Source organism: Cupressus sempervirens, chromosome 8 (genome assembly GCF_028749045.1).
Source record: "Cupressus sempervirens isolate cs-2001-9-10 chromosome 8, ASM2874904v1, whole genome shotgun sequence".
In the NCBI taxonomy this organism is placed as follows: domain Eukaryota; kingdom Viridiplantae; phylum Streptophyta; class Pinopsida; order Cupressales; family Cupressaceae; genus Cupressus; species Cupressus sempervirens.
In genome coordinates, this window is record NC_143125.1 from 410,740,817 (window position 1) to 410,812,905 (window position 72,089).

Sequence of the window (72,089 nt, forward strand, 5' to 3'; positions counted from 1 at the left end):
AAGCTTCAAATGCACAAGGGCTACTAACGATTGTTTGAAGGGCTGCCCAACGCATAAAAAACCTAATTTTTCTTATTCTTTACTTTTACATGTGCAGCATATACTAGTTGTTTATTTTTAGGCACATTAAAACTTACAATTGAGATCTTTTGGTGATAGGAGAGTATGCTCATCACCCTTGTGGTGAATCAGAAATCTTGACTTACCATTTGGTTTCAAGAGTAAGAGGCAACTAAATCTTCTTGGTGTGTTTGGGAAAAACAATCAAGGTAGGAGAGTATGCTCTTCACCCTTGAGGTGAATCAAAAATCTTGACCCTTGAGAGTAGATCTATTTTGTGGTAGTTAGGATCCTTTAGAGGGCCTGCTCCCGGACAACCTGAGAGAAACGACCCAAGTGGGGACAAGTAGATTACTCGGCTCTTCCAACCCACTATAAACTCAAGGCTATCAAGGACACAAAGCCTTGGTAGACGTAGTGTTTGTCTTTTCCTAGTGTGATCGCTTATGAGATTTTGACCATAAGGAGATCACTAGGCAAGAATGCTTAAGGTACTCTTGTGGTCGCAAGATCAGTTACTCATCGCAAGGTGAGGTGTCCTGTAATTGGGAGCAAGAGGAACACTATGAATGGAAGCCCTATCTAAACACCTTAAGTTAGTAACTACCCTTTTTAGCTGCTCAACTTCTTGGTGCAAGGATTGATCCTAGTGGATTACCCAAATCACCCCAAGATTTACACTCACCATATGTGTTCTCTTGGTTGTGCTTATGGAACTTCCATGACAGAGCCAATATCTCTTGTTGGAAACCACTTGGTGTGAGGCAAAGGAGCATCAAGTGTGGGCCAAGTTGTTGAGTAATGAACCATGACATTTAGGTAGATATTGCTTGATGTGTTCTTGAATGTGCTAGACCTATGAAAATATTAGGAACATACACATGATGATAATTCTAGGGGTTTCTTTTAAGACTTCACATATGCTTGTATCATGCAAGGTTGCTTTGTCCCTTGCTTGATTGTTTGAAGACTACTCCATGTGTCACTATCTTGCTTGGAAAGAAATTGCTTTTGAACATCAAACTTGCTATGCTATCAACTATTGTCAAACTTTGTCAACCAAGTCAAAACATCAAATGCAAACATTTTCTTGTGTTGCGTGCTAAGGGGAGTCTCATCATTTGATTTTTATTTTCTATGTCTCTAGTTCTTGAACATGCTTAAAGTGACTCTTTGGTCTTGGTGCTCTTGGTCTTTCTATCTTCATGGTCTATGTCCACTTGCTAGTTATATTTTTGCTGAAATGGTTGCCTTGATTTCTTGACTACACTCTTGGGTTGGAGAGTTGTTCACTTGTCACCCCACTTGCTCTATCTATTTGGCTATTTGGGCATCTTTTCTAGCCATTAACTTGAGTCATTCATGTCGTAATTTTCTTGGACATATTGTTTGACAAGTCACTTTAATCTCTTTCTACTATCTTGGCAAGTGAACACTCTACCTCCTATAGTTTCAACATCAAGTTATCTTGTAGGCTCTTTTATGCTTAGCTTTGCATCTAAAACTATGAGATCTAAACCTTGTGCTACCAAACTTCAACCGAATCTAGATGATCATGATATCCTCCATGTCACTAAATAGTTTCAAGATCTATATGTGCAATACAAAGAACTAGAAGAGACAAATGATCTTTCTTACCGTCATCTCTCTAAGCGCATGACAAAAATGAAGTTTAAACTTGAGAAAAGGTTAGAGGAGAAGATTGCATCACTACATGAATCTTCCTTAAGGTCTTTATATGCATGTGAGTCACCTTCTTTGAGATCATCCTCTTCTTCTAGGTCTACATGCTCTACTTCAAGACATCAAATGTCTTCATCTTCTAGATCTAAAGACCTCTTTAGAGAACAAGCAAGTGATACCTACTTTGAGCCTATTCCAAGATATCATGATGGACCTATCTTTGGCCAAGACAATGATGAAGACATGGATGCATACCATTCACTTGAGAAACAAAAAAAGGACTCGACATAATTTTGATAGAACTTTTGCTCCCTTGGAAGATTCTTATGATGACACTTTGCAAAAACTTCTTGGCAATAAGATCATCATGTTACCTAAATCTAGCTCATATGGAAACCCATTCTTGGATATCTATTGTGCTTATCATCAACATAATGAGCATAGTACTTCAGATTTCATTGAGCTAAAACATAAAATCCAAGATCTTATGGATAATGGAATTATTGGAACCTCTAGTGACTCGTGCTGAGGATACTTCTCTTGAGCAAGATTACATTGATGAACCTATCTCTAGTAGTGGCTCCATTACATCTTCCACTTCTTCCAATACTCATGCATCTCCCAACACTTCAAAGCTTTCCAACATGCCTTTATCAAAAAAGGAACCTAATGCTTTCCACATTGACTATGTGTATCCTCAAGGGCTACCCTTAAAAGAAAATCTAGCTAACTTGCACTTGGCTGCAAACCATTTCCATGCTACTAATCCTAAACATCCTCAACCTTCATGCACTACTATACCTAATCCAAGCACTACTCCATTCACTCTTCATTCTCCCTTGTCCTTAGAAGTGGCTCCATGTCAAGAGGATTCTCAAAAAGAAAAAGCTATAAATGTCAAGAAAGATCAAGATCAAGCACCGTTTCATCTCTTTCAAGATTTTTCCCCTCCATATCCTATAACTTGTCCACCTCCTAAGTATGATGAAGATACCACTTCTATTATCTCCCTTGAGCTTACTGAAAATTATTAGAAAAGTTATCTTCATATGCTATCCAAGGCTACTTGTCAAGATCAAAGCATCACCTCATGTTCTACTTCTCCACATCCACTTCAAAATTGTGCTCAAGCTTCAAGTGCTTCTATTAAAAATATTGTTCCTATCAAAGTTACTTATGAGTCTATTGATGGCTTTGACCATGTTGCTCATTCTAAAGATGTTGATATCCCTTCCCACTATCCCTTTGCATCTTCTAAATCTATCCTTGGTCCTTATCCATCTAAGCTAAAGCCTTCAAACCTTCCATCCATATTGGGGCCTTATTTTCCTCCATCTCCTACATTCACTCATAGCTCATTCCCTAGCTCTCCTATAATACCTCAAATTCAACAAAGACACTCATCCTTGATGAATTTTCACCCATCTATCCATCTAAACCAGTCATATCATCCTTATTCATCCACAAATCCAAAGTCCTTTGGTAGTGAGAATAAACATAAGAATCCATTGAAAAAGAAAGATCACTATGTCGCATCTAATTTACATGTGAATGCTAAGAAGGAGAATACACAAAAGAGACCACAAAGGTCCACTATTAAAAAAGCTAAATCAAAGAAAATATGGGTTCCTAAACCCATTATTGAAGAAAGGTGTTCTGAAGTATCTAAAGGAAAATCTAAAGCTATGTGGATTCCCAAGTCTCTTTTAAAAGACTTGAATATTGAAAATACTTTGAAGTTGACATTCAAGCTTCCAAAGGCTTCCATTCCATCTTCTTCCAAAAATATTTCTAAAAATATTCCAAAGCCTTCCACTCCACATTTTCCAAATCTCTTCTACCACCTCATACATCTAAATCTCAAGCTATTTCATCCATGATTCCTCCATTGTTCCAATACCCTTCAAGGTGTGTGTCAATGTTGTTCTTGTCCAATATTTTAGCTACCCTCATGAAATCCTCTAAAGCTTACACTTACTTTCTATACATGAACTCTTATCCTCCATATACTCTTCCTACTACCATTTCTCTTTCATCACCCTATCAACATCTTTAAGCATACCAGTCTATGGTCTCAACTTATCATGACTTATCTTTTCTATAGGAGCACTATCTACAAACAACTTGAGCTCTTTCTAAAAATTCAAAAAAAATAGAAAAAGAAAAAAATCAAAAAAAATAAAAAATGAAAATGTGCCTTGGTGAAAACCACTTCTTGTGGCACCTTGGTAGAAAAAGTAAAGAGAAATAAATTTATCCTATGGTGAAAACTACTTCTTGTGGAACCTTGGATAAGTACCATGATGAAAACCTAGCAAACATGCGTCATGCGTAATTCTTCCATTATCCATCTATCCCCTCTTCTCTCTTTGATCTTGACAATGTTGAGCTATCCTTGTGTATTGGCTATCTTATCCATGAGATTCTCTATTCGTTCTTTCTCATTCGCTCATAGCCTCCATCTTGAGCTTTATTTTTATTGCTCTATCCCATCGCTATCCTATCTAGTTGACCCCTTGGTCTTGATCATAATAAATGAAAAATGGTTCCCAGGTCTCTTGACATGTCTACTCTTTTGGACTACATGCTTCATGCTATCTCACTTGTTGGCTTCACTACTTATCTTACATGCTATCTTGCTCATTTCTTCCATTTCTTATTCAAAATATGCTTCATATGACTATTTCACCTCTTTCCCTAGCTTGGGTACTCTTGAGGAGTCAGTCCTTGAGGATCACTTTTACTTGCTTCATACTCCTTTCTTATCCATCTTTGCTTATCCACTGGCTTGTTTCTCCATCATGTCCTATACCTTGCTAGAAATTAGGAGAAAATGATGTGATCTTGCTCGAGAACTAGTAATCTCTTGAAACCTTCTAAAAAATCCAAAAAATCATATATGATGCTGAAAAAATCCTAAAAATGAAAAAATGTCCTAAAAAAATGATCATATTAGTGAAAACCTAGCAATAGGTGCTTTGATGTATCACCAAAAAAATCAAAAATGCCAAAAAAAAAAAAATAAAGTCCTAAAAAAATCTGTCAAGTGGTGAAAATCTGGAAACAGGTGCTACTTGAGACCCTTGCACCTATGTCTATCAGTCTCAATCACCTATTTTGCTGCATATTTCCTGGCTTGGAATTGTTTCTTGTCCTTGTCTTGGGGGCATAGCTACTTAGCCTATTGAGGTATTCTTTGACAAATCACAAAACAATGTTTCTCAACACTTCCCCCACCTTGACATCTAGTGTTTTTCAACACTTTTCATATAGTTTACCTACAGTCTCCGATGTTGCGATATTTCTCACTATCAGAATCAAGTCTTGAAGAAATGGCCAAGTAACTTACACACATGTACTTTAACACTTAAAAGACTGAGCTATGCTGACCTTTATCTACTTTGTGTGATGTCTATGATGATTTCTTTACTATATGTTCCATCCATAATAGTCTTTCAAGGATGTCATTGACTAGAAGACTGGGGGCATGGGGCATGTTTTCTTGATTTTTGCTTGTGGTTATACTTTGTTTGTCTATAGTGTTGTAAGCATTTATGCTTGACCTATTCAACATTTTGACTTACAAATGTATCATCCTTGACTATTTTGCAAGACCACACTCAGGGTTTATCCTGGCACTTATGCCTTAATACAGGTGTAATCTTGCTAAATTAAACTTAGGGAATCTAATTGTGTAGTTATCTTGACTTACATGTCTCTGATGCTTAGATTAGATTTCCACATACCTATCTAATATCGATCATATTCATATCCTCATAGTTATCCTAGTGATGGTTGTATGATCTCATGATGTCCCTAATAAAAGCTCAATGATGAAATTAAGAGTCTAACTGTTATGCACTTCTTGCTGGTAAACCACTTTGCAAATTAGCTTGCATTTTAGGTTCATTTTCTAGATTAGTCTTGCATTCTTGCATATGGGGAGAGCTCTCTCTTCATCTTTTTTGTGGACATATCAGCTAACTCCTTTCATATATTTCTTTACTTTCTTCTTGTTCATGTCTTTTCACCTTCTTAATCTTTCGCTTTACCTCTTTTCTATCTTATCATCACATTATATAAAGGTTTGACCTCTTAAATAATTTTGACATCCTGGATTCACTTTCGGGATCGAAATCCAAATTCGAGTTCATCTTGATGGTCAAAATTGTCTTTTAAAATTCTACTTTCTTCTGAGCAGTTAACTAACCTTTTGAGGTCTAATCATTGAATCATCACTGGGGCATCTTCATTTCTTCATGTATTCATCATTTCTATGCTTCATATCTACTTCTAGTCACCTTTCCACACCTAAATCCTCTTTCTACTCAATTTGACCTAATTTTTATGATTTATCTTTCACGGTCAACTTTGGTCAAATTGGGGCAATTTAATCACTTTCTTATAGTCATTCTTGGGCTCTAATCATCTATCTGTCATCTTGGACATTGCTATATTCTAATTTTCTCATGTCTAGCTAGTTTCTACTTCCTCTTACCTCATTTCGATTTTGATCCCGAGGGGGCAGAAATACTCTATTGCTGATTGTTACAGCTATCTATTTCTTAGGAGCATTTGTTTGACCTTATCACTTTCTCTCGATGTATTCACTTTGCTAGGTGTTAAAATTCTTTTTGGATCCTAACATCATCTTCCTAATGTTCAGTACTACCACTATAAGGTTGTACATTTAGGACTTGCTATCTTTTTCTACATTTCATTCTTCAAAATCAGATATCTATATCTATCACCGCCTACTTGGCTTTCTATTTTCTTTGACATAATGTGTTCCTAGATCGATCACACATTAGTCAAAGAGGGGTAAATGTAATCACCTAAAAATGGTCATCTAGACTATTAGCCCCCTTTTCAACATTTTGGCTAAATTAATTTAATCATTTACCTAGACCAAATTGTTAATAATCAATTTATTTGATTATAACCTATAGTTTGACTATGCTATCCTAAGTTCATTATTTGATTAAAAGAACATGACCCCATTCTTCTAACCCACTTAAAGTGCACACATAAAGTCCTTTTTCTATTTTACAATTTAAAGAAAAGGCTTGTGAGACTTTTGTCTTATGTGACAAGTCAACTTATATTCTATTGGTTGACTTGTGTGTGCACATGGATCACTCCTCTTTTTGAATTCCACCATTGATCATCCATCATCTTCATCTTGATCTCTATCATCTGTACGACTTTAAAAGGGAGAGAGCTTTCTCCCTCACATCCATCCTCATTTTAAATATTGTTATGCTGCAAGTTTTCTAACAGGTTTCTTTGGAGCTTTGTGGAGAACTTCTATTTCTTGTCTACATTCTCTCATCCATGGCATCATGGAATTCTAGCTTAGCTTAGCTTTCATTTTTACATGTAGCTTAATCTCACATAGCTTAATAATGGTATTGTAACACTCTCATACATGTTTTAGCACAGCTACTCTTTGCATCTCATTCTAGCTTAATCTTCATTTGCATTGCATTCTTGAGGAACTCCTTGGGACATTTTCATTCTTGCATGTTGTCTTTGGAACCTCCCATTGCATGGTTTACTAGCAAGAAGAGTATCTCTAAGGCTCATCTAAGAGATTTCTTATTCTTGAAATATACTCTCTTGCACTCCATGGATAGGTAGCTCTAAGCCGACATCCAAGCATTCCAAACTCATGGAATCGTTGGGATAGAAGGGTTTAGAGTGTAACACAATTCGAGTGTACAATAGGACTCCTCTTGGATGAACAGTCTCATGTTCATTCTAGGATGAATCCAAATATAATGACCAAGTTGAAGTGTGTGTGTTAAAAAGAGGCCACATTTACACATACATTTCTGGTACCCATCGTGGGGCCGAGAAAATAAACTTCTCTAGCCTCATTTTCATTTTTTCCTATTATTTTATCATTCTATCTATACTATTTTGTACAGTCACTCAAATCATTGTGTGAGATATTTCAATTTTGCACGAGGATTTGAAGATCTCGCAAAAAGTTCTAAACCTTCTTGCACAAAAAAGTGCCCCATTGTGAAAGTCTTTGCATGGCACATCATTTTCTCGCATGGGTTAGAAAAGAATTTTTCATGGCTCTGTGCAAGATTTCACGTGAGATCTTAAAATATAAAGTATAATTCTACTACTTTTAGCATGTTGTTCATTTAATTTTTCTAACATGTTTTTCTCTAAATATTTATTATTCTATTTCTCTAGTTTCTTGCAGCTTAACTATTATCTATAGGACATTTGTCAAAGATTCCTTAAAAAACCCACTCAAACATGAACTGACCCTTTGTTTGCAAGATGATTGTCGAAGATATGCTTGTCAAAGATAACATTTAAAACCCATAAAATAATGTGTTTTCTTTCTTGCTTTCAAAATATAGTCTAATTTGGGCTTGTGAACTTCTTAGGGTGCAAGATAGAAGAATAGGGGATTATGCTCTTCACCACTTGGAGGTCATGACCAAGGGTGAATTAGAAACCTAGATGCTTCTGAAAGATAGCATTTTGAAGAAGGAAAGTAGCTTAGTGGTTCTCTAGTATGGGTCTTTTTCTATGAAGGGATGATGGTTTCCTTTTAGGGAATCAAAATTTTGAGAAAGGACAAGTCTAAATTGATTAAGCTAAGTTAGTAATCAACTTGCTTAAATGTTTGGGTGAGAAAGTAAGGTAGAGGAGTATGCTCTTTCCTCTTGAGGGAAATCAAAAAATTTGAACCTTGCATTTGAACTACCAATTTGATTCAATCCTTTAGAGGGCCTATCGGAGTGATCCAGGCTCTGGGAATGACCCAAGTGAGAACACTCCTTTTGCCAAAGCTTCCAACTCACTCTAATAAAGAAGCTTTGTAGAATGAAAGACTCCAAAGCCAGATTAATTTCCTAACCTTCACTCTTGATATCGCATGTCAAGGAGAAGCTTTGTCTATTGCACTGGCAGATGCCAGCTCCAGTCTTGTTAAGCAAGTGTGTGCACTTTTAGATGCTAGTGTGGGCTACTAGTCTCAACTCCACTTGCAAAGCCATCGAGGATTAATTTGAATGTAAGCCAAGTGAAAACCTCTTAGATAGAAGCTACCCAGTTCACTTCCAAAAGGAGGCATAATCTTTGTGCAAGGAGGAGGAAGAATCTCTCCTATAGAACTCACCATAGGCATGCTACTAGACATTTGAAGGTGGTATATGTGCTTTTCCCCTACCACAAGGGTGCTCATTCAGTGTATAATATTGAGTCCTTTGAATATACCAAAAATATGGGCACCCTCTAGTGGGTGACAAGGCTGTGTGAGATACACGCATGCACATAAGATGTGGGACAAAGGTTTTTCCTTCTCTACCATTTTCTATTTCTAGGATTAAAGTGTGTTTTTTATTGAGTCCTAAACATGTCCAAACTTTCTCAAACAAATTGAAAGTCAAGACTCCCCTATCCCTCTGAGTTTCTTTTCCCTAAGTTGGATTGTATTCGACTACTACTTGCTTCCTACATTCTACTAAAAACACTTTGTCTTATTTGAAACTCAACACCACTTTTACAAGTCTAAAAGTCTAAAAGTCTAAATATAATAAAATAGGATATGACCTCATAAATGTATATTTTTAATTAATTGAATAATTAAACCCAATAATTAAAATAAGGAAATTATCTTATTAAATTAAATATGTTTAATTCCTTTGCACATTAGCTAAAGAGGTAATTTCAATTTAATTAAAGTATGAACACTTATAATTAAATTGAACTTAATAAATAGGTTTCATGTAGCTAATTTGAGTTAAATCTTAGAATTAAATAAAGAGTGTGATTAATGCAAATTAGGGTTTTCTACATCTGACACTTAGGCCAAGTAGCAAGTATTAGAATCAGAATTACCTAGTAAAATAGGACTTAGGATTGATTAAAATAGACTAAAATTGGTTTAGCATGGCAATGTGCTAATTTTGGGGTATTACATTTGCCCCTCTTTGAATGGATGTGTGAGCAACATGTTCGATTCAAAGAAATCAAAAGTATGATGCGTAGATCAAGAAATGAGATTGGTTCTGAAATTGATGATACATAGACCAATTGATAAGCTTCTAAAGGTTATCTCCAAAATGAAGCTTAACCTTAGGGGATCTAGATGGAACACCTAGATATCGAGATTGATAAGCTTTTAAAAGTTATCTCTAGAATGAAGCTTAACCTTAGGGGATCTAGATAGAACACCTAGATACCGAGATTGATAGCACCAAGATTGTCAAATTTCATAGAATTATTCCTAGAATGAGACTGAATTCTTAGGAGTCAAGGTTTAAACTATCCTGATACCTATCTATTGTCAGTCTAGTCAATTTTGCAGTCTATTAAAAATCTCTTCAAAATCCAACTCTATTGTCAGTCTAGTCAATTTTGCACATAGTCTTGCATTTCTTTGTGCAAGACCTCACTTTTTCACGTGAGCCAATTTAGGTCTTTGTGTAAGAACTTGCGTATGCCCATGCAAGATCTTGCCAAGTGTGTTTGTTGAACCAATCATTTCTTCACATGACCTGAAGCAACTCTTCGCATGAGTTTAAATTGTTGTTTTAAGATTTTGTGCCACCCAATATACTTTCTCACATGCCTCACTAAGGATCTTCACATGAGACCTTGTTTTAAAACAATCAAATCAACTTATTTGACCAATCTATGATCTATGTTTAGTCTATTTCCTACATTGAATTGTCCCTTTTCTATTTGTACACAGTCCCAAATAGTGGCATTTAGCTTAATTGAAGATTTGTGATCCATACTTTGACTAGTCTCATCCTTTAGTTCTTTGGATTCTTGTTCTTTAGTGCCTATCATACTCTACATTATGATAGTGATAACCTTTGGCTATTTTAGCCTTCAAATCAGACTACTCATGGCTTAGTATACAACATTCTTGTCTTGTTCTATTAAGGCTAAGTTTTAGTGTGGTCCTTGTCCAAGTTCTTGCTTCTTGTCCTTGTCTATGATTGTCACAACAAGGATCGGCAACATGTTTTATCCTCTTAGACTTAGGCGAGGTTGTGCAAGGGGTCATAATCCTAGTAGAGGTTGCCTACCTTTTGTTACATTGTCTGCATCTAGTTCATCTAGTGAGGCATCTTCATGATCTCCCTCACCTGTCAAGTCACATTGAGTCTAGTGAACATCTTCCATAAACTACAACAAACTAGGAATCCTTTGTATCAAGAGGATCCTAAAACTAGTAGAGGTCCTATATCTCCAAACACAATGTTTGAATTCCTTTTGAAAGGACTTTTTAAATTAAAACATACTGAAATTGAACATGTTCTTACAATGACTAATTGTGAACCTGAACATAGTAGTCATAATAGACATCAAGAACCACCTAGGAATGAAAAAGAGAAAGAGAAAGACCATGACACCGATGAGGAATACGAAGAGGTGGAAATACTTACTAAACACAAAAAAAATTCATAGAGACAAAAAATTTCAAAAGGTCATGGGAATCCTACTTAACAAAGAGAAAGAAAGGTACTTTCTCAAACTTGCCCAAGAGGGAGCTAAGCTACCCTCTCATTTCAATGTGGAAACCATCATCACGCCTAAAGAGGCAATTTAGACTTCCAAACTCCAAAAACAACTAAAAATTATGCAAGACCAACTAGATCAAATGATGTATGAGAAAGACAAAACCACAAAAACATACACATTAGATGTTCTTTGTCCATTTCCATTTGACAAAAGCATAAATGAGGCGTAGAGCTACCTAAGTACGATAAGTACTTTGGCACCACTAATCCCCAAGATCACTTGCAAGAATTTGGTGCCTTGTCTATGGAGTTTATACATGACCAACCATACCTCATGTGTTTATTCCCCAAAAGTCTAGGTGGTTAGGCTTTGGAGTGGTTCTCACACTTACCTCCCAGTATCAAGACGCTTGATAAAATTGCCAACTTATTTGTCCAACAGTATTCTCATAACATTCAACACCCTGTCAATATTTAAGATCTATGTAACCTCAAGTAGAAAGTTGGAGAACCTTTCCTTGCATTCCTCCAATGGATACACTAAATATTCACACAAAATTTAGGAAACAGAGAAGCTTGAAATTTTCACTGACAATCTCCTACCAAATTTTGGGTATTGAGTCCAACTTTAAGGTTTGCATACCTTTAAAGACATGATCACATAGGCTATCCGTATTGAGGAATTTATGGTCAAAAAAGGTGAACTCACTCTTTAGAAGGACACAAAACAAGGTTCCACCTCCAACAAGGATAAAACCAAATATGTCAACAAGAACTAAGAAATTCTACATGATGGTGTTGTTAGCAATGTCAATCCCAAACTTTCTAAAGTGGCATTTAACCTCACAAATGGTCTCAATGTGGCCAAAAATGTTGAGGAGCCTCCTCCTAATGATAAGATTTTTGGGAACAAACTGAGAAACCCATGGGCCACATGCCCTAAGCAAGAGTATACACCAATGGGTGAAACTTTGGATGTGGTTTACAAAACATTCTTACAACACAAGCTTATTTCACCACTAGACAACCCTTGCTCCTATGATCCACAACCACATCCACCATGGTGGAATGAAATCTCATTCTATGAATATCATCAAAATAAGGGGCATAAAACTAGCAATTGTATAAACTTGTGCCACAAAGTCCAGAACATGATTGATGCTAGTGAACTTGTGGTAGATGGACATATCAAGAACTTGGATCACAAGGCATTCAAAGAGCCTTTCCCAACCTATGAAAAAGGAGAGAATTAAAAACCATAGCCCAATAACAAGGTCAGCTATGCATATTCCAACAATGACAATGTGATCAACGTGGTTGAACCTATAGATTATGAATACTATGATGTCATTACCATTAAGGGAAAACAAGATAATGATAAACCCAAGACACCATTTGTTTTGAGGGGCCCTACTTCCAACACAATAGATAACATATCTTTACAACATCTTGCTAATTTTGTTACTCACTCTTGTGCAAAGTTGGTGCTCAAAGGCCCTGCACCTTCTACTTCCAATCCTGAACAACATAAAGACAAAGCCCTTGCTGGTCTATCTAGAAAAGGTGCAAAATTCACAACAAACTCAACTACAACTAGTTATAGTGTTCATGATCAATTGAAATGAACTAATGCTCAAATCTCCATCTTTGAGATGCTTAAAATCTTGCTTGCTCACAAGCAGATTCTAGACAAAGCCCTCACTGAGGCAAATGTTCCTCAAGATCTTGATCTTGAGCTATTTCAATCTATGGTAGGTCACCTAACCTCACCTTATCTTATGTCCTTCTCTAAGGAGGATGATAACTCACTAAGTCACCTGCATAATCAACCTTTACACATCAAGGGTATGATACATCAGACACGTGTTTGTTAGGTACTCATCAATAATGGCACTGGCCTAAACATTGTCTCTACTACTTTGCTTAGACAATTGAATTATTCTGAGGACTCTATTGATCCTCGATGCAAGATCACTATCAAAGCATATGATGAAGTTGAAAGAAAGTCTCTAGGTCTTGTGGTCTTACCCATTTGCATCAATCTTGTAGAAAGGGACATCACCTATCAAGTGCTCAACATTCCCTTGGCTTATAACATTCTATTGGGATGGCCATAGATACATGAGATGTGTGATGTGCCATCCACATATCACCAATGCATCAAATTCCCATTTCATGGCTTTGAAGTTACTATTCCTACCACTACTATCTATACTTGCAATATGCTCAAAGTTGCTAAAACTTTCATCCCTACTAACTAGGAATCCATTGATTATCATGACAATAAGATGAAACAAATTGAGCAATCATTCAAACTAAAAGAAACTGGCATGGGAGAGTACCATATTGAACCAATGCTATCATTAACATCTCTTCCAAAGTCTCCTCATCATTTTGGGAGACCCTCAGAGGTAGAGAAGCCATTTGTACTGACACCTCAAAACAAGTATAATGGAACTTTTGTCAAGGCTATAGTTCCCATAGAGGATGAAAGTGAAAATAGAGCCATTGCTGCATGGATTTATAGAAAAGAGACTCCAATAGACTTAATAGAGCAAGCTTGAGAAATCACTCCTAAGAAATATGGGACTGGTCTTAGGCTCATGAAGTGTTTTGGCTACAATGGAACTAGCCCTATTGGGTGCAATAACAATGGTCTAATTGATCCTATCAAGGCAATAGCTCAAAGCAATAGTGATACAACTGGTCTAGGATTTAAGAAGGTTCCTTTCCATTTAGGAGCTAACAAATTCATACTAGAACCTATGAGTTCATCTAGAAATGAGTCACAAGCCAAGCCAAATACTTAAGAGGAACAATCTAAATGATGAGGATCCCTATTCTTATCCTATTCCTCATGATCTTGCTAAATTCTTTGTTGATCCAGATGACTTTGTGCCATGTGTTAGTAGTATGGATGATACTAGTGAGTCTTCTAAGGACAATACTGATCAACCCAAAGTTCACTCAAAAAAGGGAGAGTCTAGTCAGTAATTGCATATTGAGTACCTATGTAAGAACCCAAATGATGAAGGCAAGTATGTCCCTATTACTATTGGGGGGTTCTATAGTCTCTCATCATGTAGCACCGATTCTAAGGAATATGAGTTTGACTCTCTTTTAGAAGCAATTACTAATAAAGACATTAACCAAGTTCATGTCTATGAAAACCACATTGAAGTGGGTGAAACATCTAGGGTTAGGTTGGATGGGTCTGATCCAACTAGTATCCTATAGTCATCAATTGTTGATGTTAGTACTTAGAGGTATTTGAACCCACTTGTGGACGAAGTCATTGTAGGTCTCAAATTGATGATCCAAGCACTTAATGACTATACCATGAATGCAATTGAGCCTATCACTACTCTCTCACTCACACATCCTGAGCTTATAGACTGGAACCCTAATACATCTCGTAAAGTCCCCATGTTCTAGAATAATTAGGCTCTTGCCTACTACCTAAACATTGTTGAACCTGTACTTCCACCAATGAATAGGGCATTAACATGACTGTAGCTAACATCAAATATCTTAGGCATACAATTAAAAAGAAAAAATGCAAAAGGTATGATGGTGAAAACCACATTGTGGCAGTGTCAGAACCCAAAAAAGTAAAAACAAAATATGTATCCAAGGGTGAAAACCTCTCTAAGGAACCCATAGATGAGATATTTGATGTGCATTTGAGTCATTTTAAAGAGAGATCATCAGTGTTGATAGAGCTATCAAAATCAATCAACCTGTGTATAGAAGAAAATCCTCTTGTGATACATTTGGCACAGTCATTGTCTCCTAAAGAAAAGGAAGAGTTCATTTCTTTTTTCCGAGAGAAGAAGATAATTTTTTCTTGGACATACTCTGACATGCCAAGACTAGATCCTAATCTTATCATGCATCACTTGTCCATCACACCAGGCATCAAACTAGTTAAACACAAATTTCTAAAAATGCATCCTCATGTTGCATTGCACGTCGAAGCAGAACTAGAGAAACTTTTGAAATTAGGATTCATCAGTGCAATTGACTATGTCGAATGGATATCCAACATTGTTCCAGTCTCTAAGCATGATAAATCTATTAGAGTTTGTATAGACTTCCATGATCTCAACTGGCATGTCCTAAGGACAATTTTCTACTTCTTGACATTGATATAATAGTGGACATGACAGGAGGCTATGAGATGTACTCTCTAATGGATGGGTTTTTTGGTTACAATCAAATAAAAATTGTGCCAGAAGATAAGGAGAAAACTACTTTCATATGTGCATGGGGAACCTTTTTCTGGAATGTAATGCCATTCAATTTGAAAAATGTTGGTGCAACTTATCAAAGAGTACTAACTAAAATTTTCCATGACATGATGCATAAGACCATGGAGGACTACGTGGATGATACCTTGGTAAAAAGTGCTAAATGCAATACTCATCTGCAAGATTTGGGACCCATCCTAGATTGTATGGAAAATTTTAGCCTTCAGCTCAATCCTAAGAAATATGCATTTGGTGTCACATCAGGAAATTTTTTGGGATATATCATGTTTGCAAAAGGAATTGAGGTGGATCCAAAGAAAGTACAAGCAATAATGGATATGCCACCACTTTGAAACATCAGCCAGATGAGAGGTCTACAAGGAACACTCCAATCTATTCACAAGTTTATATCAGAGTTGGTAGATAGATCACAACCCTTCACAAAGACCTTACATATGGGTGTGAGATTAAATTGGAGCTAAGATTGTGAGAAAAGCTTAATGCAAATCAAACAATATCTTGTCAATCTGCCAATCCTGATGCCTCCTATCCATGGGAAACCTTTGTTTTTGTATATTTTAGCAACTAAAACATCTCTAGGAATCCTATTAGCTCAAGAAGATAATGACAAAATGGAGAGAGCTATTTACTACTTAAGTTGCACACTAATCTCTTATGAGAGGAACTAAAACATCATTGAGAAAGCTTGCTTGGTAGTAGTCTTTGCTTCCCAGAAGTTGAGATACTACATGCTTGCCCACACAATGCAACTTGTGGCTAAAATAGATCCACTAAAGAACTTGCTCAGTAAGGAAACTCTCATAGGAAGATTGGCTAAGTGGGTTATGATACTCAGTGAGTTTGACATTCAATATGTTGAATGCAAAGCTATCAAGGGATGGGTAATTGTAGATCATCTAGTAGATGCACCTATGCAGAGTCTCTTGCCAATGAACATTGATTTTCTTGATGAGTCAATTTTGACCCTAACACACAAAATGTGGGTCCTATTCTTCGATGGGTCCTTCACACAAACAAGGATTTGGTGCTAGATTACTCTTCATAAAACCATAGAGATATTCATTTCCCAAAGCATACAAGATTTTGTTCCCTTGTACAAATAACATTGCTAAATATGAGGCTTTAATCAATGGCATGAAAATTGCAGCTGAATGGAGAGTGGATCAGCTAGACATCTTTGGCGACTCTCAACTTGTAATCAACCAAGTTAATGATGTGTATCAAACAAAGGATGAAAAATAATTCCTTAAAAATGCATGGTTGATGACTTAAAGAAGTATTTTTCCCACATCACTTTCTAGCAGATCCCTCAAGCAGATAATAAAGTAGCTAATGCTATGGCTACTTTGGCCTCCTTGCTACAAATGCCTAAAAATGATCTCTGACATGAGTTCTTGGTGGAAGCATTACACTACCTAGCCTATGACACCCTTGACTCTAGGATGATATATTCTATTGTAGGATAGGACTCATCCTACTACCATCACATATATTCCTATCTCCATAATCAAACCATTCTGAAAGGTCTGACCCAGAATGAGAAACATTACCTTATCCATAATGCTTCACAGTATGTCATTATTGTTAATGATCTATATAGGAGAGGTCTCGATAGAACACTCCCTAGTTGTTTAGAACCTAAAGAGTCCAAATGTGCATTAATTGACATTCATGAGGGCATTTGTGGTTCTCACTCAAATGGCTTGACACTAGCTTGCAAACTCCTTAGAGCTAGTTACTATTGGCCTAAAATGGAGCAAAAAGTGTTTCAGTATGCTAGGTCCTACAAGCAGTGTCAGCTTCATGGGAATCTGATCCATGCTCCAACCAAAGAGTTGATTCCCTCTACTACAACATGACCATTTTGACAATGGCCCTTCAACTTGGTGGGTCAAATTCACCCAACCTCTTCTAATGGACAAAATTTCATTATCATACCTATAGACTACTTCATGAAGTGGGTAGAGGTAGTACCTCTTGCAGTCACCAATGGCAAAACTGTAGCTCTTTTTATCACAAACTACATCATCTAAAGATATGGTGTACCATACTCAATCATTATTGACAATGGAGGACAATTCAAGAACAAATACCTCAAGGAATTATGAAAGAAATTAAAAATCACACAACATTGGTCTTCCATCTATTACCCCCAAGGTAAGGGCCAGGCTGAGGCTTCTTATAAGGTGATCCTCAAAATCCTCCCTCACATAGTCAACAAATCTAGGAGAGATTGGCATCTCTAGATCAATCCATCCTTGTGGGCATATAGGTCAAGCATTCAAGCTCCAACAAGTACGACACCTTTTGCTTTGGTGTATAGAGTGGATGTAGTGCTTCCAATAGAGGTCAAGATTTCTACTTTTAGAATCTCTACAAAAGGCCTTATTACTGATTAAGATTACAAGACAGCACAGCTTGAAGAGCTAGTGTTACTGGATGAATGTCAATAAGTGGTGTGCGATCATCTATGAGCTTATCAACAACAAATGTCAAGAAGCTACAATTGGAAAGCCAAGCCACATGACTTCCAACTAGGGGACCTCATCCTGAGAGAGAACCCTAAGAATCAATAGCAGTGAGTCCAAAAAGGGAAGTTTGAACCAAACTAGCTTGGTCCTTACATCATCATTGCAGTGTATGGATTAGGTGCTTACCAGCTTTCCATAGCTGAGGGAGAAATGCTCTAGGAACCTATCAACACTCTCCACCTGAAGCAGTTTTACAGTTGATCTAATCTCAGTAGCTCTTTGTACATATCTATATGTCTTGAAAAAAAATCATAAAAATCAGAAAAAGTCCTGAAAAAGAATTCTTACCCTAGTAAAAACCTAGTAATAGGTGCCTTGGTAACACCAAAAAAACTAAAAAATTACAAAATACAAAAAAATTAAAAAGAGAAAAATATGAAATAATTGAAAAAAATAAGAAAAGTGCCATTGGTGAAAACCTAGAAATAGGCATCATGGTAGCAAAAAAATAAAAGCTCTGCCAAGAAGTGAAAACTTGGCAAATAAATGCCTCTTGTTCCCAATGCTCCATCTTGTAGTGCATCTTCTAGCTTCCTATATAGTTGCTTTCTTTTTTTTTCTCACTTTCTACTCATGTATCCATGGATTGAGTCTTGTCATAGCTTGGGGGCATTTCCCTTTAGTGTCACTTTTTTTTGAGATTCTCCTCATAAAATCTCTTGGACGACAATCATAGTCATTCTAACTATGCCTGCCTACTGTCGCCAGTGTAACTCTTTTTGAGATTCTCCTCATTGAATCTCTTACATGATAGTCACTAGTCATTCTAGCTATCTCTACCTACTATCGTTAGTGTCACTCTTTTTGAGATTCTCCTCGTAGAATCTCTTTTACAACAATCACCAATTGTTCTAGTTGTGTCTGCCTACTATTGCTTAGGTCATGTTTCAAGATTCCTTTATGGAAGATCTCTCTTGTGTTAGTCACCAGTCATTTTGGCTATGTCTATCTACTATCACTCATTCCTCTTTAGGTTCTTCACCTCAAATATTCCTCTTTTGACCTCAGTCACCAGTCATTCTGACTGTGTCTACCTATTGTTGTCACCCTAGTGAAGAGATTTCCTTCAAAACATGTTATGGACACTGATACTTGACATCAATCCCATGACAAACATTGAACTCAAAACAACATACTTTGTTTGGATATGCTGAGCTTTTTCTTTGTTTTCTTTGTTTTCACTTTATCATGTTTCCTCAAGCAACTCAATGATGTCATTTTTGAATAGAGAAGTAATGAATGGGGGCATGATATTTTCTTTGATTTATGTCTATGGTTTAGTTCCAATTAGTTGACGTATTCCTATAAGAGAGGTGTCCACTATAAGAGCCTCCATCTCGTATTGGATGGTCGGGTGTACCTTGACTCCTTTTATATGAATACATCAATAAAGTTGGTTCTTCTCCTTGTTTGTTTGAGTGAACTCTTTATGCTACAGTAAATATTGATACTCATCCTATTAAGTGAACATATGGGTCACTACAAGTATACCTAACACACTTTTGTCTCAGGTTATGAATGCAAGGGTCATTGTGGATAGAATACTTACTAAATACTTAGCATAAGATAGATCTCTTGTGCATTTAGTGTGTCTGCCATGCAAGCAACATTCTAGTCATCCTAACGTTCATGTTTTGATGCTTATGTTAACTTGCTAGAATAAAAGGGACAAATGTTTCGATCATTCTAGCTTCTTGTGCCTCAAATGCTTACATTTAATCCCAAAAAACTTATAACATATGTCTTATTCATATTACCATGATTGCAATGTCAGTGGGAATTCTATGACATATGGGATTTCATCCTATTCGCAGTGATGATAAATGGTTGAGGCTTGGTAATCAGACCTAGGGTTGCATTTAACATAGTCTTGAATTGCATACTTCACTTGCATAAGCATGTGATTCAATTGCAATTCAGTTTAATCCTTCATGATGGGGGACTATGGATCTCTACAAACATATCAGGATTCCCCACGGCTGCACAAGTGTTTGGTTCTTTGGTTTGTATTCGTGCTCTCCTCAAGGGGTACCTGTCACTGTAAAATAAAAAAATACAACACTTCATGAGATGTTAGTTCATTTACATAAGCATTACACTCATATCATTTACATATCCATTACATCGCATTTCACTTTTCTCGATCATTATATAAACATCTCATATTCATTTTGATTTGCATTAACTCCATACATCAACATCACATTTGCATCTCATAATTTGTGAGCATAAAAACATCTCATGTATATCAAAGGAAAAGAAAAAAATTGACAATGGCATGAACACAAGGCTACTCGACCTAAAATATCATATATATATCTCCAAAAGGTGTTCGTACAAAAGAATGAGTGCTATCAATAAAAAATGATACAAAATGGTGTTGGCACACCAATGGATACATAGCCAAAATCAAAATTGGGGTAATAGTAACATGAGGCTAGCTCTAACCCACACCATCACCCCTAGTAGCTGGAGGAGGCAACATATCTAGTTTGGCAGGAGGAAATACACCCCTAAAATCTCAAGCATACTATGAAAATTGAGGCACCTATAGAGCCTCATTGGGCACAACTATAGAGTACACTACAAAGTAATAAGTTGCTCAAGCCATCTACAATCGAACCTCGTCTTGTAGCATCTCTATCCTTTTCTCAACAGTGTGTGCTCTCTCTCTCAATCTAAGGATCTCCTTATCCTGCTCAGCTAGTTGCACATCCCTCATGGCTACCTGGATCTATAAATCTCCCAACTAATGGGAGGCTTGACAAATTTGATCCTTGTACCACTGTAGTACATCTTGTGACCCAATGGAAAGTTGATCATGCATCTCCTCATCTAGTAACTTAGGTGCCTACTCTAAGGGTGCTTACTCCTCTTTCATCGGCCTCTATCACTGACCTTGCTCTGTACCACTACCTCCAGCACCTGAATCTGACCCCATCTAGCATGGCAAAATCCACACCTATTTTATCCTATGTTGCACCTATGGTGCCTATTTCTATGGTACCTACTACTATGGTGATTGCTATTGTTGTGCTAGCTTCTACAAAAGGCCCTGAACTAGTCCTTGCTAGGGAGCCTATGTTGCCATCCCAAAGGATCTATAAATTGAGGAATGGGGTGGCTAGTAAAGTAGGCCTAGTATGCAGGCATCATCCTCACATCTACTACATCTAGGAGATAATCCCACTATGATGCAACTAGGTTGTGCACATCTATCATCAATCAACTAGGATCCAATTGTGTTGGCCACCTACAGTCTATATCCCTTGCCAACCTGGTGTAGGTGTAGTACTCTTGTAAAATATCTTTTGGCTGACCGTACTGCCAATACACCCATGTGATGGTGAATTACTCTATCACCTATGATGCTCAGCCTAATAGTGGCCTTGAGTAGAACATCCAGTTGAGCTCCCATGGAGTGTCATCCCACTCCTCAGTCTCTTGCCAAGGGCACCATATGATAGAGACCAAGTCATCAAGATAGGTCTACCAATACTCAATCTTACCCAGGCTGGCTTGGGTAATGTGCCCTTTATATCTATATATGTAAGGCTCCATGGGCTCTCTAGTATCCTCATGTATCGACCTACATGCTGGTAGGTTCTCCCACACCCAAATCTGCAACATGTAAATGCCAACGGCCATGGTGTTCTTCCCATGGTATACTATCTTGTACATCTCATGGTACATGTGCATGAGCATGCACTATCCCCACCCAAATCTCAATGGGGCATCTAGCATCTATTGTAGCATCACACTCCAACCACACTCCAATTTGTGTTATCCTTTGTCAGGCATCAAGAAGCAATTGAGGAATATAGCTAATACTAATGCCAATCTATGTGTTAGGCCATAAGTATGTACGAGCTCATCCCAGGTGATGGCTCAACCACTCACTAACTATCTCTTGAAGATGGTGCATATGCCTCTGTGCCTACCTAGGGCACCACATCGTAAACCACCCTTGCTCCATGGAAAGGAATTTGAAGTATCCTATAGATATCCTTGGGTGTGATGGTCATCTCTTCCACTAACAAGTGAAATGTGTTCATCTCTGAATGAAAATGCTCAACCAAGGTAGTTAGAAGGTCATGATTCACCAACATTGCTGGGATCCAGCATAAAGATGAAAGTCCCAATCTGTCTATGTGAGCCATATCAACATCGTCAAGGCTTCGTAACAATGCTCCATATGGTAGATAATGGGACCTGAGAAAGAGACATCATTAAAGATCTCCTACATACATAAACAAAAATGATAAGAAGGTAGTTAGTACTTCATCAACACATCAAAACAACAAAGAAACAAATGCAAAATTCACACTAAAATGTAAAAAATGTAAATTCTAACTATGTTGTGGCACCAAATTTCATGCAAACTTTCAAGTTCTCACATGAGATCTTATTTGTTCACACAAGAATTCATTTCTTTGCTCGAGAAATGTAGTTCTCACGCGAGAAATGAAAAAATATGAGCAAAGACCAATCTAAGTTTCATGCTTCTCATGTGAGATCTGGGTGTCTCACATTGGAGAACTCCCACTGACACATGCAAGAAAACACCAGATGTGTGTTTCTTCTCGCGAGAAGAGACTATCTTCACGTGAGAAGAGACAATCTCATGTGAAAACCGATTGACCAACCTAAAATGTGCTAAAAATTTAATAAATGACATTGAAATACGTCAAAATGAAAATACAAAGCTAGGATATTGATCACTCACTAGAGGTCCATAGTCTATTGACCGACTATGTCATCAAGAGCACTCAAAATGATGATATCTCATGTTCATTGTCATCTTCCTCTCAGAGCTCCTATTCACTAAAGAAAAAAGGTTGAAATGATTTGAAAATGACCCCTTGGGCCCTTATAGAGGATTTGACCTAATTTTTCAAAGTGCTTTGATTTATGCAAGAATTACCCCCTAGCTAATTTGACCGTTCTAAATCCATTTTCAAGATTGAATTTGAAATCTAACACACCTAAGCAACTGAAAAATGCATTTTAAAATTTTGGGACCGACACGATCGAACACTTGTGCAGTCCATATTTTTTTGGTACTTTGTAATTCTTGGAATCTTTTCAACCCCAAATTCTTCATCTTTTCAAAATTTATTTTGGAAAAAGTCAAACTATGGTCAAACTTGATCTTCCAGACCTCAAAATCACTACAAATCAACTCTAAATTTTCTTTTGATCATTCTAATCTCTTTTATATTCTACTGAACCTTGGATTTCTTATATATCTCTCAACATATTGCTTTATACCATATTTTTGGTGTGTCATCTTTCAATTTCACTTCCAAGGGGGCGGGATGATTACATCATTGAACTTGAAATTCAAATCAATTTGAATCTTTATTGCTTGGGGCATCTTGTTTTGATCTTATGTCCTCATCACTCGGGGCATCTCCTCACTCAGAGCATCTTGTTTCCCTCTTTCTGGAATCTTTGTCATCTATTTCATCTTGTCATTAGTTGATTATAGGTATCGAGACAATCTAAATCTTGACTCCTGAAGATCAAGCCTCATTCTGGGGATGGTCCTATGACTCATAAATCACTTTTAGGTATCTAGATGTTCTATTTGGATCCTTAAAGATTAAGGTCCATTATGGAGATAATCTTTTAAATGCTTATCAATCTCAAGTATCTAGATGTTCTATCTGGATCCTTAAAGATTAAGCTCTATTCTAGAGACAATCTTTTAAATGCTTATCAATCTCAAGTATCTAGATGGTCTATCTAGATCCTTAAAGATTAAACTCCATTCTAGAGATAATATTTTAAATGCTACCAATCTTAGGTATCCAGATGTTCTATTTGGATCCTTAAAAATTAAGCTCCATTCTAGAGATAATCTTTTAAATCCTTATCAATCTTAGGTATCTAGGTGTTCTATCTAGATCCTTAAGGGCCCGTTTGGTTGCTAGAATACAATCAGAATATGAATAAAAAATTAGAATATGATTTTTATTCTTTGTTTGGTGTGTGGAATAGGAATAGGGAATAGGAATACATATTCTCATTTTAGTCCCAAAATGAGCTTTTGTCCATTCCAAAAAATACTTGTAATTGGAATTGCTATTCTTGCATTCATTTTAACTTTTTCAAATTTGATTAAATTTTCAAATTCACTTTGACCTGGGGTGAGCACTGGAACTTTGTTTTCAATATTTTCAAATATTTTAGCAATTTTTGAATGGCGCCAATTGCATCTTCAGAAATATTTTTCAAATGGCGCCGATTGCAAGTTAACCCTATTCCAATTTAAGTTTGCATAACCAAACAAGGGATAAACAAGATTAGATTGCATTTTTCCATTCCTATTCTTTATTCTCCATTCTCATTCAAATTTTCTATTCTAATTCTCAATTCCTACGCTTGCAACCAAACAGCCCCTAAAGGTTAAACCTTTTTCTGAAGGAAACTTTCAAAATGCTTATCAACTTGGGTATCTAGGTGTTCTACTTGGATTCCTTAGGACTAAGCTCCATTCTAGAGATGGTCCTTAAAATCTTATCAATTGATCTCCATAACATCAACTTTGGACCAATCTTATTTCCTAATCTATGCATCACACTTTCTGATTTTCTTTGAATTGAATGTGTTGCTTGCACATTCATTCAAAGAGGGGCAAAATGTAATACCCCAAAATTGGCTCATTTCCATGATCGCCAATTCTATTCTATTATGGTCAATTCTAAAGTCCTATATCACTAGGTAATTCTTATTCTACTACTCACTACTTGACTTAATTGTCAAATGCAAAAAACCCTAAATCTGCATTCATCATACTCTTTATTTAACTCTTAAAATATTGGCTCATATTAGTCACATTAAATCTACTGATTGAGATTTAATTTAATTTAAACAATTTATACTTTAATTAAATTAAATTATCACCTAAGACTAATGTACTAAGGGATCAAATTTATTTAATTTAATAAACAATGCTTATTTTAGTTAATTGAATGTAATTATTCAATTAAATAAAAAGGGTATTTATGAGATCATGTCTCATTTTATTGAATTAAATATCTTTCCTAAATTCTATTTTTAGTTCAAAATGGAAGTTCTTAGTTAACTACTTCTTGAATTAGAAGTGAAATAACTTACTCTTACATTAAAGTAAATTTGAGTTAACTATTTCTAGCACTCAAGATATGAGATGGTTAACTGCATCTGAATTGGGAACCTTCCATTTTGACTGAATCCTTGCTTCAATCTCGACCGTTAATCCAAGTTGATCTCAACCATTTCTAGATTCTAGGAATTCTATTTAAGGGACCCATAATTCCTCATTACAAAGGTTGAATTGAATTGCTATTGAATCGTTGCTGAATTGCATACTTATTTAAGTTTAATATTTTCATAAAAACTCTCATTTTCTTAGATTAATATCATTTAGAATTAATATGCATTCATTTAGTTAATTCTATTTATATGTTCTTAGATTAATTGAATAATCATTTAGATTACTTGCATATTCATATAGATTAGTCATGTTTAAAACCTTTGTTCTAGAATGGTCTAATTACTTGTACCTCAAATTTGAGAGCACAAGTAGGTAAAATCCTTCTAGATAGAAGGCAATAAGTCATCTTGTAGGACTCCCCTTGGATGAAAAATCTCATTTCCATTCTAGGATGAATCTGCATACAAGGACCGTGTTGAAGTGTGTGTGACAAATAGAGGCCACATTTACACATATATAGTGGTTTCTACAAGTATCTTCTTCAAATCTTCCTCTGTAAGGGGATTAATTTTCTAAGTGATAGTATTTGAAACATCCTTTATTGTTATAGTATCAATTTCTATATTCACCTGATGTTGTGGACTAGCACTCAACACTAATATATCTAGTACAGTCTATTCTATTTATTGCTCATCTTTAGCTAGTGTCTATGTATCTTCAAGTGTTTTAGTACCTTCCACTTGTGTAACTATCTTAGTCTCAACTGTGATTACCTAAGTTACTTGTTGTTCATCTTCTTTTTCCTCACTTACCTCAATACGTACCTACATGATTGCCTTGGGTGTTGTCAAACCATATAATGATTTCCAAATCAAAATGGTTTTTTGCACAACATCCTCAACATTATTCTACAATATGTTGAATGCCCTATATTTTGGTGCAAATTTTCTTGCATTTTTTTTTATTTTCTTAGACATTGTCCCCCTATCCAATTCTAGCATTACTTGGACAAGTGTAGTCTCTCTGATTTTTCTTTCTATTGAGATACTAGATTTCCACTTTTGCTCAACTCTATCAAATAATTCCTTCGCTAGAGAGTTGGCACTCTCAATTGGAGTTTGTTTAAATGTTTCCATCATGGCATATATTGGCTCCTCTACTTGGTTCATCTCAACTTTTCCAAGTTTATCAAGTTTAATATGTGTGAGACTAGATAATTCAACATTATTCCTTATATTCTCACATATATTATCTGAATCTGAAGAAGGGTAATCACTTACCACTTGAAATTAGTTGTTATCATCAAATTCAGTACTTTCTTCATCAGATTTAGCTGGAGCTATGCATTTTCTCCTTGGTCTCTTCTCTAGCTCCTAATCCTTGCTAGCTGATTTAGCCCTCTTCTCTTTTGGTTTTTCTACTTCTTGAACCTTCTTGGTGGTAGCCCTTATGCTTTCTCTTGTGGAGGGAAGTATAGACTTAGGTTTTGCAAGCTTCCTTGGTTTGCTAGCAGAAGGGGTCTTAGATTTCCTCTTATTTGGCTTAGGTGCTTCTTTGGCTTCTTCCTCAACACCTTCTTCAATTTCTACTTCTTCTACTTTATCTTCTTCTTGACCTTGAGTTAAGGCCAGTAGTGCTTGAGCAGGTATATCTTCTTCTTCTTCTTCATCTTCATCATCATCTTCTCCTTCATCTTCCTTGGTTTCTTCACCAAATTTATCTTTTACTTTCTTCACAATCTTGTTCTTCTTTCTAATGACTAAGTCAGTCTTCAAATCCATTGTTATCTTAGATTTAGCCATGTCATAGTTCCCAAAGGTAGTAGCCTTATCATCTACATCTTCTACAAGTAGTGTTGTTATTGCTATAGAGGCCTCATCACATTTATTTCATAGCCTAGTGGCTTTAGCCACCTTACCCTTGGAACAGTAGCTCGGACATATGTAAAATCAGTGTCAACTAGAAAGAAAGCATCATTGAAATATTTCTCAACTAGTGTAACTAGTATCCTTAGTCTTTTCTTCATTGATTTCTTGAAGTCTTCAAATTATCTTATCATAGCTAACTCAAAACTATTTCCTAGTTGGTCAATAAATTTACCTATCTATACTACAATAGATCTATTTGTTTTCTAGGAAACTTTAACAAATGTGGCGAATGTATTATGTACATAAAAGAATATACATACAAGAATTGAACCAAATTCATATTGTGCACTTTTGGTCTCCCTTATAGCTCCCAAATTTTCTGACAACTATTGCATCTACAATTCAACAAGGTCATAGGTATGATCCTTCTTAACTATCTTATAGCCCATGTCAAAAAAAATACATGGTACACTATTGAACCTGTTGGATTGATAGTATCAATTATCATACCCTATTTGTTCCACATTGCCCCTATATTCTTCTCAATGACCTCTTTAGATTCACTCCTCATGGTTTTAGGTCAGTCAAGTGTTGGATACCCAGTCACTTTGTATACAATCTTCTTTGTGATTTTCACTAGTCCATTATCTAACCATATAGAATTATCATGAATTCTACTCAAAACTATCTTAATCCATTGAGTCTTGAAAACATTGTGGAGATCTAGGGCATGGGTTAACCCTTTTGATTCTAAAATTTTGAATTCATATTTTAACACTCCATTCTCACATAATTTTCTAAAGGTTTCCCTAATCTCTATGTCTCCTATGCTACCCACCTTGCATGTGTAGCAACATCGTACATCTTGAATCATCAAAATTTGAGGTAGTATCATTGACAATGCACTAGATGGATCTTGCTTATAAGAAATATTAGGAATGGCTCTAAAATTAGGTTGTTTGATCTCATTACTTATTAACTACACATTCAAAACTTCTTTAACCTCTTTAACCTTAGGAGCTAAAGAACTAGACACCATTTTGTAAAGTAGGGTTTGTAAAAATTCAAACTGCATAGCTTGGCACATGATAATTACCCTCAAAAATTTATTGTGATGGTGTCAAGTAACTATTTAAGGTAGCTAGAAAATTCTTGGAATGACCTTTTCAATTCTCCTTTTGCTCTTCGTGCTCTCCTTCAAATTTGAATGATGTCAAATGAGTAGAAATTGATCATACAGACCTTAAAACCTCACATTTAATGGTTAGTGCTTACATAATTGTAAGCTTGGCTTTGATAGAGATTTTGACTCACTCAGCTTCCATGAAGTTCCCTTTTTTCTTGGCAACCACTACAAGCTCTATTAATACTATCACCTTGTAATAGCTCGGCATCAACTAACATCTTACTTGGCAATCATAGTGAAAATTTTCATGCTCAGTAGTAACATGAAAAATAATAACACCTAAAGATTTCTTCTAGATTCTTAGCAATACTTTGCATCTTCCTTCATGCATATATAATCTATTTAGAGCTAATTCCTTGTAACTGATGTATAGTATATCCTTTTAAATATCATTTCCAACATACCTTTTTACTACTTAATTGGAGGTGGTGTGATCACTTGACCAATTGGGTGAATTGATCCCATTTGAACTTGATATGTTGCAATCTTCCTTTCTCTTCCATGTCTTGTTCATCTCATCTCTAATATTCTCAACATCTACCTTTTCTTTTCATTTGTTGAACTTACTGCTTGGTGCCTTTGACCTTGTTGGACAATTCCTACTTATGTGACTAGTCTTGAAATAGCTAAAACATGTGGTTTGACTCAACCATATTTTTTAGTCAGTTCTAAAATGTGTTCTTATGCAATTTTTAGCAACATATCCATACTCTTAATAGTAGTGACAACTATACCTAGTATTATAATCCCAATTATAAGCATTATCATTGTGCTTTACCTTTGTATGTTTGTTTGATGACCATTTAAACTTGGATTTGCACTCATATGCTCTGTTTCCATACTTCTAATAGTTATAGAAATATCCTTCAAATCTTTGTGTGCTTATGGTCTTGGTTCTACATTCATGTGCCTGATGTCCTTGCTTATTACATTTGTGGCAATGACCCATGAACTTTTTCTTAGAATTTTGATCTACAGTCTTTCTCCTACAAACATTAGTAGTATGACCTATCTTACTACAATTATGACAAGCATGTTTGGAGTTCTTAGCTCTGTTACTTCTTTCTTCACCACTTTTGGATGATTCTCCTTCTTTAGTACTAGTGTAACACAATCCAAAAGTATCACTATTGGATCTAGGGGATATCATCAATTGTTCAAAGTACTTGATGGCTTTTCTAGGTTTATTGTAACTTTCAACAAACTCTTTTTCTCTTTTGAGATCATTTCTCAATTGTTCGTTCTGCAACTTTAGTATTGTGATCTCAATATCCTTTGCATCCAATTCATGATTTGTAATCATCATTTGACTCAAAGTTTCCAATTCCATGTTATAAATACTACTTCTCTCTAATGTTTTCTCTTCCAGTTTATTTATCAATATCCTTTTGTCATCTTCAATCATGACTTTTTCTTCTTCATCTTTCTTTTTTAGCTTGATCACTTCACATAGTAATACTAATTGGACTTCTTATTCTCTTTCGAGATTTTTAACCTTTTTAGTTAGGGTTCCATTCTTTTCCATTAGATTTTTAACTATTGCATCAAATTCATTGGTGTTTCTATCTACAAACAATTCAATAGTGTCAATTTCTTGGTATTGTGTCATTCTCTTCAAAAGATATTTCCTTTCTTCTTTTCAAAAATCACTTTAACTAATCTCTTTCTTCTTTCAGCTGATGTAGGGAAAGTTGTATTTCAATTGTCTGGTTCTCAATAGTCTTTCCCAACTTATAGACTTCCATCTTCAAGATCTTTCCTCAAAGCTACAAAGCTTTACTTTCTAAAGAACTCAACTCTAATACTAATTGTTGGAAATGCAATAGGGAAGTAAACTCTGAGAGGGGGGGTTGAATCAGCACTTATAACTTTCAACCTCAAAAACCATTCAACACATGTATGACACAAGATATTTGGTTACCAAGAAATCCTCCAAGGAGAAGGTAAAATTGGGGTGGGGATGACACCCAAAAATCTTCACTATTGCATTAATAAAGTGTATCTAATGAAGGTTAAAATGTTTGATCATGAGAGATGATCTACCCTATGAAAGGTGTGCCCTATTGAAGGTTTACAATATTCTTAGATCTTACCCTGTTAAAATATTTAAACACCTTCCTAAAAGTGTGCCTGGTAAAAGGACTTTAACTTAAAATTAAGTAAGCACCCTCTTAAAGGATTTAGAACAACCTATTGGGACTACTATATTAAGAGATTTAACCAATTCATCTATTAGAATGCCTCAATAATCCTTCAGTTAGTACTCTGTTGCTTGATTTTAGATTACCTCTAGACTAATGTGTACTTGATTCTTTCTTATTAGATGTATCTCTATTGTCTTTTGAATCCTTTCCTTTGTTCTCCTTTAACTGATTCTACAATGTAACTCAAATTATAACACCTTAATCATTATGAATTATCTTCAATTCTCCTTAAGCATTCTTTAAAAAATTAGGGTTTTTCCTCCTTAAGAAGACCTAGGTGACTTAGGGTTAGGTATGAATCAATGGTAGTGATTCACCTATCTAGCCACTTAATCCTTCCCTTTTTCTGATTAGATACATGTATTGCATAAGGATTCATAATTAACATCTAACCTTATAATCAAAGATTATAAAAAAAATCCTTAAGTCAACCCAAAAATGGTTTACATAAAACTTTGTGCCATTACAAAAAACTATGTAACTCAAAACTTGAAGTCCTTGATTCTCGGCATCAACTATAAGTTCAATGTTGTAACTAGGCCTCTAAATGACTTGACATCTATTAATCACTCAACATCTAAATAACTCAGGATATACTATCTTCTTGATACTTGAGTGACTCAGCACTTACTAGTTACTCGACTCATACTAAATATCTATCACTCGACATATACTATTTGAGAACTTATGCTCATATGTATTACTTGTTTGGCATGACTTAGTAAATGAGTTAAGTATATTGTCTCTCATATGTCAAAACCAATCTGAGATTAACACAAATGTCCCCAATCAGAGAAATTCAAGTCCCTCCCAAACAATTTTTTAGCTCTAAGTCTACTAAGAGTGACATAAAACCCACCAAGAGGAAGAGACCTCACCAAGATTTTGGGAGGAAGCCCATCTCCATCCCTCCTAGTCCCTCTCACATTTTTGATACCCTTGATGCTACCCCATCCCTAGCTAGAAGTTGGGGGGAGGAAATCACCCTATTGGAAGCATGAATGTTAATGATGTTCCTATGGAGGAGTATTGTAGAAACATGATTAGATCATTATCATGATGATATGTTACATTCATGATTGTGTTTATCAATGATGTGAACATAGTAGTTTTCTATGTTATCTGATAGAAGAACAATGGTAAAGATCAAGTTGGTATGGAAAAATTATTGAGTACATTGAGTAGCAAGGTTAAAGGGAGATTATACTATGTGTCTAGTATATGTAGCTAACCTCAAAAGCATAAGATATTAAGTCTAGAAGAAGTTATGCAAGTTTTGGTGAAGACATTTCTGAGATAGAGGTTACAGAGGCATATTCTGGTAAACTTGTTATATCTCTTAGAAGATTTGTTATTTTGAGAAGTTGAAGTTAAATATGTGAAGAAAACATGTTGGTGATTATGTTGCTAAGCTCACTTGTCATAATTTTACATGTAGAAAAAGTTATTCAAGTTGTAAGGTGAAAGATTAATGATATTGCTAAGTGTAACATGTTCTTAATGTGGTCCTATAATAATTAATTGAGAAGGTGTAACAACCAACTTAGGGAATTATTTTATGGATTTGGTATAAAGGAAGGAAATTTTCATTTATTATGTATGGTGGAATTCAAATAATTGGAAGCAACACAAAGAGCAGAATGCAAAGATAAGCAAAGCAGAGTGAAAAATGAAGGAAACTTCATTGTTGAGGTTTTATTTTGTGATTCAAAGTTTAATACTTGGATCTAAGGTCCATGAACTAGTCTACAAGGTCTAATAGTGATTTTTTTAGTTGAAAAGAGAGAGGAAAGAAGTTAAAGTACAGTACATACAATTATTCTACAAGGAATAGTTGAGAGATCAATTGGACAGTGAGCTCAGTGGTCATGCCCAAGGAGCTATTTGGACAGTGGGTCCTTTTGTCTTCTACAACTCCTAATAGTGTTGGTATCACTCCTAACAGAGTTGGAATATTCTAACAAGGATTCAAAGTCTTCTAACAAAGACTCATGTACTAAATATTGTAATAGACTCATACCAGGTTCCATCCTCTAACAAGGAATATTAATATTAGTACATCATCTTGTGGACATCATTCCCACCAGGGTTTTAACTCTGATTAAGGGTTTCCCTAGTTAACATATCTCGTGTAATTGTTTGTGCATCTTGTTATGGTTGTTATTTACTTTGGTTGAATAGAGAAGATTGTTTAAGGTTAATAAATGTTTTAATTATTGGATAATTGATTCACCCACCCACCTCCCACCCAAATTATCTTGGTGGACTATTATTTCATAACTTTTCCCAAAGGTGGGAGGAAAAAAGGGAAGCATAGCCATGACCATAACCAAAGCAAGGTTTAGTTGGATAGGTTGGAGCATTGATGAAGGAGATGGTGGAAAATCACATTGGCATATGCCAAAAATTTGACACTCTGGAAAAATTCTCCACAAAGTTATGCATTATGCTACCACTACCCTTTATTTCTTATAGGTGAATAAGGATGAGAAAGACTTGGCAAGGAGAGTGAGACTACCCAATCCATCTACTACTTTCTAGTGGAGAATTGGCTAAATATGCTTTTGGACAAACCAATCAAAGAGGAAGGGGTGGACATGAACAAGGATGATCCTAAGGAGAAGAAGGATGAGGCACCTAAAAAGAATGAGGTTAGCTTGCCCTAGTTATGTTTTTTCTTTTTGTTGGTATGTTGTTAATCACTCTAACTTGATGCCCTACGAGGTTTTTCTTTTTATGTATGTGTCTAAATGTTGGACTATAGAAGTAATATGTTTCTTTGTTGCTAGAATTTTTTTCCATTTTATTTACTAGTTAGTAATAGGACTAATGGTATTGATATTTCTATTTTGGAACTTTTTTTTTTTTTTGAAGAATAAAATTGGTATTGGTTAGATGATTGGGAGGTAACCTTTGGCTGATGCTTCACCCTTTTTTTACTTTGGGGTCATCCCCTTTTCCTTTTGGCTGCTATCTAATACTTCAAAAGAAATAACTCAAACAACACATATTCTCATAATAGAATCAATAGATTAACATCCAACATGCTCAGTTGTAAGACCTTTTGGGTTATGACCAAATACATAGGTAATTACAGTTAAATTTTTGCAAGATCCAAACACCAGTGTACTCACAAGCCACCAATTAACCTTCTTATTTCTTAAGCTTACACTTAGCTACTAGCTTTTTAAACTTTTCTTCTCTCAGCTACTCCATATTTTCTTCACACTCCCTTGATGTCTCAAGACAAGAAAAGACCCGCTACTTATACTAAAACAAGCCATAGGTCAACCTAGGAAGTTATATTAAAGAAACACTCAAACCACAAGTCAGCCTAGAAGACTAAATTAAAAACACACTTAGGACAAGCCCTAAGATTATAATGCATAACTAACTCATAAGGTAAAATAACATTATGTGGCCTTAGACATAGGACCTCATGCCATCTAAAAATCCACATCAAAGAGTGTAAAAGCCAAATCATATGGACTGAAACTCACAATAAAATTCCCCCAAGCCTTGTTGGAAATATAGGAGGAGTAATTGAGAGGGGAGGGGTGAATAAGTTACTACTAAAATAAATCCTAGATTCCTTAGATATCAGTACAAAAATGAAAATTGAAGACTAAATACTATTGAAGCTTGGTAAACACACATAAAATTTTGTAACTTAGTAATAATTGAATTAGCTCAGTAAATACTTAACATATAAAATTTAAATGTTATATGTGATTATCATTACTTTAATTAAGTTACAAACATATAAAAGAAAATAACAAGAACACATTTGACACTAGGATTTAACATGGAAACCCAATTTGGGAAAAATTGCCAATTGCAACTAGTTATTGTTTTTCACTCTTTTGAAGTAAGCCATGTTAGGAGCCAACCCTGTTAAAGATTACAAAACACATTGTAGGGTGTGACCCTATTAAAATATTTAATCACCCTATTAGGGGTGGCCTTGTTAGAGGTCTTGAGACAATTTTGTTAGAATCTGAAAAGATTAATAACCCAGAAAACTAGTGCAAAGAGTAAATATCTAAACTATAAATGCAAATGATACAAAATCAAAATAACATCATAGAGTTAGTCTCCAAGAGAGTAATGCAAATGCTGAAAGCAAAATAGCATTAAGAGGATGCAAAAACAAGAGATGCAAATACAAGCTAGGTAGCATGCTTATATAGGCTAGGAAGAGAGAGGAGGTGGCAACACCAACCAATGAAGAGCAACCATCTATCGGACTAAAGATAGCAAAGTATCTTCCCAAGATAGCTAATGGATGCTCACATGTAGGAAGGTGACACCTCACAACCATTCACCTAATAAGACATGCTTTATTAACCTAAGCGAGATTATTAAAAGTGTAGGAAAAACCTAGCAAAATAGGAAAAATAAAAAACTACACTAACACCCCCCCATAAGCGAAGCTTAGGTGGATGTAGAAATGGGTCCCGGCAAGTTAAGCCTGATGAGGTACCCATGTACATAAAATTCCCCCAAAAGAGAGAGAAAAGAGACTCCCCAAAGAAAGTTAGGACTCCAAGTGAGAGGAAGAGGCCCCCCCAAAAAATGAAGCATCCTGCACCTCCAACAAAGCTTGCAAATTTTGTCCGGTTGATCCACTTACATCGAACAAGTTTTCTTCCCTTAGAAAAAGGGACAAGATCCCAAGTGTGGTTCCTCATCAAGGAACTATACTCTTCCTGCATAGTTGTATCCCACTCAAAAATACCAAAAGCCTCATGAAAGGACTGTAGAGCATCTTGGAATTGTAAATGAGACTGCTTGGTGTCTAATGGATTCCCAACCCAATCACCTGCAAACTGCAAGGTCTGTCTAGCCCAAAGTGGACCAGAAGATGGAGAATCTAGAGGAGAATCATCAACCTGTGAATGATGACTAGGAGAGGAAGGAGGTGAGTCCTCTGAATCACTCTCTGCATCAAAAGTGGAGGTAGAAGACTGCTCAAGTGAATCTGACCCATCAGAAGATCTATCATGTATTCCAAGTGACTCCAATGTCAAAGTAGAAGGCAACCCTGTGACCATGCTCTGCTGGTTAAGCTGATGCAAGTAGTGGAAGTTAAGATGGCCAAACCGCTCATGCCATAATCTACTCACATCGTTAGAGTGAGTGAGTGAAACAGTCAAAGGAGGATCAGGAACAAAGTGAGAAAACATATAGAGTCGTGACTGATGATCTGTTCTCCCAACTGCAACTGTAGAATCATTGTGAACCTCACATATCTCCACTGAACTAGGAGTGAACTCAACTTGCTTGCCTAAACTTGTGTGAGTGATCTGGTATACCGATAGGAGATTAGTTGACATTGAGGGTACACAAGAAACATCATGGAATGTCCCATGCCCCACATCAACAGACCCTCTCCCACACACATCAACAAGAGTGTTATCACCCATCAACATAGAAGGCATAGTACATGCCTCTAAGGATGCAATTTCTTCCTTAGATGAAGCCATGTGGTGTGAAGTACCCGAATCAAGAACCCAAGTGGATGGTGAGGAAGCAACTGCAAAAAGAGCCTTGCCATTTCCTTTCCCCTTGCTATTTTCTTTTTCTTTGTTAGACCCTTCAGTAGAACTTTGTTTGATAGACTCAGAAACACTGATATTATTCTTCTCAAGAATGTATGTCAAGTGATCAACTTGTTTCTGCAAACATTTATGTTCATCATGACCAGGTCTTTTACAATAAACACATTTGACCTTTTCTTTCTTAGGCTTATCGCCCTTGGAAGATGGTGTATCAATAGTTGCTTTTGAAGAAATCAGCATCTGATCCTTCTTCTCCTCGCTATTCTTTTGTTTCTTGTCCTTACTATTGTTGTTACTACTTTGTCCTTGTTGTTCTTTTGTGCCTTGGTTGGCAGCCAAGGCATGTGACTTAGAGGACTTAAGAATGCCCATCTGGATTAGCTTGTCCTGTTCTCGAGTGAGATTGACAGCAAAATCATCTAAAGATGGCATGGTGAATTGAGTACCAAGTGCACCCTTAGTAGCATAGAAGGTAGAGACAAACACAGAATATTCTGAACTTAGCTTAGAGAGAATACTAAGAATCAGTTGTTCATCTTTCTTTTCAATTCCACATTGTTTTAACTGCAGCCTTAATGATTTCAATTTGGTGAAGAAATCTTGGATTGTGTTGAAATTGCCTGGACTCAAACTTATTAATTCATTTTCCAACATATGACCCCTCATTGAATCTTGTGTGCCAAATAGTGTTTCTAGCTTTTTCCATACTTCATTTGGTGTATCCAAAGACTCAATGTGAAATAGCAAGTCAGGAGAAACAGACAAACACAATGTTCCAAATGCCTCATCACATTTGTTAAACCACTTAGGCTTATCTTCATCTTTAGCAGGTTCAGTTTCAAGTCCCATAGTTATCCTATTTAATCCAGCTTTCTTTAAGTGAATTCTCATGCATGATTTCCACTCAAAGTAATTGTATGGAGTTAGGATGGGTATATTTGTCTGATCCATGAGGAAGAAATGCTAAAAAGAAGAGAACCCAGCCATGACAATGCCCCCCCCTTTTTACTCAATCAAAGAACCCCCCCCAAAGAAATATGATTTGGCACTTTATTTTAGTGCATTTACAACTACCACTAGAAAGAGATACTTAGTGGTCTTGATTTCAATGCATTACAAACCCTCATGAAGAGCATATGCTAAAAGTGAAACTTGGGCACAATAATCAAGGAAACAAACAACACCACTGTGATCTACTCGAAAAATCATGCACTTTCAAAAAAAGAATCGCCTCGATACGAGGTCGTATGAGAAAGTTATGATCCTCTGAAGTTTCCGAAATGAGAACTGTGCACAGTCACGGCTGAGAATTTGCAATTTCTGAAGAATTCATGCATGAAAATCAAAAAATAACTCCACTAGTGGATAGAGCACAAAAAAATAGCCAAGTTCATAATAAGAATCATCAAAATTGAAGTCCGTATGAGCAAGAACGAGACATTTGAAAACTGCATTCAAATCTGCGGCTGCTAACGGAGAGGGGTATGGCTGTAGCTTTGCATGCTCGATCTTGAAAAATATACAGCTTGCATGCAAAATCTAAAAGATATCCAGATGGTTTTTCGGGGCTGCGAACAAAACCCAGAAAGCATTTTTCTTGTTGATGAACAGAAGATGTTGCTGTAGTGTAAATCAGATGCCTTTAACAGTAAAAAACGGCTCCAAAAATTAGAAAATGACCCCAGCAACCAAAATTTGACATGAAAATGCTGGATCAGCTTCTTAAGTCCATCAATGGCATGCTGGAACCTGCAAAACTGATTAAAAACTCCAAATATGCAAGTTGGTTGTCAGATTTGAGATTGAAACCCCAGAAAAAAAACTGTTTTTGTCAAAACTTTTCTGATTCTCAGGATCATGCAAAGATGCAAGAGAAGAGCATACTTCATTTTTCAAAAAACTACAATAAAGTTTATTTGCCCCTCCCAAATCTCTCAAATAAGGAAACTAAAATCTACTCTTGCACATAGAAAAGCTCTGATACCATGTTAGAATCTGAAAAGATTAATAACCCAGAAAACTAGTGCAAAGAGTAAATATCTAAACTATAAATTCAAATGATACAAAATCAAAATAACATCATAGAGTTAGTCTCCAAGAGAGTAATGCAAATGTTGAAAGCAAAATAGCATTAAGAGGATGCAAAAACAAGAGATGCAAATACAAGCTAGGTAGCATGCTTATATAGGCTAGGAAGAGAGAGGAGGTGGCAACACCAACCAATGAAGAGCAACCATCTATCGGACTAAAGATAGCAAAGTATCTTCCCAAGATAGCTAATGGATGCTCACATGTAGGAAGGTGACACCTCACAACCATTCACCTAATAAGACATGCTTTATTAACCTAAGTGAGATTATTAAAAGTGTAGGAAAAACTTAGCAAAATAGGAAAAATAAAAAACTACACTAACAAATTTAATAGAACTGCTACCTTGTTAGAGTATTTGCAAATAGTTGTTAATCCAACTCTGTCAAGAGATTTAGATCACTGCCACAATGGTTATAGAGTAACAATGAGATGGCTTGATTTTAATGCAACTGATTTGTTGATTACATATCTCTATTCTAGCTTGCACTTGATCCTTCTTGATCAAATATAACTTTGCTACTCCACAAGGATATTCTACTTATCCTTCAAATTTTCTTCCTCTTCTTATCATTAAATCTTCAATAACATCTTCATATTTCACACACACACACACACACACACACATTTTGAAATCACAACTTGACCTTATATTTATATCTTCCACTTTGTCAAGTTAGCTCAAATGTAACTTAGAATAATTAATATTCATCACTTTAGTTTAGTTGGAATCAATAGATAGACCAATTAATCTTAATATGCCAAAATAAGAAAATCCTTTGTTAGCTGACCCAACTCGGTAGAAACTAACTCAAAAAAGATTTCCTTTGTTAACCAATAGGAGTTTGATTAACATTGCAAACTCATGAAAATCCTTTGGAAACTAAGTGAGCTCAATTAGCACTAGTTCCATCCAACTTTCCTTCATTAACCAAGTGAGCTCGATTAACACTCATCTTCTGCATATTTTTCTTTGATGCCTGATTGAACTTGGTAGACACTACCTTTTGAGCTAGGAAAACACAGGAATGCTTGGTAGACATAAAAAACTGTCTTCACTACCCAAGTGAGCTTAGCATATACTAATTTATAATGATTACGGTATTTGTGTGACATCAAAGACAATACAAAATTAATCAATTGTATCCAACAAACCTATCTAGGAAATAGGAACATCTTACTAACATCTACCAAAATAGATATAACTCCAATACAATCACTCCAATCATTATGTGTGGATAGGGAAAGTTCTACCAATATGCCTCAAACATAACTCTAAGCATCTGAAACATAGATCTAGAAAATGCATGCTCAATGCCTTTGCATACAAGATTACCACTACCCTAGGGTGCTCTTACATCAAACTTAGACTTGGGTCTTATGAAGAAACTCATATATTCCCCTAATTTTCTCTATAATTTATTCATTTTAATACTCTATGAGAAAATTATCCAATTTAATCCATTAAGGAAATTTTTTAGGTGTATACATAGATTAGGGTAATAGTTTGGCTCTTAGTAAATTTTGTAGAATCAAAACCCTTCAGTAAAGGATTCTCTCCTTGCAAAATATTATTTTTTGTATGATAATCTTCTACAATCTAACAAAAATAAATTATTAGGAAGGGTTTTGACATGTACTTGGCCTTCAAAGGAATATTTTATCCTTAGGTGAATAAAATACTTTTCCATTGAGTAAATTACCCATAATTAATATAATGCTCACATCTATTTTTCATGAAGATTTATAGAATCAACCTTACTCTGCTTCACCTTCTATAAGGAATTCAAGGTTTTTGAATTGTACAAAACAAAAATTTTGTAATAGGTTTGCTTGTCCTTTTATTGTCTCCCAAAAAAAATTCTATGGTGGTTTTGATTAGAACAAAGCACTAGCCTAAAAATTATTTGAATTGTGTTGAAAACATCATTGGAAATATTTTTGTTTCCTTACTAGACCATATTGACATTAAGGTCAATTTTTCTATTAGTGACTCAACACTTATTCAATTGGTTACATTTCAACCAAGATCTATAGTTGCTACTGGGCTTATCATTCATCCAACAGTGTTAACCAAGTGTTTCACTTACTACTAAACTAAATAGATAGTTTGGAGTTCATGTCAAGCTATACAGTATCTAAAAAGCATCAAAGACAATTTGCAATTCATGTCAAGCTACACAGTATCTAATGAGCATCAAGGAAAATTTGCAATATAGCCTAAGTGTAGTAGTCTCTACTGAGCTAGCCAATGGAAGTGATGTAGACTATAGTGTTAACCGAGCTCTATAGTGTTAACCAAGTCCTATAGTGTTTACCAAGCTCACAAAGTTAATAAGGTGAATCTAGTGTTGACCTGAGTCATGCAATGTCAACTAAGTGAGTCTGTCACTACCAAGTTTCTTAGTGTTCACAAAGTCACACAGTGTTGATCAAGTTCAAGTTACTTGGAAGTGATTAGTATGGACTAAGCTTTGAATTCAACTAAATGCCAAAGTTTTTTGAGTGTTCATAGTTTTTTTCATATATCAAAACATCACCAAGTTTTTCTTTCAAACTTGAGTTACAGTAGTTAGGATGACTTTGTGAATTATGATGAATTTGATATTGTAGCTAACTCTAGAAGAGATTAAATTGGATTGGTATATATGTAATGCATCATATCATATCCAAATAGAAGAGTGTTTCAATGAGAAGTGGATAAGTGCAAATAAAAGAAGGCTAAAAGTACTATAAGGGATAGCAAATCTTTATCTATCATAGTTATGTGATCATTATAATACAAGGAATCTCATTTGACAAATTATAGTTGTAGATCAGAGATCAGCCACTAATTCATCCTAACAGGTGCATCAGTCAAATCCTTTAACAAGGTGGACTTAATAGTATTTTGCTAAATATCTTAACTAAGTGCATACTTCATTGTATGTTTGTAAATCCTTTAACAAGGTGGACCTCATAGACCTTATTGCTCCTAACTGGGCAAATCACTAGAAGTCATCAATTATAAGCCTTAATAGGTTATCTTTATACTAAACTACTAAAGCTTGTGGGTATTGTCCCCACCCCAGTTTTACTTTTAAAGTGTTATGAATGTTTTATTTCTTTCATTCTTTTATGCATGCAATTAGATCAGAATATTATATGAAAGATTAATTGGTAAAGAATGATAAAGTTTTATTGGTTCTTGATTCACCCCTCCCCTCTCATTAACCTATCATACCTTGTATTTCCAACAACTAGTATCAAAGCATTTGGTTCTCACAAAAGAAGTTTGACATCTTGAGATAATATCAAAGGAAATGGAGGTATAAAAGCTAAATAAGGCTATTGAGGATGATAAGTTGGAACTAGAATTGGCCATTGGACAACTCAAGAAAGCAAAGGAGCAACTCTCCCAATCATTGAAAAGAAGGAAAGATCTTGTAGTACGAAAGGACAACAATCTCTAAATTGAACAAAGAATTGGAGACTTATGTCCAAAAAGAAATTTACATAAAGTTGATGCAACAATCAAAGACCTATTGTAAAAAAATTAAAATCTTCAAGAAGAGCTCAGAAAAGTGAAAAGAGAGCAAGAAATCTAGTCATTCAAATTATGTGAAGTCATGGAAGAAAAAGACAAAGCCAAAGAAGTAATAGAAGAAAAGGACAATGAAATTCAACAACTATCCCTTCAACAAGAAGACTTTATTGATCAACTCAATGATGAAAATTAAGAGCTTATCAATCTAAGGATAAAGAATGAAAGACTGCAGAATGATCTTAGCATTGAAAAGAAAATCGATGAAAGAATGATGAAATCTCAGGAAAGGATGAATCAATTGAATGAGAAAAGTCAATATAGACACAAAGAAAAAGTTGGATTAGGATATATATAGAAGAAGGTGAATCATCTCAGCAAGGAGCTAAAAAGAACAAAAGGCCTACTTGCAATCATTGTGGTAAGATAGGTCATACATCAAACAAATGTTGGAGCAATGGTAAAGAAAAGCTCAATGGAAAGTGTTACAGTTGCAACAAGCATGCTCATGAAGCAAGTGAATGTATAGATAAACTAAGTTTGAAAGAAAGTGCCACAATTGCAAGAAACAAAGACACAATTCTTTAGATCACAAAACCAAGAAGTGGAACCCAGAACAACAAATTGTGAAAGAAATATTTGGATGGGATTACAACACATGGTGTAGATGTCACTATTGTGGTGAATTTGGATACATTCGAGAAAACTATGTGAAACATCATATGAGGAAAAGAGATACTACAAAGAGATCTTTTGTTTGTACAAAACTTGGACATCTTGCAAAAAAATATATATCCACAAAAAGAATTAAAAATGAAAATAAAGTCAAAGCTGACAATATCAACAAACAAATGAGGTAGCAATGGGTACCAAAATCTCTAGAGAATTCAAGCCAAAATCATGAAGTGAATGATACCCAAGTCAATGAGTTGGGTGGCACAATAATTTCAACTTAGTTCCCTATGGAGATCACTAGAACTATGATTCAGAAGAAGTCATCTAACATCAATTCTAGCTAGCAAGTAGAAAGGTCCATATAAACATTCAATATGTACAAGGATCACTGAGTAATGATGGAAATTCAAGACCTTACCGAGCTAGGTCGAGTCTTAAGACCTTATCGAGCGAGGTCGAGATATACTAAAACATTGGATATAGATATCAAGTAGTGGTGACTCTACCGAGTTGTGAATGTCTCTTGAGCATTAAAAGCCAAACCAAGTGGAGGATAGTTTCCCACTGAGCATGTATGACTATGAAGCATTAATGGTGATTGAAAAGAAGAAATTCATTAAAAGGAAGAAATTAATTACATCAATTCATTGCAAATCTTTAGATCACAGAGTTAAGAGAGAATTCAAAGCCCTTGAGCGATTTGAGTATTTTTTGTTGATGATTTCTCAAATTTTTAGAAATACTACTGAGCATGGCATCATCAAGTAGAAAAATTAAGAAAGGTTCTAAAATATTAGTCTAAGTTGACTGCAATGCATCTACATTCATGTTGAGTCCAACAATTGTAGAGGCACTTGACCCATCTAGTACTCAGTCTCAAATTCTACCCAAGGTATTACTCATACACAACATTCATTTATTATACCATTGTTCTATTCAAGAACTTGGTACTATAGAAATGAATGAGGCATTCAATAAATTATGTGTGGATGGTGTATTGAAGCTTGAACATTAACATTTGGAAACTAAGAGTTTGACGCATATTTCACATATGCCAAGGGATTTTCAAGTCAAATGGATCAGACTTATCCTAAGCTATGTTCATAATGGGCAGCTATGATTGGACCAACCCATTTAGATTAAAAATAAAATGATCCATATAATCACTAGGCTACCAATGCTAAATAAAGAAAACACCACCAAAACCCTAGGTCAGGTTGAAGTGGCCAAGCAAACTCTTGTCAAGTGGGATGGAAGAGGCATGAAGCTCAATGGCATGATAAACATAGAACTAAAGTTTGACATACATGTGATTTCTCACAAAATATATATCTCTAGTTAGTTGAATAGCATGTCATGTGAATTTTTTGATCTTTCATACAAGGTGGTAAAGAATAATCTATCCTTCAACCTTGCTGAGTTGTTGTTGAACCAATTCAACAAGAACATGGAGAGCATATGAGTGTCAAAAGAACAACCCATATAAGTTTGGTTCTCTTTTGACATGTATATTCTTCTTTGTTTAAAAAATTTTCCCTTCCAAAGGTTCTATAGTATGGAGGAAGGATGTTCCAATTTTATATCAAATCAATAAATATATAGTAGAAATGGGTGAGAATTTTGACAGCATCATGGATAATTATTCTAAAACATTCAAATAAAAGATACAAAATAGGTTTAGGATACCTGGGTTGTTGTTAGAATACTATGAGAAGATATTTCTTTCATGGTTGATAGTGACAAAGTTTACATTCAGGCAGTCAAACCTAGAGTGGCATGGGTTAAACCTCTAGAGTATGAGGTTAACATTGATGGCACTAAGGATATCATTGAAGCTTTGATGAATGAGCCTATGGATCCCAAAGCCACCTATTTTGGAACATATTGATGGTCTAATTTTTCACAATGTAGAGAAGTTCCAAAAATATGTGTGAAAAATCATGTAATCCTCGTGTCCTATAGATTAGGGTTTCTCTTTTTATAATTTTTTCAAAATTTTGTATTACCCTAGTCACGCCTTGATCTCTATGTTTTTTGAATTTTATTAAATTCTCAAGGTTTTTCATCAACAAAGTTATTAAAATGCACTAAATATGTTAAAACCCTAGGTTTATCTTTATTTTTTGAAAGGGTTTGCAAAATTCATAAGTTCTGCTCCTTTACGGTTTGACAGTGTTAAGGTTTCCCGTAGGAGTGTTAAGCTCTCTTTCTTTTCTTTTTGTGGTCACACTTCATTGAATGGCATATGGGTGTAAACAAATTCTTGGTTCATGGATAGATAGTTGTGTATCTTGTAACAATGAAGTAGAGCGCTTTAGAGCTCTCTGATCATACAATGGATCCCAAAGTGAAGGTGCACAAAAGTTTTTCATTCTTTATAAGTTTGTTTTACAGTTCCATGGTGATGAGTTAACCTAAATGAGAAAAATAAATTCATTAAGGTATCTCTGAATATACATTTTCTTTTAAGCATATGAGTGCAATAAGTTTTAAAATGGTTATATCTGTTGATTTATAGGGTTACGAGTAATAAGTTAAGTGGATGAGCAGAAGGATGGATTAGTTTGGTTCACACCCTTACATTTTGTTGAATGGCATAAGAGAATAAATGATCATCATGGTGTAAAGGGTGTATTATGAAAACATCAAATGGATTTATGATTTTATGTGCAAGGGAAGCTCGTAAGAGAAGAGCAAGGTATGATTTTGTTTACATGCTTCTGCTATTTTGGTTCACAAACAATCATAAAATTTTATCATAAGAAGGAACATGTCATGTGGGACCTGATAAATTTACACTTGGGCCCTAAGGAGAAAAAATCAAATGATGACATGTCATATATGTCAGATGGGCCCAACCTACGTGGAAGATAACTTAAGTCATTCAATTTGCATGTGCTTAAATCAACGATGATATTTTTTTTGAGATTTAATCTGAGTTGTTGATTCATTGAAAAGGAAAATCTCCCTTACACTTCTATGTTTACAAGGATACTATGTGAACGAAGAGGTGCTCTGTGTCTTCCTCCATGGATATGAAAATTAGTTTAGCATATAAGTGTAAAAGGTAAAATCAAGAATGAGATGAATGCTTTATGCTGGTATGATATGTGTTGAAGCATAAGCACGTAAGGGTTTATTGATAGGGTTTCAGATCCTACAGTAAAGGGGGTTATGTAAGAGCATAAAAGGAATTGCAAAGCCATGCTTAGACAACCCTAACTCTTCTACACTTGGAGTATTCGAAAGCATCATCAAACAAAAGTAAGGGTTTGCTAGTTATATCTTCAGAGTTACGAAGATCAAAGGGTTTCAATTTAGCATATGAGCAAAAGACCAAATTTGAAAAAAGGATCAACTAAGGTGTCATCCCAGTTAAGGAAAAATGACAAATTCACCATAGCCAAGTAAAATAAAATAGAAAAAAGTACTCCAAGATTGAATTACATGGTTGATATTCTTTGCTGACAACCTACAAGGGTGGTATTAAAACTTGTGCATGTAGAATTTATTAAAGCTGGTAGATTACATGATTAAACTATAAAGATTTGAATGCAAATTTAAAGTATTTTCCATTTTGAAGAGCTTGTGTTTTCTATTCTAAAAATCCTCTAGGTGTCCACAGCTTTGTGAGTTTCTATGTTATTATTGTAGGAGTTTGAGATATAGATTTGCAGAATACAATGGCTAACATGGATGTTGAAGAGATTCCTGCTGAGGAGGTAGAAGTTGAAGAGGAAGGTGATGATGTTTTAGAGGTCACACTAGAAGGGAAGAAGAAGGGTGCAGTAAAAATAGAAAAGAAATAAAGGGTCCAAAAGCCAAACAAGCATGCAGAAGACTGGTTGAAGATACTTTCGGGGTCATCTAGTGCAATTTCAGCGAATGACCATGTTTTCAAAGACCCTTGCTTCCTTTGTAGGGATGAAACATGCCCTAATGTCGCTGGTTTTAATCTATTCATGTATTTTTACCAGAACAAAAATGAGAACGTACCAATATGCAACCCATGGAATAGGAACATGGCAAAATTGATATTCCTAGAGGTATTTGTTGATGTGGACTTGTTGAAGGCATTGATAAACTCCTATAATCTAGTCACGAGGTCATTCCATAGGCATAATGGGAGTATTTTGTGCATGCTTGATAAAAATTCTTTCATAGAAGCTTTTGGTTTGGAGGGGCAAATGGATGTGCCCATAGACATTGATGATTTATAGGGGAAATTTGAGAGGAATAAGACTCATTATCTAAACAATGTGATGCTACTCCACATCCCCTACAATGTCAAAAAGGTAAGGCAGATACCAAAGAAAGTGGAAGATCACTTTCCACTAACTAGATTCAAAAACTACTTGAAGAATACAATGTATGGATTGCACAAGGTTTTGGGAAGTGATGGGGCAGAGGATTGTGTATATGGTTCATTGTTTCTAATAGCATATGACAAACAAGACCCTTTCCATAATAGAGAATACGATTATGTGGGATTCATCATGGATAGCATGCACCATCAAATTGTCAATGCCAAGAAAGGAGAGATGAAGGACTTCAAATTTCATCATTACTCATTGTTGATGTACTTGATCCTATAAAATAACATTCGTTACATCAGTCAGGACTTCATTGATCAAACTTTTGATGAATTTGGTGAGTTTCCTATGCAATTATGGACTCACATTTGGGATAAGAATTTTCATTATTCAAATGCAATTTTGTTTTTCAATTTGTTTAGTTCTATGATTATGAGGATGGTAGACCATACTTTCTTTAGGGCCCCTAATGTTTTGAAAATATTACTTAGACTTTCCTTTTTGGATGAGAAAATGAAATTAGACCACAATTGGGGTGATATATTTTTGTTTAAGGAGTGCACCTTGATGAGAGTTTATGCATGCCCACAACCTCCCCATATATTACCTAAATATCTTCCTCCTAGGTTAGCTATTATTGAATTATTTTGACAGTTTTTACTGATGAATAAAGAAATGATTACTCCTTACCTACATAAACATACATTTGTTTATAGAAGCTTTAAGGTAGGAAATTTTAAAATTGGGAAGAATGCTTATGAGGAGCTTGGTGAGTATCTAGGTCAGTATAAGTTTGTGACTGGACCTTATAGAATGTATGACCTAGAAAATTATATAAGAAATGAGGTAAAAGCCATTAGGGGTTACATTCTACCTCCTAGCAAACCCATCCCTTTAGAAGATCTAATTGCTAATATAGTAGAAACAAGGGAAGTTGATGAGTTTTTGGGGATTTATGCTGAGATCAAAAAGGTGGAGGATGTCTTGAGGAGAACCAACCCAGATTTTAAGGTTTTTTACAAATATTCCATATCTTGGCAATTTGAGGAAAATGGTTGAAAACTTTGATCATATCATGGCCCAAATGCTAAGTGAGCCAGAAGGAGAAGAGGCAATAGTGAACAGAGAATCCCCTGAGCCTGATGTCTAATTAGAAATTGATGTTGAAGAGGAGGAACAACCATCATCTTCCACATGGGTGGAAAAAGGAACCAAGAGACAGAAAACCATGCACATCCTAGAGAGGGTGGTGAGCAAAGCCCTGCAGGTCATACTAGGAAATGATCACTATTTTGCTAATATTAGGTAGAATTACTTGCAAGAAAGGGAAATAAAGATAGGAAGAGCCTCAAATGATCTACAAATTATAGCTTCTAGATTAGATGATAGACTCATCCAATCTGAGAAATTCATAAAGGATGATGATTTTACTAAATCATCTAAATTTAAAAGTTTTTTATATAAAATTAACCAAAATGAGATCACATTGAGCCTTATGCCAGCAGAAGATCTTGAAAAGAATAAAGAATTGGTAGATAAACTGATGGCATGTGATCGAGATAGTGAAACTATGACCCCTGCAGAAGCTAGGGATTTGGTGCATAGAAGTGGCATGATCTTAGTGGTAGGATGGGACATAGAAAGGGCCTTTGTACTTGACCAAATTAGAAGGCAAGAAAAGGCAATCAGTTATGAAGCCAAAAGTAGTGAGGGCTTAAAGAGAGGGTTAGGTTTTAGTATAGATACAAAGACCCTAGCTATATGGAGTGTTGCCCCTAACACCAAGAAACCTAAAATGATGAATATAGAGGAAACTACTTAGGGCAACATGATTGTTTAGACACTAGACAACACTACTGGCAAAGAGATTTCTAGCCTGTTTAAACACTTTGCACTCATGAATGAGGCAAAGGTGGACCAAATTGAGGATAGGCTTGCTTCTGCATATAATGAATGCCTTGATGTTAGGAAGTTGTATGAAGAAGAGCTTAAAACAAGCTATGTACAAAAGCAGAGAATAAAAGAGTTGGAGGGGAAAGTACAGAGCCTAGAAGAAGAAATTACATCTTTGAAGGACCAACCATGAACTGCAATAGAGGTAGAACATGCACAACGAAATATGTAGGAAGTGAGGCATGCTATGGAAGCACAAGCCCAAAAAAAGGATATGCCCATAGGGGTAACAATGCCAGTGCCAATGGTAAGTGTGGAGGGTGAGTTGTCTTAGTCTAATAGTGCACCAAAAAGGGGTGTAATGCTAAATATGCTAAATCACATGTTAAGCATTTTGAAGAGAATTTCTCAAGATGCATATAATGCATTCACCAATCTACAAGCTACTGAGAAAATGTGTAAGGAAGCTATAGGTTGGCTTGACCCTATTTTCCAGCAATGGGGACCTTACATGCAATTTTTTGATAGATTGATACTACTGCTAGCTAAAAAGCTAGACCTTCCTGATAAGGTCATTTCTATTAAAGAGGGCATGGATAAAGTGAAGGATTTGTTGGAGTTCTTTATAGGAAAATTGGTAGTTATTTAGAATAAGATGAAAATTTTAATTAACAGCTTTTATTATTTAATTCCTTAAATCCTCAATTCTGATAACCAAATAAAATATTGGAATGAATGGTCTAGTTCTTTCAACCATATTGCAAACTTTCCACAGGTGGTATCCATTTTTGAAGGTGACACTGATGTGTTTGTTTTTAATGAATTCATTGATACTATTTTCAAAATTGAAACTAAAATGAATAAATTCAGAATAGAAGGAAAAGCAATTACAGATGTCAGGTGGCAAAATTTTGTTGGTGAGTTGACAACAACCAAAGCATGCAAGTGGCCAACAAAGAGAGAAGTTATTGTATGGGAGGAAATTACAGAGATAAAGGCTTTGAGATATGCTTTCTGGATTTGATTATGTGGAGTTTTTTATCATCAACGTTTCAGATCATACTACATGATCCATCATCAGGATGCAGGAGAAGAACATAAAATGATGATGATCCATCAAATCCAAAAAGCATATATCATTCTCATGGATTGTGTAAATCTAATAGATCTTATTGATAAAGGCTTTACCAACAGGGGGCAGTTGAAGAAGAAGACAAAATTGAAGATTTGATGCTCCAACTATCATATACAATTGTTTCTACCTTTTTATGTTTATGTTAAGGATCCAAAATATTTTGAGAAGTTTTGTTGTTTCCCTCATTGTAAAAGGACACCTATTAGTAACATTTTCCATTTTCTTGTTGCAACTCATGCTTATATAAATGAGTTTTTGAGGCATTGTGACGAGTCTGAATGGCTTGTGTAGTTTTTTTTTCTTTCAAAGAAAAGTACAGTCGGTCCAGTTGTATGTAGTTGTTTTTATTTTTCTTTCAATTCTGTACTCTCTGATGATATATATAAATGATAGAATCAGCAAGATATTATGGGCTTTTCAATGAGTTTCTATTGGTCATTGTATTAGTCATCTAAAAGGATAATACAAAAGGGTACTTACATCAAATCTGTGTCATCAATTTCTATCTCCATTTTATGAGTTTTTTTATGTTGATTTCATTTAAATAAGTTTTAATTGATTGAATTTAGTCTAGATGGGTTGTATATTGGTTCTATTGTTGCTTTTAATTCAAGAAATTATGTAAATGCTTCAGTAGATTAGTAGAGTTTACGAATGGAAATGGGTGATTACAATTGATAGATTCATTTACAAGTTATTTGAATTAGATCTCCTACCAATAGTTAACTTTTTTCCCAATGGATAAGGCACTGGTCACATAAAATTAGAAGTGGGTAAGGGTAAATTCTACTACTACATATTAGATCAATTACAAAATTGAAATCATTTTCATTCCATTTTGTTCAAGGTTATAAATGTTGGTTAGCACTCATTTATATCTAATTTTTGAGTCTTAGGTAGCTGCTATTTCTAGAAATATTTGTAAACCCAAGGAGAATTATGACCAAATCTACTTATGAGGGATGCATATGAATCTAAGGATGTCAAGTAATAGATAAATTTTGTATGTGTTGAAAGTTAGAAGAAGAGAATCAGAATGAAAATAATATAATTTGAATCCCTGAGGTATACCCACCTTGGTCCTGTAGAGGCTAAAGAGTAGAAAACCACCCTTGGTTTTGTTGAAGTTGGATCCAAGTAGTATACACATGTAATTGTTGATAGAAAGTGGCTAATCCTTAGGTTATGTGAGTATGATCACTTTGGTATTGAACATTTTGTTGTACAGTCATGTTAAACACCAACACATATGATGAAGCAAAGGCAAGAATTGAGTTTGAGATCAAGCTACCTCAAGTAGTGAACAAAGGAAGGAAGAGGATAGAAAAGTTAATGAAAAACACAAAACAAGCAAGTTCTCCTCTCATGTTGATAGAAGGCAAAGGATATAATGTAGAAGAGGATGATGAAGAGGATGAAGTAGAGGAATCTAAATTTGAGAAGGAAGAGCCTCCCAAGAAGAAGGGGAAAGTAATTATAACTAGACCTACCAAATCCTCCCCTACTATATTTACAAGAAGGGGAGCCAAATCCAAAAGGATGTTGAAGTTAGGTGAAGGTGAAGCCAAACATATTATCTTCAAAAGATCTGCACCTACACTTCAAGAAATATTGAAGAGGATGGAAGAAGGAACTGACATGGCACATTTTAAGTTTCTCAACTATGAGACAAGGAATGAAGAAGTGAAAAGGGTACTCTTGTGACTAAATTGAGAAAATGGAAGTACTCACTAGATGAGCTTTCACAAAAAATTCCTAATGAACTTATGAAGGTAGTAAAACCTAGATAGAAAAATGCAAAGAAGATTGTCAAGGACATCTTTGAACAAAATTTGAAGCAACTTATGTTGAGTCTTAGTAAGAAGGAAGTAAAGGAATACTTGAAGAAAAATGAGAAATTCACTCTCAAGTTAAACACATGTATGATATTTCTTAAGGATATTGAATCTATGGTGAAGACAACTACTACTACATGGAAAAACATTAATCATCTCTACAAACCCAGTGACTTTGATGTGCATGTTGATGATGAAGAAGAAGGATAAATAAAAGATGATGAGATATATGATGTCAATCTTGATGAGGAGGAGGAAGAATAGGAAGCTATTAGCAAAAGCCTTCCAGAGATACAAAGAATTCAAGAATTTGATGCAGAAAATATTGTAGCTCATATTATGACTTCACTTCCTCACTCTCTAAGCACAACCTTAGTGCAATTAGGCTTAGAGGAAGCTTCTACTAAGTTTTTTGTGGATACCAATGCTACACCAAGTACCCAACCAAGCTCTGAATCTATTCTATCAAGTGTTACATTGACTGATATGCCTACCACTTCATCTATCAAACAACAAGTTTCTCCATCATCATGCTTGACCAAGCAATAGAAAGGTATTCCTATTGTTGGTGCTATTTTTACATTTATTGATATTCCATCTATTTCTATAATTGTTTCTATTTCAAGTTATTCATAGCTAGTGAAATGACAATTGAGAATCAGTCTCAACTAAGCACTAAAGTTCTAAATAAGGGTAAAGAAATTATTTCTACCATTCTAAAAGAAAAGGGTAAAGAAGAGGAAGAAATTAATCTGGATAAGGTTATTGTTATTCCAAATTAGGATATCTCTATCCTCACCCCTAATCAAATGGATACCCTAGGTAAACTATTGAAGAAAAGGGCTAAGAAATAGAATCTTACAAAAGAAAATATGACAAAAAATCAAGTCCTTGAGGACATAAAGAGAATATTTGTTGATGCTCTGAGTATTGAGGTTGATGGAAAACAACCTATTCTGAATCAATTGACTAAAATTATCCACAAAACTAATGAAGATATGAATGGATAGGATAAACTAGTGCAAAGAGCTAAAAGGAAGTTTGAAAACAAAGTGTTGGAGAAATTTGCACTGAAGATTGCAATAGATCAAGTAGAACTATCTAACATTCTTGCTACACTAGAAACATATGTTAGTAATGTTGTTTCATTGTTAAACTAAGTGACATGTCTATCTTCACAAAGGAGATCAAGGCTAAATTGTCCAAGATAGATAAGGATATGAAGGCAAGTGTACACAAGATGTCACTTGATTTGAGTTATAGTTCTACACATTACACAAGAATCATATCTTGAAAAAATCTACATGCATAATTATTGAGGGAAGAAGCCAAAATCAGGGCCACACTTGATGAAATTCAAGGCATGATTCTTCCAAACATGTATGCATTACAAATGCACATTGCACATGCAAAGACTCTCATCCATAATAATAACTTCTCCATAGATGACCACACGATGGAATTATCAGTAGAAGTTTAGATAACCTTGCATGCAAGTAAAGTTTTACAAGAAAATTGGGACAAGACTATGGTACTAATTTTAAAGGTACATTCTAATTTCTTTTCACATTTTGGTATTAACATATAGATATTATACACCTTTGGCATTTATGTAAGAAAGGGCAAGAAGATATTGTATATTGTATACAGAGGGAGAAGATACTATGTTAAGATTATCTCTATAAATATTATTCATAAAAGGGGGAGAATTATAGTATACTCCAAATGTATGTATATAGGAGAGATAAATGTATGGGGGAGTAGTATAGTATTATGCATATTCATGTACAGATAAGTAGAAAATATCTTTTCAAAAGAAATTTTGAAAAATCATAAAAATATAGTATGTTACCAAGCTACAACTATACGAAGCCAAAATTGAGTTGAAGACATAGAATGGTGATAAAGAAGGTTTTTTATTTGTAATTTTTAGTATTCAAATTTTTGGTTTGATAAGTGGCTTTGTCACTAATGCCAAAGGTGGAGATTGTTGACATTAAGGTCAATCTGTCTTTCAATGACTCAGCACTTATTCAATTGGTTACATTGCTACCAAGCTCTACAGTTGCTACCAAGCTTATCATTCATCTAGCAGTGTTAACCAAGTGTCTTAGTTGCTACCAAGCTAAACAAATAGTTTACATTTCACATTGAGCTACATAGTATATGCCAAGCATTAGAGACAATTTACAGTATAGCCCAAGCGTAGTAGTGTCATTTGAGCTATCTAGTGGAAGTGATGAAGACTCTAGTGTTAATTGATCTTTGTAGTGTTAACCAAGTCTATAGTGTTTACCAAGCTTGCAATGTTAATGAAGTGAATCTAGTGTTGATCGAGTAATACAATGCCAACCAAGTAATTTAGTTGCTACCAAGTTTCTCAGTGTTCACCAAGAAACATAGTGATGAATGAGTTCAAGCTACATGGAAGTGATTAGTATGGATTGAGATTCAACTTCAACTGAGTGTCAAAGTTTGTTGAGTATTGACATTGTTTTCCATCTATCAAAACATCACCAAGTTTGTCTTCTAAGCCTGAGTTATAGTAGTTGGGTCAGCTTTATGAATTATGATGAATTTGGTATTGTAGCTAACTCCAGAAGATAATGAATTGGATTGGTATATATGTAATGCATTATTTCATAGCCAAATAGATGAATGTGTCAATGAGAAGTGGATAAGTGTGAATTGAAGAAGGTTTCAAGTAGTATTAGGGGCAACAAAGATTTATCTATCACAGTCAGGTGATCATTACAATATAAGGAATCTCATTCAACAAATTAGAGTTGTAGATCAAAGATCAACTATTGATTCATCCTTATAGGTGCATCAGTCAAATCCTTTAACAGGGAAGACTTAATAATCTTTTGCTAAATCTCTTAACCAAGTGCATACTTCATTGTATGTTTGTAAATCCTTTAACAAGGTGGACCTCATAGTCCTTGTTGCTCCTAACAGAGCAGATCACTAGAAGTGGTCAATTGTAAGCCTTAATAGGTTAACTTTATACTATAGTACTAAAGCTTTCAAGTATCATCCCCACCCCAATTTTACTTTCTATATGAAAGGTTTCTAGGTCACCATATCTTGTGTCAAAGTGTTATGAATATTTTATCACTTTGATTCTTTCGTGCATGCAATTAGATCAGAATATTATATGAAGGATTAGTTGGTGAGGTAAGATAAATTTTTATTGGTTCCTGATTCACCCCTCCCCTCTCAATAATCTAGCCTACCTTATATTTCCAACTAATCATTCCTCTAACAATTTGCAAAGGGTTACCTAAGCACAAATGTCTTCCTTGAGGATCTGCATTTTATTTTAGTGTAATATTCTTCATGTGATTGTACCCAACCCTTAAGCTTGTATAGCCACTAGATTAATCAACCAACTAATACAATCATGGCTAGCCAAAGGGATTGTGTTAATACTTGCAGACAACCCCATTAAACAACAAGCATGTTAGATAAGAACAAAATATTTGTTTATCCTTTACATATTCACTATTTTTATATATACTATATTATATTTTATTATGTTTATATTATTGCATTACTTGATTGATATAAATTATTTTTTCTAATTACTTTATATTTATATTAACATTATCATAAATTATATTTATTTATATTACATTAATTTAATATTTGATATATTGTATTTTTATTTTAGATTTTATAATACAATATTTATATTATCACAATAGTTTGAATAACTACATTTACATAGTATTCAACCTATATATTAATTTTGTCCCTAGAAATTTTCGTAACCCAACCCTATGGACTAGCATGATAAGCAGTCACTATCTCAGAAGCAAGAACTACTATAGGAACTACATTTAGTGGAGGTCTTCTAACTATATTTTCCCTTCACATTGTCTCATTTAGATGTTCTATAGTTCTCCTTAAGGCTTGCTCAAATGTTGGGGGCTCTTCTTGAGTCTTATCAGAAATATATCCAAATACAACTTCTATTCTCATCATCTAGGAAGTTTCATCATTTAGTAAGTCCAAAAAGTTTTTGTTGATGTGTTAGTTAAATCAAGATAAATAATAATTAAAAATAATTGTGTAATATATTTTAATATATTATTGTTACTTTGATATACATACATATATATATATAGACACACTCTAATACAATATACTCAAATATTATACAATAATAATAATGAAGATGCAGAAGCAAAAATGTTGGATGACATGAAAGCCTCTATAGAAAACATGAACATCCTGGTAGACCAAGCAACGGAGCTTTTGAAGATTCTATAGTTGTCTGGGGGCTATCTTTTTGTTTTTCTTTTGTTGTCTTTTCATGCATAGTTGTATTTTGGCTTCTTGAATTTGGGTTGTTTTGTCTATTCTCTTTTGGCTTTGAGGCCTTATATTATTTGAGCTTGTATGCTCTTGTTTCTATGATACTTTGTATAAGGTTTTGGGTCCTTTAAACCTTTTTTTACATAATCAAAATAATAATAAATATGAAGAAACTTTGATTGAATCTAATTAGCTCTTACCAACTACTTGTTATTTATTTGGTCATCAGACATATTAGTTTGCATGTTTATAAAACATAACATCAGGAGCCATATCACTGATGGGACATGACTCCATAGTGGAGTCACTCCCCATCAAGCTATATATATATTCACTATCAAAGACTCTGTAAAGGATACAAAAAACGTCATGATTTTTAGTCTTCAACATTTTTTACAGAGATTGACCAATTCTTAATCTACGATTAAATCATTATTACTTCAATCAAATTGAATCACTATCATCGTAGATAGTCTTCTAAATATATAAATCAATTTTCAGTCTATTTATCATCAACATTCACCATTATCATTGTTGGAAATCTAATAAAGCTCATTGTTGAAGATCAAAGAGGGAGATTGTTGTTAACAGAATGTTTTCAATCATTATTTTTTCATTTATGTCAAACTTGCTATTTGTAGGAATGACATTTTCTTATAAGATCCAAGCACTATCACTTAGTCGATTAATGAAGAGGATTTGATCAACAAGATGTAACAAGAGTACCTAAGGGAAAGGTTGATTATGATGTTGTGATGAAGTGCAAGGATCAATTAAGATAATGATGAGATGATGTATTAGTAACACATTCAAAGATACAGAGGTTGGTCTTACTTAGAAACATTGGAGGAATAAATTATAACAAGGTTGACTGTAAAGCTTAAACTAAGTTCACTAGTGGATGCCAAGAAAATTCTCAATTGGAGCCAAGGAAAAAGAAAAATCTAGTATGTGCTAAGTGAAGTTCAAGTGTTGAGCATCATAAAATCTTAGTTGGTGTCAAGTGAAGTTTAGGTACCAAGCATCAATAAAAAAGTAGAAGGTGTCGAGTAACATAGTATGTGTCATGCATCAGGATTTCAATAGTGTCGAGCTACTACATTATTTTAAATGACAAAGATTCACCAAATCTAAGCTGATATAGTTGTCACATTGAATTTTTTGAACTAGTTGGAGGATAAGGATGATGAGCTAGTGGCGCAAAATTCTATGTAAACCATTTTTTGGTGAATTCAAAAAGGATTATTCAAGAAGTTTTTAGAGTAAACAAAATATGGGTTAGATACAATTAATCCTACCTAATTCATATCAATTGAAATTAAAGAATGGAAGAATCGAACAAGAAAGGAACTCTAAGACTTCTATTTAAGGAGTCATAGACCAGAAACTAAATGCTACTAACATTATTGCTACTGCTAAAGAGCCAAATTAAGAAGTGGTTGTAAGGGTGTTAAGGAGAAGGCATCTAGAAGGAAGAGCACAGAGGCTCTACTTCTACAAGTGGTCAAGAAGAGATGATTACACTGGTACATTGAGCATGGAGACTCAAGGAGACTAAGATTGAAAGGAGGGAAAGCTATCAAGAGTTGTAGAGATTGAAGGCCAGGAAATGAGAAGAGCTAAAGAGTGATCTAAGATCTACAGGTTAAGTTGTATTCTATAATCAGGTCAATATCCTTAATTGTTACTCTCTAGCAATTGCATCAATTAGGATAGAAGAAAAATCCTATAGACTTAGGTTGGTTTAAGAGCCATTTGTAAATCCTTTAATAGGGTGGCATTCCAAGTGAATGTTCTAAAGTCCTCTAACAAGGCCCACTTTTAATAGGGTGGTTAAATCCTCCAACAAGGTCACATTTAACAGTGTGTTGTAAGCCTTTAATAGGGCATTCCTTTTACAGGGCATCACTTTAGAAGAGTGAGAATTGAGTAGCATGTTACTGGTGGTTTTTCCCAAATTGGGTTTCCACATAAATCATTGTGTTATGTGTTGATTTTTTATGTGTTATTCTTGCATGTTGATTTACAGTAACTTGCTTAGTAGGAAAAGTTAAAGCTTGGATGAATGAATGGTTGAATGGGCTCACTAAGTGAAAAAGTTTGAATTGGACATGTTGGACCTTGAATAACTAATTCACCCCCTCCCCCCTCTCAATTATTCTAAAGAATTTCTAACAATTGGTATCAGAGCCATCTATTGATTTAGTTTCAAGGTACTAGAAGCAGGAAGATCAAGATGTCCAAGAGAGAAGTTCCCAAGCTCAACAAAGATAACTTTGTTGCATGGAAGAGTCTGATGAAATCGCACCTTGGATCAATAGGTGACTATGCACAAACCTCAATTGGAATAGAACATGTAAATCCAACTAGACCTCTTACTGCAAATGATTTGAGTAAAAGGAAGGAGCACAATCAAGCAATGTTGGAGATTGCCTTTGCACTTAGCTATGCAAAATATGATGACATCAAAGATTGTGATACTACATTCAACATGTGGAAAGCCCTAATAGATATCTATGGAGGAGACTAGAATGTCTAGAGAGAAAAGAGAGAAAACCTCAAAGGAAAGTTTGATGACATGAAAATGGAGGAAGGAGAAAATGATGCCCAATATGTTGCTAGAATGAAAGAAGTGGTAAGTGCAATAAGAAGTCTAGGTAGTCAATTGGAAGAAGAAATTATTAATAGAAAATACTTAAGAACTCTACTCCCTATCTATGCTATTAGAGTTTCAACTATCCAAGAGCTAAGGTGTGTACAAGAAAATACACTAACCTTTGAAGGAATTGTGGGAAGACTTACTACTTTTGAATTGTCCAGCTTTGATAACTACAGACTTGAGAACCTTGAATCTACTTTCAAAGCCAAGATGATAATTAAAGACACTGAGGAGGAGACATCAAGCAAGAATAGAAGAAAATAAAAGCATGCATCTAGTGATAGCAACACAAATGAGGAAGATGTGGAACAGTTGGAAGCATTATTGGCTAGAAGATTCCATAGAGGCAAAAGTAAATTCAAAGGTAAGCTCCCTATCATTTGTTTCAATTGAAATGAAGTAGGTCATATTGCTGCAAGATGTACATAGAAGAAGAACTAAAAAGAAGGAAACAAGTACATGAACAAGAGAGAAGATGATAGCAATTATTAGAAGGACAAAGGCAAAAGATGCTACATTGTTGAAGAAGATTCTGATGAGAATGATGATGAAGTAGTCTATGTGGCCATGAAGGATAAATCATATAAAGATGAAGATGAAGTAATAGCATTGGTTACCTATGTGAACAAGAATGAAAAATGGATCATAGATAGTGGATGTTCACATCATGTGACAAGAGATAAAAGTAAGTTCATTACCTTTACTCAATACAATGGAAATAGTGTTAGATTTGGTAATGATGCTCCATGTCAAATCAAAGGAAAAGGCTCAATTAAACTTACAAAGAAAATTTCATGTGATAATGCATACTATGTTGAAGGATTGAACTACAACTTGTTGAGTGTGTCATAGTTAGGCAATGTAGGTTGCAAAGTAGAGTTTGGAAACAAAACTGCCAAGATCTATAACATTGATGGAAATCTTATAGGAAAAGGTGAACAAACTAGGAGTAATCTATTCTATCTAGATATGGAAGATGCAACCTATCTTGTTGTTAGACTTGATGATGTGTGGTTATGGCATAAAAGACTGTGTCATGTTAACTTTGACAATCCGATTAGCATCAGCAAGAAGAAGAAAGTTAGAGGTTTCCCAAATAGAAGAAACCTGAAAACACAATGTACAAACAATGTCAACTAGGGAAGATGACTAAGTCTAGTTTCAAAAACAAAGCATACACTTCCAAAGAAGTACTAGAGTTAGTCCATACAAACTTATGTGGTCCGATAGAAGTGCAAAGCTACCAAGGAGATAGATACATAATGTTATTTGTAGATGACTATTCAAGGATGATGACTGTTATGTTCTTGAAGCAAAAATCTGATGCATTTCAAATGTTCAAGTGGTATGTGTCTAGAGTTGAGAAGGAAACACGAAAGAATCTGAAATGTCTAAGGTTAGACAAAGGAGGTGAGTTTACATCAAAAGAATTTGAGATGTTCTACAATGATAAAGGTATCGAAAGGCAAACATCAGCACCAAGAACTCAACCACAGAATGGTATTGCTGACTTCATATATACTTCTAAAGAAATGCCAAAGGAAAATACCATGTACACCTGAATTATATCTCAAGGATGTTATTGGGTTTTATGAGATTATATTATCTATCAATGGAATCCTTCATTATGAGAGTATCATCTAAGCATGACAAATCAAAATAAAAACCCAACTTCTTTATTAAAAAGGGGATTATTGATAGTGGTAGGCATCAAAGAGTAGAGAGGAGGATATATTCTAGAAAAAAAATATTTATAATCTGCAACATTCTTGTGGTATCAAAGTTGTGATAGTGATCGAAGATATCGATTTTATTGTGTGAAGGGCTTGAGTAAAAAATATTGCAAATTGTGTAAAGAATACAACTTCACAAACTTAAAATTTCACTTGGTAGTAGAAGGTGTCAAGTGACTATTTTTCTCAATACAAGAGGGTACTAAGTGATAGGTAGATGGTGTTGAGTGAGCTCGGTCCACAAAGAAGCCAAGTAAGCTCAACAATAAAGGAAACTTGACACAAGAGAATGTCAAGTGAGTTGGGTCATCAAAGGAGGTGAAGCTCAACATAGTAGATGTTGAGTGAGCTTGGTCAACAAAGAGAAGGTGGAGCCCAATAGGCTCAACACTCAACCAACACCAAGACCAAGTGGATTAGTTGATGAAGGAACTAAGCGAACTTTATAAGTATGATAGATAGAAGCTTGGTGGACTCAATAGAAACAACTAATCTTACACAAATTGAGTTGACAGGGGCAAAGATCAATTAAGGAGTGAACCAAGTGAGTTATCAACAGACTTACAATCTGAGCATTTCCACCATTAACACACAAAGAGGATAACAAAAAAACTTGCAACTATGAACTTCTCATATACTAAGCATGCATTAGTGAATAGAGAGGAGACAACAATGAGCCAAGTATGTCTTCTTTCTTGCTTTCTATTCAACTAGGTTAAAACTATTACAAAATTTGGGAGTATTTGGCTTCAACTAAAAAACACTAAATACTTCAACTAATAATAAACTTATAGCACTAAATGTTGCATACAATAATGCCTAGAGAAATCACTACTGCATAGGACAAACCAAAATGAACTCACAGAATGATAGAGAGATTCAACATGTCTTGTGATCCTAAAACTTCCTTTTGTCCTCTGAACTCTGAATATTCCTCATTTGTTATGAACTGTTAATCTTCATCCTTCTCTACTCTATGCTCTGTTTCTTCTTTCCTTATGTTATTTCTCTTCAAATGAATGAGATTCATTCCTTTTTGTATGGCTTAAAAAACATTTCCCTCTCTTTTCTAGATTTCAATCTAACTTACTGAGTTGAATTTTGTTAGGCAGGTAGGTGGGCATTTGGATCCTAGTGTGGGAGCACATCATCTCTCCAAATTTATGATAGGATTCATAATATGCCTAAATGGAAGTCATTTAGAATTTCCTCAAACCATGTCCAAGAAATGGACAAAGCACTTAAATTTGCATTATAATGTAGTATTTGTAACCATTTGCAATTGTCTAGTATTAGACAACACAATGCATTTGTTAAAGTGGCTATGAGAAGACTTTAAGTTCCTAACCACTCAAGAATCTCGATAATGTAATCAACTAGGAAGGAAGTGGATGGTTGTAACTATCAAAGATTTTCTTAAAATAGACATCTCTATGTAATCAAATGAAGAGAATAGAGGGAAGTATGGGATTAGAAGTTGAGGAAATATTAGGAAGAGAAGTTAGCTCTCTAGCTTTTAGCCAAAGAGCCACCATGCATGCACTTAAGAAAGAATATTATAAGAGTTGGAAGGAAGTTTTATTTGTAAACCATCTTGCAATGGGTAATACTAATGAGATCTTTATCTTTGAATATTGTTTATATTCCCTTCCTCAAATCTAAGCACTTTTAGTATGGTTCTCATTCTATATTCATGAAGTTTCATTTTTGTATTTAGTAGCTTATGAGAATTTTCATATCTATGTTTATGGCTTTGTAGTTAGTTGAGTATGCTTTGTAGGCATTCATTTTTATAATTATGGTGTATAACTTAAGCCATCCTCATGGATGTAGTCAATCAAGACCATGTGTGATAGCAAGATGCTAATGTAGTAGCAACAATGATGGATGTCATGGGAAAGAAAAGGTGTCAGCCATGAATAGCTAATCGACCCAATGATGGAGATTCAAGCATAGTCACAGGTTCCTTGGATAGTAACAAACTCGATAGTCACATATTGTTTAGTTTTTTTGTGAAGAAAGGTGCCTCAATAAGATGCCAACACTTTTGGCATTTAGCATGAAAGAGGTGGAAACCTGACAGCAAGGGCTCAGACTGTGCTAAGTGTAACTTGATATGTATGTAGACAGCAACATACCTGTTAATAAAATGGAATAGGGTTTTGTATTTAAATTTGTTAGAAAGCCAATATATAATGCCTCCACCTAGCCAATAGTTGGGGGGAGTTAAGTGTTGAGTTTAGCCATTCATTAAAGCTAGCTAATGCATTTTAAACAAAAAAAATACCAATTACTAAATAAGCTAAAAGCATCAATTTTGAATGGAGCTGTTGGATGTTGGTCTAGTTAGGAGCTAGGTATAGTTTAAGTTCAATCAAACCCGTGGCTATTGAGAAGGAATGAAATTCAATTTCTCATCTTGGTGAGTGTATAAAATGTAGAAGGAGAGTGTAATGAGAAAATTTAGGGTTTATGTGTTGATATGGGGTGTCTCTAGTTATGTTTAGTAGCCATGAACAAGGAAGGAGATACGTCAACATTTCTTGATACAATATATTGGTGTTAGAGCTAGGGAATGATCTGGGTAGAGTTTGGTATTCGTTAGTATTAAAGGGGTTTTAGTTACATGGTGGAAGACCACCCACTACAAAAAGCAAGGTAAATAGGAGGTATGTCAATGGGACCATAGATGTTGATCTGAGGGCCTATGTGAGAGGTATAAAGGTAGTGTTGTGAATTGGACAAGAACCAACACTGTGGGAAGAAACATGTCGACCCTCCATCTTCTTGGACTTCATTCTAGTTTCAGAGTGTGTAGTGAAAATGTCTACACAAACTTCATTCCACTATGGTCCCAACATTTCCATGAGGCCATGGAAATCTTTCAACTCTGGCAAGATGGTGCGGGAGCAACTCATCTCTCCAAATTTATGATAGGATTCATAATATGCCTCAATAGAAGTCATTTACAATTTCCTCAAACCATGTCCAAGAAATGGTTAAAGAACTTAAATCTACATTATAATGTAGCATTTTTAACCATTTGCAATTGTCTATTATTAGACAACACAATGCATTTGTTAAAGTGGCTATGAGGAGACATTAAGTTCCTAACCACCCAAGAATATTGATAAATCTCATTAAATCACAAAGAATGTAACTGACAAGGAAGGAAGTGGATAGTTATAACTGTCAAAGATTGTCTTAAAATAGACATCTCTATGTAATCAAAGGAAGTGGATAGAGGAAAGTACAAGATTAAAAGTTGAGAAAATATTAGGAAGAGAAGTTAGCTCTCTAGCCTTTAGCCAGAGAGCCAAGATGCATGTACTTAGGAAAGAATATTATGAGAGCTAGGAGAAAGTTTTATTTGTAAACTATCTTGTAGTGGGTAATACTGATTAGAGATTTATCTCTAAATATTGTTCATATTTCCTCAAATCCAAGCACTTTTAGTATGATTCTCATTCTATATTCATGAAGTTTCATTTTCGTACTTCGTAGTTTATGAGAATTTACATATTTATGTTTATGGCTTTGTAGTTAGCTGGGTATCCTTTGTAGGCATCCACTAGTAGAATTATGGTGTATAAGTTGAGCCATCCTCATGGATGAAGTCAATCAAGACCACTCATGATAGCAAGATGCTAATGTAGTAGTGACAATGATGGATATCATGGGAAAGAAAAGGTGGCGGCCATGAATTGCTAATAGACCCAATGATGGAAAGTCAGGCATAATCACAGGTTCCTTGGATAGTAACAAACCTGATAGTCACATAGTGTTTAGTTTTTTTGTGAAGAAAGGTGGCAGAATAAGATGCCAACGCTTTTGGAATTTGGCATGAAAGAGGTGGAAACCTAACAGAAAGGGCTCCAATTGTGCTAAGTGCAGCCCAATATGTATGTAGACAATAGCATACATATTAATAAAATGGAATTGGGTTTTCTATTTAAATTTGTTAGAAAGCCAATATATAATGCCTCCACCTAGCCGATAGTTGGGGGGAGTTAAGTGTTGACTGCAGCCATTTATTAAAGCTAACCAATGCATGTATTAAAAAAAAAGACCAATTACTAAAGAAGCCAAAGATATTGGTTTTAAATGTAGCCATTGGGTGTTGGTCCAGTTAGAAATTGGGTATAGTTTAAGTTTGGTCAAACATGTGGCTGTTGAGTAGGAATGGAATTCAATGTCTCATCTTGGTGAGCATTGAAAATGTAAAAGGAGAGTGTAGTGGAAAAAATTAGGGTCTATGTGTTGATATGGGTTGTCTCCAGTTACATTTAGTAGCCATGAATGAGTAAGGACATACATCAATATTTCTTGTTACAACAGATCCAAGGGCAATTGATCATTGTCTTCAATTCTAACACTCCCCCTTTTTTTGAAGCCAAATGAAGAAAGGACCACTCCTGATATAAATTAACTACACCATGACATACACCAAGACTCTTTCTTAGGTGTACAAACATTGCTATGCCCAAAGGCCTACTAAAAATGTCTACTAGCTACTGCTCATACTTACAAATTCCATCTTAATGTCTCCATTCTCCACCAACTCTCTGATGAAGTGATATCTAATCTCTATGTGCTTGCTTCTCCAATGGAAGACTAGATTCTTAGAAAATGTAATTAAAAAAATGTTGTCACAAAATATTGTGGTTCCATCCTCTTGCTTTTCATTCAAATCTATCAAGATTCTCCTGAACCAAATAGATTGAAATATTGTTTCATTTGATACTATGTATTTAGCCTCTATTATAGATTGAGCAACAATAGATTGCTTCTTGGATTCCCATGAAACTGCACCCTATCCCATATGAAACATGTATCTAGAAGTGCTCTTCTTGTCATCTAGACTTCCAGCTCAATCACTATCAGTTGAACCAACCAACTTGAAATTATTATCTATAGTATACAAAATCTCAAATACCTTGGTACCATTCACATACCTTAGGATCATCTTTCTCACATGCCAATGGGAATCCTTTGGTGTTTCTATAAATTTGGAAATTATATTTATTGCATGCATCATGTTAGGCCAAGTTATTGTTATATACATTAGACTTCCAACTATACTTTTTTATAATGTTGGATTAACATTCTTGATATAATCTTCCTTGCTCAACTTTACACATTTTGTTGTTGGTGTTGGGGTTGCCTTAATATTATACATTTTGAATCTCTCCAAGATCTTCCTTGCATACTTTTCTTGAGAGATGAAGATGTCATCATACATTTGTTTTAATTCTATGCCTAGAAAATACTTCAAGAGACCTAGGTCTATCATTTCAAATTCATTCTTCATAATCTCTTTGAACTCACTAATTAGGAAATTATCATTTCTAGTGAAGATTAAAAAATCATCTACATACAAAACAACAATCAAAACTTTACCATTTACTTCCTTAATGTAAAGAGTGGTCTCACCATCACTTTTTCTAAATCTATTACTCATAAGATATGAGTCAATCCTATTTCCCATGGAGCTTTCTTGAGCCCATATAGAGCCCTCTTCAATATGTACACTTTTAATTCTTCACCCAGGCTTCATAACCAAGTGGTTGCCCCACATAAACCTCTTCTTTTAATACATCATTCAAGAAGGCAGACTTCACATCTATTTGATATACCTTCTATTTGTGTTGAGCTATAATTGCTATGATAGCACGCATGATTTCTATTCTTGCAATAGGGCATATGTCTCATCATAATCTTTTCCATACTGCTACTTGTACCCCTTGACCACTAAATGTGCCTTATGCCTATCTATTTTTCCTTTAGCATTGCACTTGGTCTTGTAAACCCATTTCACTCTAATTACTTGTTTCTTGTAAGGAAGGATAGTTAACTCCCATATCTCATTTCTTTCAATAGCATCTATTTCCTCATAGATGGCATTACACCATTTCTCTTCCTTTATAGATTCTTCAAAGTAAATTGGATAATTATGAGAAAACTATGCAAAATTAACACTCTCGTCATAATCTTCCCCATACCTTTCATCTTGGTATATCACCCTTGGTATTTCTTGCCAATAGGGAGGTGAGAGTGGGATCTAAATTTTCAATATTTTTGTTGTTACTATTTTGCATACTAGCTTGGGGTTGTCTTGAGCTGCTTGGAGTTGCTACTGAGCATGTAAGTGTAGACACCTAAATCCGATTACATCACTTAAGTAATCTTATTTAGTCATCTCCTAAGGCATCATTAATTAAATAATTAATATTTAATTAATCTATTGTCATCCCCTAGTTAATTAGTTAATTTAATTAACTATAGTCCAATTGATAAAATTAAAAGATCACCCAAAATCAATTTATCAATTAAATCCCTATTCCTAACCCCTAATCCAACCCATTCACACATACTAACTTCACTTAGCCACCTAACTAACCCATCCCATCAAATCTAAGTCACTTACCCCCTAATCCCCTTTTAATCCAAGCCTAATCCTCTTCTAATCATGTGCACAATCATAAACATGGGTTAAGACTTGCTAACACAAGCCAAAGTCAACAATCTCATTCTCCCCTCACCCTCCAACATTTATGACTCAAGCCAAAGTAAACAATCTCATTCTCCCCCCAACCATCTCCATTTATGACCCAACCATCCATTTATGTCTCAACCTCCCTAATTACTCCTTTGACCAACCCATATCCTACCCTCTCACATCCAATCACCCCGTGACATGTCTCACCTCCTAATTGGCTTCAAACAAACACAATCCATGTGCTCCCCTTTGAGTGCATCCTAGCCCTCCATCACCATCTTTCCATCCTTGAATCTTGACCATCCATCCCTCTACCCCTTAGCCTATAAATAGAAGCCTCTCCCTTCACAAACATCATCCACTTTCGAAGCAAACTTAATTCTATATTGAGAGCCTAAAAACTACCAAAATACTATTATAATGCTGAAATATCTCCATGAATCCATTATTGAAACCTTGCTTCATCCACTCCATCCATCCATCTAAAACTTGAGCATACATGTGAGAATATATATCTTATTCAGGGACAAATATTTTGTATCATGTGTTATGCCATTAGGAGCCTACCATTCTTGGTTTGCTTCCTTTTGTGGTGATAACCCTCAGTCCTATCTTAAGTGTTAACTTGCTTAGTATTGTTAATGCTTTCAATTAATACTTAGTATTCATATTACAATGGTAAATTAGGTGATACATTTTGGCACCCCTGGTAGGACCCCACTATGGGTCATTCATTCATCCATTTTAATCCATATTCAATCCATTTTTTTTTACAAACTAACGATCTAACATTTGTTATTGTTTGAGAGTGTTGCAAGGTGTTTTTCTTGTTTGTGCAGGTTGAAGGATGCATTTAGGAAGAAAACATATCCTAAAATGCCAAAAAAAAAAAAAATTTGAAAAAAAAACCATGTCTGAGAGTAATTTTTCCATGCAGTGTCATCTTTGACTATTTTTGCTATTTTCATAGTTTGGCATCTCTGTAGTTTAGCGTCTTTGCAATTTGGCATCTCCGTAGTTTGGCGTCTCCACAGTTTTGGCATCTCCATAGTTTAGCAAATCTGCAATTCGTCATCTCTGCATTTGTTCTGTCATCTCTATGATTTGGTAATCCCTACACTTTTTTATAATTCTAAGGTTTGGCATCTGCGCTTATTAACTATCATCGACATTTTTATTTTTTATTTATACCATTTAAAAATTTTAACTTTTGGTGGTTCAATAGAGTAGAGATTTTTCTAAGCATTTTTACACCTATGAAAAAGAACAAAAAAACTTGATTTTATTTTTTCCATAGTTAAGCTTTTTGGGATTTTTGGTGACTAATCAAATTGGCTTTTGTAGCTTTACAGATTGGAGCATCTATGAAACCACTAACCATTTTTCTTGCAAGTTCTCCTTACATGGTTTAATGCTCTTGGAAAATGAACTTGAATGTTTAAACACTTGTCTTCAAATACATGTTACTAAAATCAAATCTTCAATGTCATGGATTAAAATATAACATTTTCATTAGAATGCATGATCAGCACAATCTTGGATGCTAAAGGTTAAAAAGAATGAATGCAGTGAACATTTGATTTTGGGTATTAAAGAACATTGCAAATCAACACACTTTAACTTTGGTGCTTAAAATGAACTTCATTCAATCTTGAATGCTCTAAAGTGAAAATGTTCTTATCCCCTCCTTTTTAAAAGCTTTCATGCACGTGATTTAATTTTGTTGACTCAATTTTACTTTTGTTGGCGACGTTTTCAAGTTGGAATGAACATTTGAATGCTAATCATATGTGTCTTCAAGTTGTACAATAGAAAATCTAAAAGTGTCACAAATAGAATGAATCAAGTGTCTTGCATGTATTGAGATTGTGCCTTTTAGCGCATCTTAGACTTCTCTCTTTTCATGCAAAGTAAGACCATTAAAATACATGACGCATGTACCAAAAGTTGTTAGCAAGATCATCCACAACAACTTAGGAGTGCTTCTAGCGAGTTCATCCACCTCTAGGAAGCATGTCCCCTTTGGTGAGAAGCTCAAACCGATAAATAGTCTGGCCGGTATATAAATGAGGGGAAGGGTAAACCTTCTCACTCCATCTCTTCAGTCTAAGTAGCATGTTTCTAGGGGTAGCCTAAGGTGGGAAAACTTTCCCATGATTTTAGCATGTCCAAAATAGATCCTTAAGTGGATCACAGCTAGTAACAACTGTTGCGGAGACTCCACAAACCCATTTACAACCCTCTTAGTCTAAAGTATCTCACTTTTCTTTCATGGTATGTTATTCATGGTGCAAGGGAAATAGCATCCCTCAAGATTACTCACCATTGTGCTCTCCTGGTAGAGGCATAAGACCACTTGGGTTTCATCTCCAAGGGTCGTTGTTCTCACAGAAGGGGAACTTCTATTTTTCATGTCTTGAAGGTTCTTTGATGTGTATCCTTTGTCGATCGACTCTTGTATCGACTCACCTCTTCGATTAGAGGGAAATATTGCACTAGAACTAGGAGACATCAAGCTGTGGGCCATTGAATAGCATATGACAATCAAATTCTGACTGTAGGGATAAAGTGTGTGTTTGAACTGTCTTAAATTGTGCTCAAGGCCTGTGAAAAACATTTGTTGAAGATACACAATTCAGTGGTTACTATCAACAAAAAAAAAATCCTTTTGCTAAAGAGATCAACTGTATGTATTTCTCAAAGTTTCTTTGTCCTTTGAGAAATTTTATTCTCATTTATCCCTATATCAGAAGAGCGAAAGTTTCACCTATGTCATCTCAAAACAATAGTTGTTAGCAAGTCCATTCGCAAAAACTACTTGTCTCGCTGGTCCAATTTGTCCATTTGTCTCAAAATGATTTACTTATTCCCTCAAAAACACAAGAATCACTAAGAAGAACCTAAAGTTATAAATCCTTTGTTGGCCCAAAGTCTTGCTCTTTTTCAAAATACTTTTCCATTTACCCTACTTGACTGAAAATATCACAAATTTTATCTTTAGGAGACCTCACCTTCATATATAAGAAACGGTTGTTAGCAAGCCCACTCGCAACACCATACTTTTAAGTTTACCTTTTGCATACACTTATTACCTATAAAATACCCCACAAAATTCTAGCTACCAACAAACCCTTTTTTCTCTAAAAAGATCCAAAAGTTGCTCTTTTCAAAATACCTTTTTGCTACCAATCTACTTTACCGAAAATGACACATTTTTTGCCTAGAAGATAGCTAGCCAAATTAATCCTGAAAGAATCCAAAACTTGCTATTTATCAATTTATTTATGTTCCAACCCAAGGTCTAGAAGGTATACTTAGTGTAGTCACTACCTCCAAAACCCCACAGTTGTGATCAAGATCCCTTGGAAATATCTCATGTCAGGCCAACCCAAGGCTAAGTTCAAAAAAGCTAAACTTCCACAAATACCAGTTTACACGGAGATAGAAGTAGAACATCAAAAACATACCCCCAATCCAAGGATTTATAAGCTAGACCAAATTAAGAAAGAAAGAGTAGATGTTGCATTACAAACTGAGTGGGATTACAAGATTCAAAACCTAACTCTCCAATGAGGTATCAACCATAGCCTTATCAATAACTCTCGTGTTAACTACTTTGATTAGGTCTGTCTTTTTCCACACACACTTATGCACTTATCTCCTTGTAGGTTTAGTCTCTCTATTAATTCTTCATCCCATCTAAATATTTAGTATAATCATCTCCTCCACTTTTTTTCATCAAACCTTAGGTTTTTAGAAATCCTCCAAATCAAGCATCACTAAACCCTAGAATCCTCCATTAGTTTCTCCACACTTAGAAACATTTTTTGCATCACCTCATTAAGCTTTGTCTCCCTAAAGAAATCTCCATCCATCTCACCATCATAGTTGTGCTTAAACTAAGCATTGTTGAGGATAAACTGTCGCTTGTGTCCCACATTACCTTAAACAAAAGGTTGGGCTACACACTTGATCCCATTTGTCCTCCCAATGGTCACAAGGCTACCTTAGGGTTTGATATCACTACCACATATCCAAGTTCACACTTAAGGGAAACACAATCTCCTCCACGTAGCACCATATCATATAGATTCCTAAAAGTATCATATACACTTAGCATCATCCTTCTTTGCATTTTCATTATTAGGAAAGCCATCCTTTCATGGCACCCACCACTTGTTTTGGTAAGAATACAAGGAAAAAGGACATGGATCCTAGTAATAGTAATAACACATCTCGAGCTCAGCCATACCCATAGTTTCCATGATGCCACCAGATCCACCACCACAAATCCTCAAAGAAATAGGTTCCTCCATAGACATTGATGCTTTCATGAACCAACCTGGTCATGCCACCATTATTAATGCCATCATAGACTGAAACAAGGAAACCATCATGGAAAATTTCTTAAGGGATAGTGTTGGTTCCTTTGAATTTGGGCATCCACCACCTATTGAAATTTTAAATCCTACACACCCTCTGTTTGGGTGGCAACCACTAGTTACAGAGTCATCTGTCCTTACCGATCCTTTCTCTAGATATCAACCACTTCAGACAAAACCTGTAGACCCGAATATACCCTCAACCCAAGTGCCTGCTCCTATTCCACAAAACACCCATCCCATCCTCACTCAACCCTTAGTACATACTACATCCCAACCAACCTCATGTGTATCATCCGCCTCTACTTCAACCACTCATTTCCCTACTCCACAAAATCGTCTATTTACATCCATCAACACTACATTTTCACTTCCACCTCACAGCACACCTAGTCTATTTACTACTCAAATGCCACCACTAGGGTCAAATACCTCATCTTCCATTGCACCCAACATCACTATCAACCCTTTTGTAGCTAGCTAAAGCTCTTCAGCCTCATTTCCTTTAGGACCTTGGAATGTTGTTATAGCACAAGGACCTATCACTAGTCTTCCCCCTAGCACTACAGCCATGTCTACCCCTCAAACACTTTGATCCACCAATTCACATTGTTATTCACTACCACCTCTTATCAACTATTTCTCCATGCCACCTTTGGGAAATAGCCAAACCACCCCACCATTGTAGTTCCTTATGATGAATACTCTATTGCAAATTAATTGCCTTGCACCTGTTCATAATCAGTCATACTCTCAAGCAGGAGTGCAACCCACATATATTGGACATGGTATGTATTCCCAAAGCATGGCATAGGCATTACCCACCTTACCACCCTTTCAACCATAGTCTTCACACTAGCAGTATGCTCAAGCACCCACACAAAGATATCTCATAGGGAAGCAGCCTCATATTTATCTTCCCCACCAAAAAACTTCTCAAAAGATGCAACAGTATACCCAAAACAC